A 72089-nucleotide genomic window follows, 5' to 3' on the forward strand; every position below is an offset into this window, starting at 1 on the left:
TGAATTCAGCTTTGGCAAAGAAGCATCAAGAGTAAACATTCTGCCATTCCTGTGACCTCGAGCTATCAACTTGCAGCCATTGCCAAACTCTTCAATAAAGCAACCATGCTTATTGAATCTAACCTGCAAGTTCTGCTTCGTCATCTGACCAACAGATAACAAGTTCTTCGTAATTGAAGGGACATGCAATACATCATGCAAATTTTTCTTTCTGCCATTATGGACCACAAGAGGCACTTTGCCTTTATGCTCAATGCTATGCTGTGTGTCATCACCTGTGCATACATAGCCATGCTTTTCAGCCACCATATTCGTGAACCAATCACCGTGAGGGGTCATGTGATTCGACGCCCCCGAGTCAATGTACCACACTGCATCATCAGATGATTTTTCATCAGCCTTATCTTTGACATACTGCATGGCAAACAGTCTATCACCAGAGTCATCTGCCTGACTGGACGTAGCATAATGTCCATGCTGCTTGCCCTTCTGGTTTCCCTGCTTCTTCCAGCAGTCCTTTGCAATATGCCCATACTTTCCGTAGTAGTGACAATCCTTATCTTTATTTGGATTGTATGACTCTCCCCCTGCCTCAAAAGTTTCCACCACCTCTTGCATTTGATGACTGCTGATTGCTATTACTATAGGATGCATTCTGTTGGCCTCCTCTGCCAGATCCATAGCCTCTACCACGGCTACCACGACCACGCTGATTCGAGTAAAAAAAACTGCATCCTTATTCTTTGAACTGCTTGACCCTGTAGCTAAGCCAAGCTTCACCTCTTCATGAATCAATAATGCAACCAGCTCATTAAAGTCAGGCATCTCAGCCCGCACAGACACTGAAGTGTCAAAAGACTTGTACTCCGGACCCAAGCCATTTAAGGTCACTGCAACCATATCCTCATCTTCAACCTGTGAACCAACAGATGCCAGTTGATCTGCTATGGTCTTAACCTCTGTGACATAATCTTGTATGGATCTGTTCTTCCTCTCCATGTTATTGAATTTCTGCTTCAGTTGTATCTTCCTTGCACTTGTAGTTGTGCCATAGTATTTGACCAATATATTCCATGCATCTGTTGGGGATTTACAGTTCATGATCTGCATCACCATAGCATCCGAGATACATAATGACAACCAATGTAAAACCCTGCGAGCTCTTTTCGTCCAAGCTCGATACGCTTGTCTTTGATCAGCTGTAGGATTCCTTTCTGGAACTTCAGGTTCAGCCTCAACACCTGTCACTAAGTCCCAATATCCTTTGCCTATCAGAAATTTCTCCATGCGGAACTTCCATATTGCATAATTGTTGCTATCAAGCTTTTCTCCCACAATTTGGGTTACATTATCAGTTCTATCAGCATTTGCCATGTTGTAGACCTTGCCTGACTACCTGCAAACCAAGATCTTCCTAACAGTTCAACTTCAGCCCGGAACTGTTTAAGACAATTTTCTGCAATTAATTGCAGTAAAAAACCAGGGTATTTCAGCCCACTGACAGTCCAAAACAGCTCACACCAAGTGGCTTAACCTATGAGTAAAGCAATCAGTGCAAATACTATGTATTCACTTCGGTTTGAACTCCTACAACCTCACTGCCAGGGTAGATATATGCAGTCTGAAAACTGTAATTCTGTGAGTGACCAGCAGTGATTTCAAGCCCAAAACTGAGTGATATACATGTCATACATGTCCCAAACCTTCATAGACATCTGCTAGTACATGTAGCAATCCGAGCATAACCAATGGGGCACAAATCAATGCATAGATAGCAGGTATAAGTATCAAGCCTTCTGCTTACAAATTGCAATTAGCAACTTCTTAGTAAGCCAAAGTCAATCGAGCTCCAAAACAGCCTCAAATCATGTCAGACATTCACTTTGAAGTGTTAGGTTCAATACATGAGCATTCGGGTAACTATAGGCATCCTGTCTTCATGAATCCAATTCATAGATTGGATTTACTGCTTGCAACCACTGAGACAATGTCACTGCAGTAATCACCAGCCTTAGACTTCAACTTCCATGATCCCTTGATGCTCAACCCAATCCATAAACCTCCAGCATACATATCCCATGTCATATATATGATAAATCCCAGCCAAATGTTATGTAATGCTTCAATGGAAGCTAATGCTTGCTGCCCACTGTTTTGAGACAGGTTTCTAGCCTGTTTACACTTCCAGATTTGAGTACTTCCTTCAAGAAATTTCAGCTCAAAGGCATGAGAACTGATACATATGTCTTCCAGAGTGCTCCTTGGCTCCAATGAGGTCCATAAATCATATCAGAGAGATTCAAGCTCCAATCAAGTTCAGATACAAGCTGCCCTATCACTGTTTACAGCAGAACTGGTGTTATTTCAGATCTGTAGATCAGATCTGTAGCTCATAACTGAGCATACATCCAAGTGATAGCATGCCAAGACCTTCAACCACCTTCCAAGTGTATAGGCAAGCTGCAGATTACCTGAGGAGCTGCAAATGCCTTGTGTTGCAGGTGAATATGCCTTGAGCCACAGCAAGCGCAAACAAGCAGACTGGCTTGATCTCTGCTGCTGCACATATTGCTTATTATTATAATGATAATGCACTCACTGGTGCTCAATCAGCCCTTGGAAGACTCCTCAGCAAGCCACAGCTCCTGCTTCAAGCAATGAGACTCCAATGCTCCACAATACATACCTCTGTGAGACCATTGATGAAAAATGACTGTCAGTCCTCTTCCGTTCCCAGCTGTTCAGGTCAATCTTCAAGTCTTCTTCTTGAGTGCATTCCACCAGTGAGCCCATTCATGGCTCTGATACCATGTTAGATTTCATGGATGTAGGAAAGAGAGAAACACGGAGTGAAGCAACATGCTTCCTCTCTCTATTCTTCTCATTATTCATTCATCACACTCTTAGTGCATATACAACCTAAGGTCACAAAGACCATTCACACTAGAAGTAGAACCGACTTATTTAATGTACCTAACTGATCTAGCTAGACTAGCTGTGTCCAGCTCATGTCGGTCAAACACACATGAACGAGCTTGATATTCTAACATTTCCAAGGATAGAAAGGCCAACATTTGACCCCTCGACAAACTTTTCCTCAATAATAAGAGAAGATATAATATATATATTAAGGATTTGAATATTTAGATGTGATGTAATTTTGTATTAATTGAATATATAGGCTTGTATCCATACTTGTAATCAAGGGATAACCAAACCCATGATTACCAACCCTTACATGTGATCCCATTACAACATCCATCTTGGTGACCAAGCAAAAGGAGCCAAATCACTTTTCACAATATACATGGTGCCTCAAGACTACCTTAAACACATTTGGAAGAGCTCTTATTCACAAAACATTCAGAAAAAAGAGATTCTAAGTTTCAATATTATTAAGCTTCAATATTAGTATTTAGAATGAAAGAGATTGTTAAGGTTCAATTGGAACAAGGTTGTGATTCATGAATATCTTTTCTACATGCACGTGTGCATGTGCACACACACAAGTGCATATATATAGAGGTTAAATTAGAACAAGGTCATATGATCATAAAGGGGTACCTAGGGAAAGAGTATATTTGAAAATTGAACGTTTAGGGGATCAAAAGATCTAACTTTCATCCACTTAAGGATTATTTCCAAATGATAAAAGTTTCAAATATATAAAGACAACTTGATGAAATATATCAACATGCTATTTGTTGATGTACATTTAGATAATTTTACATTGATCAAAGTACTTGAAGTACATACCAAACACATAAAATATCACTAAATGTAAAATTAATACAAGTCATGTTGAAAGGCTGAGTGAGAGCCTTTAAAGATATGTGCACAAGAGGGAGAGAGAGCTCAAGTACAAGAAGGAAATCTTACTTAGTAAGTTACTCACAAGTACAATTGGTACACTCTCTCTACATTTGAGAGTGACCGCAAGGCTGTTTATATAGCCTTATTGTAGGCTAGGGTTAGGGTTTCACCTGCCCTCTAGTTCATTCACACCTCACTTTCCCTCATGCACCGTTGCTTACTCAGGGTTCCCATGCTACACTTTTAACACCCCCCCTCAATGCCAAGGTGGCATTGGATTACATAGCATGTAGATGTCTATAGAAAGATGATATATGGTGTAGGATAGTTGTCAAGAGATTTTTGAGTGTAACCTCTTACAAAAGATTTTAGTCATGAGATTTACTTGTATCATCATGATTAATAAACCAAATGTGCATGGCATGCTTATGCTTTTCAAAGTTTCCCATAGTAGGAAGGTCTTATCAATTAATGCTAGTGTCTATTCCTGTTACAAAGTGAGCATTTAAGAGCAGATTCATCAAACTAATGTTTAAACCAACAATTATCAGGCTGAAAGGGATTTAAGAGATGAATTGGTCCATGTGCTTATAGCTTACATATAGCCTTACAAAAGGAAGATTATGCTTTAGTCAAGCACTTAATGAATGTGCTTAAAGGATTAAAAAACCTTTAGATTTCATAAATTACCAGCAAGCAAATGATGCTTTTGATTACCTTGTGCTTATAATTTTGCATAGCTTTTACAATGGTATAGAAAAAATGATGAAATGTAGGTTTAGATGTTGACCATACATTTAAACAAATGCTTGTACACTTGTGCTTCTTTAAGAGCTTCTTCCAAGTGCTAAAAAGCATTGATTTGAATAGCATCTAGTGGTGGTGGATCAATGTGTAAACACACTCTTGATGCTTAAAAGCACTGCTCAACCAAGCTTATTAGTTACTTGTTGAAGAATGGTGATTGAAGCTTAACTAAAACCATTTGTACTCCCTGTTGCTTAAGAAAGACCTTCAATAGTGAGTATTCAAACTTGCAATGGGATCAAATCTTGCTTAGTTAGTGATTAGAATCACTATTAATGACTTTAGTAATAAGAAGAAAAAGTGTTGGAAAAGTCAAGCTTCAAGCTTGTTGGCTATGGTTGCCAATAGGGTACACAATTAGGATTTTGCTTTGTGTGAGTAGCAGAGAAGGAATTATGCCAAACCCTTTTAAGGTAAGATATCCCACTTAGGGGGCTACAAATTCCCCATGAAGGCTCAAGGGATTCTGTACTTTCATAAGGACAAATAAAAGCTAAGAAACAAATGTAACATATTTTCTTTTGGCAAAAGAGAGCATTTCCTGAATGCCAATTTGATTTTTTAAACCATTGCAAGAAAAGAGAAGAAGAGAATACACAAAATGAGAAAGAAAGGGAGAAAATTTTGAAAAAAGTTGGATGGCATTTGAGCTTTCAATTAGTTGAAGTAATTTAATGGAGAATCATTGTGGCACTTCACGAGCATGTCTTATAAGCAATTCAAAAACCCAAAAAAAAAAAACTTGATGAAGGAATTCATTGCATGGATTAATATGGATAACCTCTGTACTTTCTCTTTCCAAAAGAACATGGGAAATTTAACAATAAGTTCTCTATGTATGTTTGTGTGTGCATATATGCATGTACATCTTACTAAGTTGTACAAGCGACATTGAGATTGGGTTGAGAAGACTCTAAAGGTTGAATTAAGTTTAACAAAAAACATACCCACACAAATCATTTACACAATGTTTTCAAAGCACATGATGTTAGAGGTTGAACGAGCACAAGCAAAATCATCATCCAATATCACAATACAAGCTTTTACAATAGAAAATAAAGGTGAACATATATCTTGAGGCCCTTCATAACTCTTTTTCTTGAGATTAGACATAGACCTAAATATCTACAAGATGGGATATGTCCCCCTTTTAAAAGTTACTTTATTAGGATTGAGTAATAATTAGTTTGATGCCATACACATGTCTATATGAATGGGTAAGTAAGAAATGAAAGGTCAACCTTTTTGTTTAGGTTATTGAATAGGCTTGATAAAAATTTGAACTAAAGACTATAAAATGTTTTGAGAGAGAGAGAGAGAGAGAGAGAGAGAGAGAGAGAGAGAGAGAGAGAGAGAGAGAGAGAGAGAGAGAGAGAGAGAGAGAGAGAGAGAGAGAGAGAGAGAGAGAGAGAGAGAGAGAGAGAGGTCCCAAGAATGAGAGGAGAAGAAAGTAGGAGGAGAGAGAAGAGATATCTCAAGTGTAATGAAATTATAGAAATTGAAATCATTAAAATGGAAAATATCATTATCAATTACAACCTTTGTCATCATCAGGGGCAAGGAATTCTAGTAGTGATATACAAATAGATTAGGAGCTTAAGCTTCACCATTTTTCATTACTAAGTTTTGCATGTTCACTTGTCCTTGCCATCTTTTATATATGTCAAGCAAATGTTTAGGGGAGCGCCAAATTGCATGAGCAAAGTCTCTCAACACCTTTCTTCTCCCCCCTTATCTCTCTCTCTCTCTCTCTCTCTCTCTCTCTCTCTCTCTCCACCATATATATGTATTTGTGTACACAGACACCCCTCCCCACATGCACACACGCATGCACACATGCCACACACACATCATAGTGCTTGATTAGAATGAGATGTAGATACTCTTTGTCGAGATGAGAGAAGCCACAATTTATGCTTATACACATATATACATATAGCTAGGCTATGATGTCTCTTACTTGCTGATCACTTGATAGCACCTTGCATCAACACGATGATCAAGACCTACATGTGTGTGTGTGTGTGTGTGTGTGTGTGTGTGTGTGTGTGTGTGTGTGTGTGTGTGTGTGTGTGTGCGTGTGTGCGTGTGCGCGTGTGCGCGTGTGCGCGTGTGCGCGTGTGCGCGTGCGTGTGTGTGTGTGTGTGTGTGTGTGTGTGTGTGTGTGTGTGTGTGTGTGCGTGCGCAGACACAAGAATGAGGAATGCACCTCTTAATAAATGTTGAGGTGGACTTGTCTTCAAGTGTTTTTCTTCAATTTGTTGCAACAAGATTGGTAGAGTTGTGCCAAAGGAAGAGAAGGGTGAACTTTAAAAATTTCCTTACACCATATAAAAAAGCCATCATTTTAGCACGACAAACTTAAAGTGATCTACAAAAGTTTAGATGATTATTGATCCATTTTAAATTTGGGAAAATGTAGGAGAAGTTGTAAACATGACATATACTTACCTTAGTGGGACTAGAGAGGCTTGTTTAGTACTTACCCAATTGCTCATCCTAAGCGCCACCATCCAAATCCTATGGAATTCGTGAGCTTAGCCACCTTGCATTAGAAGCTCCTGGCTTGACCCACAAGGATCAACTTGAGGTACCTAATGACTCAAATAAGTCACCTCATAACAATCTAGTGTCAAGCTAAGAGAGAGCACTTGTGTGGTTAGTCCTAGCCGAAGTGAGCTAGTATCACACTTGGTTCAAGGAGAGTGAGGGATGAGGGGGAGTAGAACACCAAGCCCTTTGCCCATAAGGCACAATCTCCCCCTAAATTGGTGCTAAGATGATTTTAGGACGTGGACCCTATGATAATCAATGCATCGACTATGTTAGCTTAGTTCCTACTTGAGAAGCACTTGATTGATTAGCTCCACCCTTCCCGTAGGGCACTTCCATCAAAGAAGCTATCCACTTGCTTTCCACACACATACTTGTTAACCCTCAGACGAACAAGGTGGAAAATCTAGAAAATCTAAAGCAGAAGACAAGGCCTTGGCAAAAGTGAAACGGAAGACGAAGGTGCGCCAAGAAAAATATGGAAACATAAGAAGTGCAAAAAAGTCCTACATCAAGGAGAAAGGCGCACAAGAAAAAGCACAAAATACTTTTGTAAAAGAGCACTGGGCTCTCACCCACATGCAATTTGTAAAGGTAGATGGCTGGTAGGAAGGAAGCTAGGAAGATAGGAGGATAATGGGAAAAAGGGCTCGGCCATGTAAAAAAGGGGATAAGGGGATGACCGCCCAAAAGGGATTTAGGGTTTTGTATATAAAGTTGAAAAGTGAATGAGAAGCTCATTCTTGTGTGTGGCCAAAAGTAGCTCTCTTCTTGTTCTTGTTCTTGCTTGGTTGAACTTGTGCTTGAGAGAGGGAGTGTGAGAGTGTGAGCGTGTGAGGGTGAGGGACCATGGTGGAGAAGCTCTCCATCTTCACCTCCCGACTTCTCTTCTATTCTCTTCTCTTGTCTTACTCGTAGCAATGGAGATTGGAGTGTGGAGCTTGAGGATGGAGCTCGCTTGAATTGTGGGACTACCAGAGTGCTCGGGAGAGGAGGCAACTCGATTGGGCATGGAGGTAAGCTCACTACACTCGTAGAGATAGATAGTGCATCGGCTATGTGAGAGGTAACCATTAGTGCTCGACTTGGAACACTTGAACAATAAGCGGTCCGTGGGTCTCAGCGGTTGAGCTTGTGATCGCCTCTACATTTTGGTTCCGTTGTCAGACCAACGGATTCAAGCATTGAGTGCTTGCTTGCTTCGAATCGAGCATTGAAGTAGGGTTTTCCCTGAACTAGTGCTTGAGCTAGATAGTTAAGAAGCGAGGGAGTTCGAAGAGGTATTTGATCTCCTTAGCAAGTAAGTTTTTGGTTTTTTGGATTTGGAAAGGTAGGTTGGAGTAGTGTAGGTGTTTTCTTGATGATTTTTGTTTACATTTAGGTAGGATGGGAGCAAACAATGTGAGCACACAGTAGGTTTCTGCTACTGTCTAACAAGTTGCAAGAACAGGGAAAAGAAGGGCAAAAAATAAAATTTTGGGTTAAATGCTAGTAAGGAGAGCAAGTTTAAGGTGAATGCAGACCTAGGTAAGGTAATAAAGAGGCCAGGAGTGGTAAAGGAGACCATTTTGCATTTCAGGGGTTAGGGAGAGCTAGAGAGAAAGAGAGAGCTTCATTGCGTGGACTTGCTTCAATCTCATTGTCGTTGAGGAGTTCATCGCCCACTACAAGTACTCCCACACCTTCTTCTACATGTGTAGCTAAGATCTGGAGGTGTTCGACCAGTGTGGGAAGGCCTTGATTGTTCGGCATGACAAATTCTGTGCAAGTTTGGCGAAAAATGTACCATGTTCGGCCCGTCCGAGTGACGACGATTCTAGGCTGAGGCCTAGAATCGGCCCTCGGCCACCCTGTATTTGGACACTCGGCCAAACCCATTCGGACAAACCACTCGGCCCTTGGCTCGGTCAATTCAACCCACTACTGTTCGGCCATTCGGCCCTCAGACAATCACATTCGAACCGTCCGAATTTGACATTCGGCCCTCGGCCACTCGGACCAGTCGAATTGGACATTCAGCCCCCTTGCAATTTAGACCTATTGGGCCAAGTTTGGATTTTTCCAAATTTTAACTTGTAGACCCCAAAATTGACCTAGATACCATACAAAGCCAAAAGAGCACCATAGATCTATCACTAGATTGAGATCCAAAGCAAGTAGTTCAGAACTTGCTACGGACGACCTTCAAATCGTGTAGGGTATTTTAGCATAACGGCCCTGCGGGCTGGGGGGCTCTGCCTCTCCGCACCTCCCCCAAGTAGGCGGGAGAGAAAACACGCGGCGAGAAAGTAATGGCTCTACATAAGCATAGATCCTCACTTGCAAAATGGTAACCAAAAGCCCATACCTGAACAACAAAGACAAACAGAGACCCTAGAACCTCAATGGGCCAATCTAGCCAACAAGGGTAAAAAGGCCACACCACAAAAGCATGTATATGTTGCATTTAGACTACATCTAGTCACAGCAGAACGAAACAATGCCAAGCTACAACTGGGAGGATGACTAGAAATGACAATCCTAACGATAGATGCACCTTGAATGGCATTGCACAGGCGACCCAAGACATTAGTAGAGAATCCACATTTGGTTGTGCAGTCGGGGAATCAAGGGCATGTACTAGAAGGCTTTAAAATATAAACCAAGATCTGGAAGATGAAGACATAGTACTGCTTGTTTATCTTAGGGTCAAAGTCACCGCAAAAAGAGAGCATAGTGTTGATGCTCTCATCGATGAAGGAACTGATTTTAATATCTTGACCTATGAAACATGGACCCTACTAGGGCAACCAGAGCTCACATCAACTGACGCAACTCTTAATCCTTATGGGGGACACCCACAAGCGCTTATAGGGAAATGCAAAATCCTTGTAACTATTGAAACGGAAAGCTTGCCTATCCTATTCCATGTTCCTCCAAATAGTGCTAATAGTGGAAAGGAAACCCTCCTAGGAAGACCCTTCAAAAGGGCGACAAAGTGTGAGACTGATTATGTAGCATAGATGATACACTTGACACTACCGGGTGTGAGGATAATCACAAACTTTAGCAAGGGTGACCACATCAAGCCTCGAGGGAAGGACAAGGAACATTTTGACATACCAGGTAAGTTTAGTGATGAAAGCAATGACTTGTTGAAAGAGTTGATACAATCACATGTTGAACAGAGAGAACCAATGAGTGAGGCCTTGCTTGAAACAAGAATTTCAGGAGATAATGCCAAGGATAGGCTTTGGACTTACAAATATCATAGAATACCACAAAAGAAGCCCAAGCCTTATAGATGAAGGAATAGATAGAGAGCCAGCACAGTGCCATGATGGATATCCAAAGCATTGCTAGCGCTCAAGGGTATTGCACAAGTAATCGATGGATTTGGGTGCCAAACCCCCTACTAAACTACCGCTGTCAGTTGAACTACAGACTATATCAAAAGCTAAGAAGCACAGGAGGAAATCTAAACAAAAAACCAAGTCTCGAGTCAACAACATTGGAGTGATTGAGCCCCTCACGATTGAAATCAAGAAACCAAACAGGACTATTCGAAGGGTAGATCCTTAGCCCAGTGTGCTTAACAAGTGGATATCAAATGTGATCGTCGAATGTACACGAGAGCTACTAGCGCCCAAGGAGCCTTTGATTTCCCAAGAGGATAACGAGCATCATAAGTGCAACATTCCTCATGATAAGGCTGATTGCTCAACAAAGTAAATGGTAGAATCATCTAAGAGCCACGAGAAAATCTTCTAGCCAATGCCAAGTCCACCTAGGAGTCCCAAATCTCCTACACCCTCTTTCCCTAAATAAATGCAGGAAGCACAACAACAGTCGTCAGGTGCAGCTACTCAATCCCAATCTCTATCTCCATCCAAGCTTCCAAATGTCCAATAGGTGGGACATGACACCACCTGTAGCTCTCAGCCCAAGGATATGCCTGTGCAATCTATTGTGACTAGATCAACTGAGGCTTGATTTGCACAAGTGAATGCTCAAAGGGCAACAAAAGACACAACCACTTCCAATCTTTTTGTGGTGCGCAGATCGGATGCTGTACGCTTGCGTAGTGAATGCCGGAAGGTCCCCAAGAACAATAGAACTCTACTTTTTGCACAAATTACAAGGTAAAAAGTATGAATGATAAGAGCAAGAGACCAATTGGGTGCAATCTCCCCCCATGCCTTGTGTGAGCGCTCCACAAAGCATGTATTTTATATATTATTCATCTTCAAGCTCAAATAATAGCCCAAATTACAAAAAATAGCAAGCTTTTAGCTTTTGAGTTTGCTTTAACACAAAATAGGAATAAAGCTAATGGACGGTGCCCAAAGAGTCTGGCATGCCCAATACAATGTCCAAATAGAAATAACATAATCGTGCACCCATGCACATACAAAATAATAATAAATATCCAACGCCTCAATAAGTAGGTGCGATAAAATATAGGCGTGGCGCCTATCAAAATATAAATGATAAATCGAATACTCGCTATCCTCCAATGCTTTCCTCCGCCACTGCTGCTATCTCTACACATCAACTGAAGCATTCACAATCGTTAGTAAAATAATACAATTAAACCGACAAAAGTGAATACCTAGCAGTCTTCAGCTACATAAATAAATCAACTGGTTAGAAATAAATCCTAACCTTAATTTATTACGAGTGTGCACTCTAAACTCATAAACGTTTATTAATTTAATATGCATTTTGCGGAATCACCCGCTATGGAATCACCCATGTACATACTAAATTAATGAAACGCCCGAAAAGGACAGGCGTCCCCATCAACTTCTCGCACAAAGAATCCACTTTGTGTATAAGCCCGGGTCATCAAAGTTTACGGAATCCACCATAAAACCTCACGGAATCCACCGTGGCACGGAATCCACCGTGAAATATACCTCATGGCATCATACCCCCGGGGTGGGATAGCAATTGACCTCAATTGCTATTAGCTCAATGTGGAGGTAACAGAGTGGGGAAAGCATTTAAGTCTCTAGCATGCATCCATTGTGCTTCCTCTACAGGATGGTTCTTAAATTTAACTAGATATCTAGAATATCTTCGGCCAGTTCTAGTAGTCATAAAATCAGTGTCTATGATAGCTTCAGGTTCAAGTATTTCAATCTCTTCCTCTAACAAAGGTAGGTTTTCATAAACAGGGTGTACAGGTAATTGGCCTTTAAATGGTCTTAATAAACTAATGTGAAATGTGTTGTGAATTTTCCAGTGAGGTGGTAATTCTAACTTGAATGCATTGTCATTAATTTTATGAATGATCTTAAATGGTCCATAGAATCTAGGGGCTAATTTAACAACTGGGTGTCTATCTACACTTTGTAGTCTACGTTTTTCTATTCTCAACCAAACATAGTCATCAACTTTGAAATTCATTGCTTGTCTCTTCTTATTCGCTTGTTTGGTATATGATTGCTGGGCTTTGGCAATCATGTCTTTAACCTCATCAAAAATAGTGTTATACATACTAGCAATATCATCAGCACTCTGAATTCTATTTGACAAAGATGCAACATGTGTAGATAATCTATAACCATAAATCACTTCAAACGGTGCTTTCTTTGTAGATGTGTGTGGTGTATTGTTATATGCAAACTGTAATAAATGCAAATGTGTATCTCATGTTTGTGGTTTAGAAATAGTATAAGCACATAAAAGATCTAGTATAGTACTGCTAGTGGCTTCTGTTTGTCCATTAGTTTCAGGATGAAATGCAGATGAGAAATCAATTTTTGTGCCTAGGTTAGCAAACAGAGTAATCCAAAAGTTGTTACAAAATCTAGAATCACGATCTGAAACAATCACTTTTGGCAATCCAAGGTTAGTGAAAACAGTTTTCAAAAACAATTGTACTGCTTGTGATGCTGTTAAAGTTTTCTTACATGGAATGAAATATGCATGTTTACTAAATCTATCTACTACTGTCCAAATCATATCATAGTTAGATTTAGTATTAGGTAAACCAGTAATAAAATCCATGGAAATTTGTTCCCATGGTCTAGATGGAATAGACAAAGGCATAAGTAATCCATACTGTTTACCATGATGTCTCTTAACTCTTTGACAAATCAAACATTCAGAAACAAAGTTAGATACATCAGTGTCCATATGCGGCCAATAAAAATCTTCAGTTAATGTACGTAAGGTAGATATGATACCTCTATGACCTTGATATGGGGAACAATGAATCTCATTCAAAACAAAAGATCGGAATGGAACTGTAACACATAATCTCTTTTCATAAAACATAAATCCATCATTATATGATAATGAGTCAATAGGAATCAAGTTATTTTGAACTAATTTATTCCAATCAGCATGAAAAGTAATATCCTGATGATAAGTATTTTTCATAGCAATCAAAGAATCAAAAGATATAGCATAAATATTATGAATGGCAGGTCTTCTACTTAATGCATCAGCCACTATATTTTCTTTACCGGATTGGTATTGAATGATAGGATGAAAACTCTGAATAAAAGATGCCCATTTGATATGTCGGTCGGAGATTTAGGGTTGGCTAAGTAAATGTCTAATACTTTGCTGATCGGTCTTAATCATAAATTATGAACCCATTAAGTAGTGTTTCCACTGTCTTAATGCTTGTACAACAGCTAATAGTTCTTTGTCATATGTGGAATATTTCAGTTCAGAGGGTTTCAGCATACAACTAGAATAGGCTATAGGATGATTGTCTTGCATTGGTACAGCTCCTATTCCTGATCCACTAGCATCAGTTACTACTAGAAAGAATGGTCTATTAAAGTCAGGTAACTGTAAGACAGGGGCATGGGTTAATGCATGTTTCAATAAGTCAAAGGATTTCTGTTGATTATCAAACCAATGATAAACAATTCCTTTCTTGAGAAGTTTTGTTAATGGTAAAGCAAGTAATGAAAAATTACGCACAAACTTCCTATAGAAACTAGCAAGACCAAGGAATGATCGTAACTCATGCACATTTTTAGGTACAGGCCAATTCAATATTGCATCTATTTTCTTAGGATCAACTTTAATTCCATCAGATGATACAATATGACCTAAATACTCAATTTCTGTTTTAAAGAATTCACTCTTTTCAGGATTTGCATACAGTTGATTATCTTTTAATAACTGAAAAACCAATGACAAATGCTCATAATGTTCTTTCTCGTTTTGACTAAACACCAAAATATCATCAAAGAAGACAATTACACAATACTGATATTTTAAAAATATACGGTTCATCATTCTACTAAATGTAGCAGGTGCATTAGTCAATCCAAATGGCATCATAAAAATTCATAATGACCAAACTGTGTCCTAAATGCAGTTTTGAATTGACTTATCTAGTCTCACCTGATGATAACAAGACTTAAGGTCTATTTTACTAAATATAGCAGATCCTTGTAGTTTGTCCATAAGGTCATCAACTCTAGGAATGGGATACCTATTCTTTACAGTGATCTTATTTAAAGCTCGATAGTCAATGCACATACGATAGGTATTATTCTTTTTCTTGACTAACAGAACAGGTGCACCAAATGGAGAACTACTAGGTCTAATCAATCCTCTATTTATTAATTCCTCAACTTGACTCTGAAATTCTTTTTGCTCTATCTGGTTATGCCTATATGGTGCTTTGCAAGGTGGTTGTGTACCAGGAATCAAATCTATTTTATGGTCTTCTGGACGTGAAGGAGGTAAACCAGGTGGTAGGTCTTCGGCAAAACAGTCTTTAAAGTGTGCAAGAAATTCTTTATGCCTAGGATGCATATGATTTTCTTTAACTTGCAGTTCATTCACCCAAATGAGATAAGATTTACTACTCTTGCGTAATGTACGTTTAGCTTGAGTATGCGAAAGCAGTGGAAAAACATTAGATGCATGCATACCATACAATGTAATAGGTTTTCCTTGAAAATTAATATTCATTGAATGTGTGGAATAATCTATATCTGGGTTATGCTGATGACGCCAAGGCATACCTAAAATAATGTCACTCGACTGTAATGGAACAACTAGGAAATTTCTTCTTTCAGTGTATTGACCAATTTGAATTTCTAAGTCATGCACTTCCTGTGTACCATTATACCTAATGCCTAAGAATGCTGCTTTAATGCAATAATGCGTAGGTACAGTCTGTAACTTCAATTCCTTTACTAGCTTTGCTGAAATAAAATCATGAGTGCTACCGTCATCATGCAAAATAATCTTTTCCTTTCCATGCACTAAACATTTCATAGTCAATAAAGAATGTGGAGTTGGCATACCTGGTAAAGTATCCGAAGGAGTAGTAATATCATCCTCATCTTCTGTGAAATCAGGCATATCTTCATGTTCTTCATCTTCCATTGCTCCAAAGGTAGTTGATATGGGCAAGTGGCTTCTTTGAATGGCAATTTGCTGCTAGATGTCCAGGCTGGTGGCATTTATAGCATACTATAGGTTTGGCTTTGGTTACATTGTTTGCAATGGCAGGAAGTCTAAGGACATTAGGATTTAGCTGTGGAATAGGCTTAGGGTTTTGATTGGCATTGGATGGTAAAGCAGGTGGTTTTGCCCAATTTTTACGGAAAGATGATGAAGTGAAACGACCTTGATTAAATCTTCTAAAATTTGAGTTGAATTGCTTAGATCCATAGTTACCATTAGCTTGGAATTGATGTGGACGTCTGTCTCTACCTCGCAGCTTGTCTTCAGTGTCGTGAGCTAATGAAATTGCGTCTTCAAGAGTTGCAGGCTTGAACATGTGTTCAGCGTAGTAATGCCCAAGGAGTCCAGACATATACTTGCACTTGTGTGTCGCTTCAGGTACATCTTCAAGCATGCGTAACTGGAGTAGTGCATTCCAAAAACGCTCTGTATACTGAGGAATAGGCTCACGATCCCGTTGCTGAAGAAGATCCCATTGCTTTATAGCTTTCTCATGAAATTGTCGAGGAAGGAAATTCTGCATGAACTTCTTCTTGATATTCTCCCAGGTAGCGGAACAATCTATACTCTTGCGTACTACAGTCCACCAAAGAGATGCTTTGTCCACTAAATGATTAGTGACACACTTGATTTTATCTTTTTCTGCATAGGTTTCCTCATGAAAGTAGTCGTCAAACTGACTAATGAATGCAAGAACAGTTTTCCCTCTCGAGTGCCATTGAAAGTACGGAATTTGAAATTTCTTTTACTTATCTTTGATTCCTTGCGGATGGTTTGAGCTTCGAGAGTCGCATCGATGGTACGTCGGATAAGATCTTCAGACTGAGGTTCTTCTTTGTCGGTAGACGATCTTTGTAAATTTTCCAATTGAACTTGCAATGCTTGCCTAGCCCTCAGTTCTTCATCCAATTGCATCATAATTAAGTCCAGCTTTTGCTCCATCGTAGGTTCAGGTAGGTCGCCTTCAGCCATTAAATCATCCATATGTGGTTTCGTCATCCTGCAAAACTTAAAAGACCTTTCTCACTCAAAATCAAGTTAGCGGGATGAGCGTAGCTCAAGTTCGGGAATACAAGGCTTATGTATTTTTGGGTGTGGCTTTCACAATCTTCGGAAAATCTGCGTTTTATCCTTCTTCGTATGCTGAAAATGCTTCAGCAAACCTGCGTATGGGTAGAGTACCTTCCAATGAACAACTTTGCAGTTCGGAGTTTCTGCACAGGAACAACCCTTCTATGAGTTTTGAACAGAAGTCAGTTTTGACTCCAGTTGACTTGTCTGACTTGCAGAGTACCAGACTAATGTGACTTGCAGAGTTTGTAGACTTGCAAAACTTGCTTGCTTTACGGAACTTGCAGAACTTCAACTTGATAGACTTGTTGAATCTGATTGTGTGACCTGACTGATTGAAGCTTAAGTAACTTGTTGCTTTGGTAAGTAAGCTTTAGCTTACTGACCGAAACGTAAAATCGTGGAGGGAGGGGGCATTTTTTCAGCCGGCGCAAAAATCGAAGGTCTCTTCTGTTACCACGCGATGACGATTTGAAGCTTTTAAGCTTCTTAAAGCTTCCCAAGCTTTAATTTTTTAAAGCTTGAAGATATGGAGTTATAACTTATCTCTCTGTTCTTGACGACTTGATGAAGAAGATATAGGAGTGGTCCTCCGCCTCTATAGACCGGTCCCTCGCAGTTTGATGATGGAAATAGGGGTTCTTGATCGCCAGGAATCTGCCTGTATCGACCGTTCGTGACGAGATTGACCGTAAAGCCCGATCGTTCCAGGAGCTCCGCCTTCGCACGAGATGGGTAGCGATTGAAAGCTCTTGATCTCAGCTTCACTCTAATACCACTGGTGCGCAGATCGGATGCTCTACGCTCGCGTAGTGAATGTCGGAAGGTCCCCAAGAACAATAGAACTCTACTTTTTGCACAAATTACAAGGTAAAAAGCATGAACGATAAGAGCAAGAGACCAATTGGGTGGTGCAATCTCCCCCCATGCCTTGTGTGAGCGCTCCACAAAGCATATATTTTATGTATTATTCATCTTCAAGCTCAAATAATAGCCCAAATTACAAAAAATAGCAAGCTTTTAGTTTTTGAGTTTGCTTTAACACAAAATAGGAATAAAGCTAATGGACGGTGCCCAAAGAGTCTGGCACGCCCAATACAATGTCCAAATAGAAATAACATAATCGTGCGCCCATGCGCATACAAAATAATAATAAATATCCAACGCCTCAATAAGTAGGCGCGACAAAATATAGGCGTGGCGCCTATCAAAATATAAATGATAAATCGAATACTCGCTATCCTCCAATGCTTTCCTCCGCCACTGCTACTATCTCTACACATCAACTGAAGCATTCACAATCGTTAGTAAAATAATACAATTAAACCGACAAAAGTGAATACCTAGCAATCTTTAGCTACATAAATAAATCAACTGGTTAGAAATAAATCCTAACCTTAATTTATTACGAGTGCGCACTCTAAACTCATAAACATTTATTAATTTAATATGCATTTTGTAGAATCACCTGCTATGGAATCACCCATGTATACACTAAATTAATGAAACGCCTGAAAAGGACAGGCGTCCCCATCAACTTCTCGCACAAAGAATCCACTTTGTGTATGAGCCCGGTCATCAAAGTTTACGGAATCCACCATAAAACCTCACGGAATCCACCGTGGCATGGAATCCACTGTGAAATATGCCTCCTGGCATCATTTTGAGGACATGACACCACGATCCCCAATAGTATCCAGTCCACTGAACTAGCCGCTAGAACCTTGCATGAGATAGCAACTGATCAAGCCCTCATTGAACATAGAAGTGTCACAGAATGCTTAATTGAGTTGGATGCTAAACTCAAATTATTCGCACGTGTCTACGTCCTTGCAGACATGGGTACATTCCCTAAGGAGCAGCTTGAGGAATACTTGCCATATCCTCTACCCTGGGAAGAGCAGGAATATCTTAACGACCACTATGACAAGCTCCTATATGAACGTATGCAACTCATCTCTGATGAGGAGGCCGAAAAACTATGCCTAACTGTGACATTCAACGAAGCACTTTGCTTACCAAATCTCTTAGAGATAGAGGAAATAAAGTGACAATCAAAGGGTCCAAGTCAATTTGAAAAATTTTGGTTTGAAAGTTGTGCTAGAATGGCCAAACTTGGAGCCCAGATTATGACAGTCTCAGAGGAGTGATTGGCCAAATGGTTATCTCAAAGAAACCCAACCTATGTGGTGCCAACTTCTTTTTGAGTACTGACTGCCATTCGGGGTATGGACTTAGCCGGAATTAGCCAAGAGAACTCTCTGGTTGATAAGATTCTTACTAAGGAGGAGCTACATGTTGCCAGTAGACTCGAACAAGGTACCATGCTACTCAATGTTGCAAAATATCTATTGCTATTGAGTAGGCTGCCACGAGTACTAGATGTGTGTGCCACACTCTAGTACAATCCTAAGTTCTACAATTGGTTTTTATCCTCATGAAGTGACATGGATTCATAAATGTGTACATAAATAAACAATGAGTTTTGTGACTGTGTATAAATAATACAAAAAAAAACAAAGCAAGCATACACAAGCAATGCTAATCAAGCGCAGGTGATATGCATCGAAGTCAACACCATGGGATTCAGATAAGTGATGTTTCTTTGAGCTGCACTTGTTCATTATGGTTGAAGCATATGACTTGCATGTACTTTCACAAGTTGCCAAGTGAATGCAGGACGACACATGTCTATGTACGAAAGTGTTCAATGTCCAAGTCACCACAAGACCACCAACCCTACAAAGAACCATTATGGAGAAAGCGACATAAGTGTTAAGAACAAAGAGCCATGACAGAAGCCCCGTTGCTGGAAGAGAAAGTCACCCTTGCAAATAAAGCACACATTCCATTTGAGCATGGCCTAAAGCATAATGATTGGCTACTCTCTCTTTCTTGGCCAAACTCTACATCTGGCTCACTCCAGTTCTACCTCAATTGTACCAACGTCTCATATGTTACAAAGAGGTTTGCAAAATCTCAAGTGTATCTCTCCATCTCAACAACTGTTCCTCTAGCATCAAGGCTAGTAACACAATCATCCTCGTAATATCTATTTTTCAAAGCCTTTGGCTCTCGACATTTCTCAGTCCAAATGAAAGGTTGATAGCCTTAATGTATTGCATTGGTTGTGCTCATTTTATCCAAAAAAAAAGAAAAAAAAGAGGAAACAAAAAGAAAATAAAAGAAAAGAAAGCACTCACGATCACAGCACAGAGCACACCTAGGGGTCATCAAATTGGGTACGTCCAATGACCTTGGTCGGCTACGTCCCTAGTCCCCTAGCCCTTTACACATTCCCCACAATTGTTCATGGCACATCAAGGGCAGGACATGCCTAGGGAGCTTATCTCGCCTATGGTTAGACCTATCACCCTTAACCATTCGCACAATTCTTTTTTGCACTCCATCTCAGTGCCATTGCAATCAACAGTGGTAAGCAAGGCATGGAAGACCATGGAAAGTATGTTGTACTCTTCAACCACTACAAGTAGCCACCAACTACAAAAAGTTAAGGCGTCAATGAGCTCAAGTATGCTCTGTCATGATGTCAAAATCACAAATGATGTCTCAAGAAGCTTTTAAGTGTACTTCTCCTCAACATCGACAAATTTTTCCACCCCATTGAACCCTTGCTTCATCCACACACTGCTACGAGGAACCTAACCAATAGTCTTCTAACTATGTGCTGTCTATGTATGCACATGCACTCACATAATATTTGCACCACAATCTATACACAGTTTGGGTTCTCAAGTGCAAGACAATACTCTCAGCTTGCTTAGAGTTCGACCTGTCTCCCAACCTAATCAAACTACGTCTTGTTCATGATAAGAAGAGTAGCACTAACCCCAGGGAGAGACCACATATGAGAGGTTTCTAATTGCAGGTATTGAAGACTCTAACAAAAGTGTTGTCATCCCTTCATCAACACTCAATTCTGAATTCTTATTCTTAGTACCACCAATGACCTTCATCCACACCACCACCACAACTCCTCCGAGGCAAACCATAGCAGTCCCTTTCAACCACGTCTTCGGTACATGCCAAAGTCTCCTACCTACAATGGTGAGTGCCATGGGATTGGCACTCATCTAGGAGGGAGGTAATGTCAACCCCTAGATGAACAAGGTGAAAAATCTAGAAAATCTAAAGCAAAAGACAAGGCCAAGGAAAAAGTGAGACGGAAGACGAAGGCATGCCAAGAAAAATATGGAAACACAAGAAGTGCAGAAAAGTCCTAAATCAAGGAGAAAGGCGCACAAGAAAAAGTGCAAGTCAATACTTTTGTAAAAGAGCGCAAGGTGCATCATGATTTATTTTAAGACTACGGGCTCTCACCTATGCAATTTGTAAAGGTAGATGGGCGGTAGGAAGGAAGCTAAGAAGATAGGAGGACAATGGAAAAAAGGGCCTAGGCCACGACCGGCCATATGAAAAAGGGGATAAGGGGATGACCGCCCAAAAGGGATTTAGGGTTTTGTATATAAAGTTGAAAAGTGAATTAGGAGCTCATTCTTGTGTGTGGCCAAAAGTAGCTCTCTTCTTCTTCTTCTTCTTCTTCTTCTTCTTCTTCTTCTTCTTCTTCTTCTTCTTGAGCTTGTGCTTGAGAGAGGGAGTGTGAGAGTGTGAGGGAGTGAACATGTAAGGGTGACGGACCGTGGTGGAGGCGCTCTCCATCTTTTCCTCTCTTCTTCCCTTCTCTTGTCTTTCTCGTGGCAATGGAGCTTGGAGTGTGGAGCTTGAGAATGGAGCTCACTTGAAGCTTGCACTTGGATCGTGGGGCTATTGGAGTGCTCGGGAGAGGAGACAACTCGATCGGGTATGGAGGTAAGCTCACTACCCTCGTAGAGATGGATAGTGCATCGGCTATGTGAGAGGTAGCCATTGTTGGGGGTAAAGGTGCCTCCGCCTAGCCTCCTATGTATTACTACACTAACAGTACCCACCACTACACACTGCAGGTGGCGGGCACTCGTCACAATCACTCTTGGCACTCTTGGCAACCTTTTCGATCATTTTTGGACTCCCCGACATTAGTGCTTGGCTCTCGGTTGATTGATTTGAGTGCTTTCCCCTTTAGCCCTTGCTGTATACATAGTCCCAGGACTGTCAAAACAGGGCATCACTTGACATTTACTATTTGATGCTTCTTGGCATTGCCCGTTTGATTCCTATTGACGCCCAGTGATGCCCGGATGTTATGGGATGCTATGTCTATGATTTGGGACTGATTTGGAGAAAATTTGGGCACCGTTTGAGCTTCATTTAATAGTAAATATGTTGATGTAATACAATGGATTGAAGCTCATTTACTTAGTGTATGCATTGGTTCTTGGATATGGGGTGCTTATTGGAGGTTTGAATGATCATACCGATGTATTTGGAGATTTTCAAATGCTTCTTCTTGGTTTCGGAATGCTTTTGAGCTTGGATTAGGCTCCGACTTGGTCGTCCATCACTGGCATTTGGCTTCAGGCATGCTTTGGACCGGTTTATGCCTATTGTCATTGCTTGACATTTAGGCTTCCTGCATTTATGATTTGGTCAGATATGAATGCCACTTGGTTTGCCCATGCTTGACAGTTATTTGGAGCTTCGTCTTCACATGTATTTGAGCATTTTGGATCTATTGGGCATTACATTTGGTTGTCAGTTACATGCTCTTTGAATGCTTTCAGGCTTATGTTTTATGGGTCTGAGATAGCTTGGAATTTATGCTCAGGATGTACCCTACTGGGATTTGGCATGTTTCATTCTATGTATTTGATGTATTAGAGCATTGCTTGCTCTCTTTGCATGTGACTTCACTTCCAGTGGGAGCTGCTTAGTATATTTGGATGTACAAAGAGTCTTATTTACAATTTAGCTTGAGCTTGTGGGACAGTTACATGCATTTGCTCTCTTGAGAGCTTTATGTCTGCAGTTAGTCTGTAGTGGGATGATTTGATACGCCTATTGGGGCAGGCACCTATCTCTGTCACATGTTTGTCGGTTTTGTATACATCTTGGATGGTTATGCATTGAGCTTCTTGCTCTATCAGTTGTGCTTGTGCTTAGTCTCTTCTCTTACCCCGAGACCCATTACATGCATGACTTCTAGATCTACGAGATGTCTCTTGCATGATAGGTTATTGGTTTGACAGTTCTTGGTACCTTCTTCCCCCTGGATAGTCACTGTTGGATGTATCTTGCTACCTGGCAGTTGGAGTGACATATGTATCAGTGATTGCTTCATTTCGGGACAGTTTTACATACTGCTGTCATTTATTACAACAAGCTAAAATCTGTAGATTTTGAGCACTTCTACGAGGGTAATGCTTACTATTTGATGTTATCTTGGTCATATTTGGTGGACAAGTTGTTCTCTTGGTGATATCTACTCTTTCAGCTAGTTTTAGCAGTTGTTTTAGTGCATTTTTTATTAATTACAACAACATGCAATTTTACTTTTTTGCTTTGATTTGGGATAGTATGGCTGATCATTTGAAAGATACAGCTCTCTTTAACATTGCCAAGTTGGATGGTACCAACTATGGGTAGTGGAAGTCCCAGATATGGCAGGTTTTGGTGTAGAAATTGCAGATTAAACCCTTGCATTTCAAGGGTGTTAAAATCGAGGATATGGATGATGATGTTTGGATGGAAGTTGATGAGCTATGCAAGTCTACCATTATCTTGTCAATCTCAGAAGAGGTCCATCATAATGTTGTTGAAGATGAGAATCAGAGTGCATGGGATTTATGGGAGAAGATTGAGGAGCTTTATGTGCAGTAGAGTCCTGCGTCATTGATGTATTGGCTGAAGCAATTAATGGACCTTCGCATGAAGGAGGGGACCCCCCCATCATCTCATTTCATTCAGTTTCATGCTATCATGAAGAGTCTATTGTCACAGGGTATTGAGTTCAAAAACAACTTGCACCCATTGTTTCTGCTTGGCACCTCGCCTAAATCATGGGATGTCTTCTGTACTGCCATATGCACGAACAAGCTTGATGGGCTGAAAATCAAAGATGTTGAGAGTGCTTTATTGACTAAGGAAATCAATAGGAGAAACAATGATGCTTCCCGTTCTTCACATGCATTGACTGTTAGAGGTGGCAGACATGGCAGGCATGATAATGATCATAAGGGCAGGGACTCTCAGAACTCCAGGTCTAAGTCACGTGGTTGCAGTAAGTCCTGTGGATGGAAGTTTGATCTTACCTGTCATTATTGTGGGAAAGCAGGACATATTAGGCTGCAGTGCCATAAAATGCGCGATGATAAGCGCAAGGAAAAGGGAAAAGAGAAAGTGCAAGAAAAGTCTTCTGAGCACAGTATTGTACCTGCAAAGTTTGGTGTGAAGATAGAAGAGGTTAATGTCATACAGGCCATTGATTCAGATGATGATTACATACTTGCAGCTTCTTCATGCGATGCCTTACAGCCTTTTGAGATACATTCTATGTATGCGCAGTGCGCTAGCTCTTGCATTTGGGTGTGTCATTTCATGTGACACCCTATTGAGATTGGTTTCATACCTATCGTACCATCTTTGGTTCTGTGCATCTTGGTGATGACAGGTCTCTTGACATTGTGGGCATTGGCGATGTTAGGCTACAGTTTCCTTTTGGCAGTTCTTTTGTTTTGCATGATGTATGCCATGTACTTGCGTTGACTCGTAGCCTTATGTCAACTGGATAGCTTGATGATGCAGGGTATTTTGTGTCTTTTGGAGACTCTATATGGAAGATTACTCATGGTAGGCTTGTGCTTGCAAGAGGTGCCAAGTTTGGTAGCCTCTATCCCTTACTTGTATCTGGAGCTACCTTGGATCATGTTTTGTCTGTGGGTTCTATCCCCCATGTATCCCTTTGGCATGCTCGTTTGGGGCATATGTCCCTTAAAGGAATGAAAATGCTCCGTGCTTTGTAGTATCTTCTGCCTTTTGACTCTCTCTCTCTCTCTCTCTCTCTCTCTCTCTCTCTCTCTCTCTCTCTCTCTCTCTCTCTCTCTCTCTCTCTCTCTCTCTCTCTCTCTCTCTCTCTCTCTCTCTCTCTCTCTCTCTCTCTCTCTCTCTCTCTCTCTCTCTCTCTCTCTCTCTCTCTCTCTCTCAAGCCTCACCGCTAAGATAATAGTCTTTTAGTTGAAATGGGGGAGCTCCTCGACTACATTAGAGAAAGAAATTATGGATAGCCTTGAGGGGTTGAGAGATATAGCTCTCAACTTTGCCTTGCCTTGTATTTATAGGTTGGCTTTCCCCTCTTGCTAGTAGTCAACTACTAAAAGGGTGGTTATGTTCTTCTTTGCTTGACTTGATAAGTAGTGGATCTACTTTCTTATAGTAAGTTTGATCAGATCAGAGAGTAAAGTTGGTATTTTTGTTCGTAGCTTGGCTTGCTTCTTTAAATCATCCTTCCCATCTCAAGCAATGGTTAACTTCATCAATCTCTTTCTTCCTTTAAGTATTATTATGATGAAGGATTCAATACTATTTTTTGCTAATCAAATAGGTTTGAAAATGATGCATATTATAGTTTTTCATGATCAGGGAGCGACAATATTCATGTGGTGTGTTTTCTTCCAAAGAGATGGCCATTTTTTAGGTTGAATAACGAGAAAATTTTAGGTAGCTCATGTCAATTAATTCCTTATTATCTCCCCTAACTAATATTGCAATTTTCTTCTCCTCTTACTAAGTTCTACTATTACTTATGGTAATATCATGTTGATACTCATGTAGTCAACATTTGCATAAATTATGGTATCTTAGCAATTTGAAATTTAGAGTACATTATATCTTCTCCCACTTAAGGGATTCAAGATGTCTTTTGAGAGAATGTAGGGCATTTTAACAGATGTATCGGGATCTAGCTATGCTTAGGAGTTGTGGGTTAGCATCCACTTTGTTCCTATTGCACACTCGAATTATACACAAGTATTCATATGTCACAACAATCTAAGTGATCCAAAGTCAAGTTTATTACCATATACTAGCTCAATGGTTGTTATATGAGTAAGGTTTATTACATGCACAAGCCCCATTCTTTTCATTGCAAAGGGGGAAGGGGTAAGGTAAATCAAACCAAACACATAGAGAAAACAATAGAGGAAAGGCAGACATTGGTGCATAGATCGGATGCTGTACGCTCGCGTAGTGAATGCCGGAAAGTCCCCAAGAACAAAAGAACTCTACTTTTTGCACAAAACTCAAGGTAAAAATCATGCACGACATGAACAAGAGACCAATTGGGTGCAATCTCCCCCCATGCCTTGTGTGAGCGCTCCACAAAGCATGTATTTTATGTATTAATCATCTTCAAGCTCAAATAATAGCCCAAATTACAAAATAGCAAGCTTTTAGCTTTTGAGTTTGCTTTAGCACAAAATAGGAATAAAGCTTTTGAGACTTGCTTGCGCTACTATGCCAAATATACACAATACACACAAGAGGATGCTCAATTAAGAATGCAAGAATAGAGATGCAGGCCAAAACGTTTTCTTGCTAGTGTTTTTTCTTTCTTTCTCACACAATACAATGTACACAAAGTATAGATAAGATACAACATCAAGGAAAGTGACCTACTAAATCAAACAATGCATAATTGACTATACTAATTGGCTGGTGCTATAACTATGCTATATGTAGGTGTGTAAGAAACCAAATATAATAATTGATAAGTCAGTGACCATGTAGGATCATAATGACCACCAACATGTTAAGTGTAGATACGTAGACCCATCTAACCAAGTGGTCCATCTCATCAATACCCATGTGTATTGATCATATCATCTCAATACGCCCCCTCAAGCTCAACTCTATCTTTGCAACTCTAAGTAAGCTTCGAAATTTTCGAAGCTTCTCTGCATCCAATACCCTTGTGGAAATGTTAACTATTTGATCATGTGTGTTGTCATATACCATGTTGATCTCTCCTGCAAGTATCTTCTCTCCCACAAAATGGTAATGCACCTCAATGTGTTTTGTTCTAACATGGACAATTGGGTTTCTAGCCAACTATACACTACTCGTGTTATCACAATGAATGACAATTGGACCATCACCATACAACTCCCTACTATATTCTTGAATATAGTAGGGAATTTTATCTCATCCCTAACATTAGCACTCAACTTTACATTTTGCTCCAATGGCATTGAAAGAGGCATACATATTTCCATGCCATTCTTGGACAATGTATCCTAGCTACACTGCTTTTGGGACAGCCATATATCATCTACACATCTGATCACCTTAATACCGAGGAAGTATCTCAACTCACCCAAATCCTTCATCTCAAACTTTTGCTTCAAAAGGCCCCTGACATTAGTAATCCCACTATCAGTATTGCTTGTAATAATCAAGTCATCCACATAGATGACTATGATGAGTAAGCATGTATCACCCTTCCTCGCACAAAGTGAGTGATCTATATTAAACTCATTAAAGCTAATGTTGACAAGATACTCTCCAATCTATTTAGACTGCTCTCGAATGGAGTGGCAATGGACCTTTGTGTTTGGTTTGTGCATGATACATTAGGTTCTTGGCTAGTTGAATGCTAGAAAGATTATCACAGTGGATGATAACCTTTCGTCCACTTGTAGCCCAAATCACCAAGTAGCTTGCATAACTGAGCTACCTCACATGCAACTACATTACCCTTGTAGTCTACTTTAGTACTAGATAGTGATGCTTCTTCCTACTCCAAGTAACAACACCACTTCCAAAAGAAAACATGAATCCACTTGTAGATCTCCTATCCAAAACACTATCGATCCAATCTTCATCTTTTTTAACCATGCAAGTCTAAGGGTATACCTGTTGCATAAAAGAAGGTATAGTCAAATGTAGACCTGACATATAGCGCAATGTACAATACACTATATTCAAATGTGACTTCCATGGAAGCTACATGAATTGACTCTCCAAACCAATAGTGTAGTTCACATCTAGCCTAGTGATTGTCAAATAAATAAGGCCGTCCACAATCTTTCTATACATAGTAACATCCTTAATCATATCATCCTCATGTGCATTAAGCTTAGCATTGATATCTTGAGGTATCAAAATTGGCTTACAAACATCCATACCATATTTTTTCAACATATCCAAAGCATAATATCTTTGTGACAATCATATATTCTCTAGAGTCTTGATTATCTCTACACCAAGAAAATAGTGTACCTCTCCCAAATCCTTCATTTCAAACTCAGTCGTGGAGAAGACTCTTCATATGATCAATCTTTGTCTCACTGTTATCCATAATAATCAAGTTTTTCACATATATATAGTAATGACCACAATATGCACATCACCTCACATACATAAAGTGGGTGATCAGTCTATGTTCTATAGAATCCAATACTAACAAGACATTCTACAATCCTATCATTATGGCATGCCCTAGGTGCTTGCTTCAACCCATTTAAGGCCTTATGAAGTCTGCATATATAATCTAGATAACTATCATCCAAATAATAATGTGGCTTCTCAATATATTCAAATAGCCAGTTGAGGCAAATATCTCAACTAGGCAGAAAACTCAATAATAGTGGAGAATATGCTATTCAAAAAGGGGTAGAGACAAATTTTGATCCTTGATATGGCCCTATGGTTTATTGTAGCTAGGATACTCATCCATTATCTACAAACTATGTATTTCAAACTCCTAGAATGATGCAAGATCCTTTCTTGGATGATAGTTTCTGCCCACACCTTATTATGGGTTCTATCCCTCGCTTATTTTCGATCCCCATGGCTACACATGTGGTGGCATGGATTGAGGAGACATCATAATAATATTATATTTTATGATTGCACTAGTCCACCAAAATGAGACAAATCCTTTTTAAAATTTTCTCCTTCAAGTAGCAAGCATTTAATACATTTTTGGATCCTATTTTTTAGATGTTTTGACCAACTAAACGAACCTTATGATGAGGATCTCTTTACTTCTTAGTGGGATATAGTATATATATATTTTCACATACTATCCTAGAGGATTTCTCTCTTGCAATCATAGATAGATTTCATACCATCAATGCACTCCTTCCTAAGATCACAAATGGATATATTATAGAGGGATTGCTATGGATCATACTCACCATTTCTAAGGGATGTTCAAGTTTCTAGTAAGGACACCTAGTGTAGTTTTGATCGAAGATTATATTATTCAATACTTCAACTCTACCTTTCCTTATGATCATGGAGGACCATCAATAGATTTGAGTTGGTTCACTGTGGAGCATACTCATGTTATTCTTCCACTTTGATATTCTTCATGGGTAGTCTCCTTTTGATCCCCATGGATTATCTTTTGCCTTCTCATTTGGAGGATGGCATCTATTTCCAATTGATCTTGATACTTCTACCGATCTCCAACAATATCATTAGCCCTTCGAGTGGTTGTATCTATGATGTGTTGTTTACATATCTTTTGTGTTTGAGCTTAGATGATTATTTACTCTAGATAAGTGTTTTTCAATAAGGCTAGGTCAAGAATGTATATAGACCAACTTTGTATTGGATTAGGGATTTTTTATCAATTTTACCTTGTAGGGTTTAACAGAGCTTCTCTCTTCATCCTAGTCTTAGGTCAACTCAAGTTCCACCACTAAGATGGTGTACTCAACTCTTCACTTTTCTTGAATGGGTTTTTGGGGAGCTATCATAATTACTAGTTTATCGAGTGTCGCATTTGTAATAGGAGATACCACATTTACTTTGCTACGAAGCTACTAAACAACGAAAAAGGGGACTACTTGGCTACTCCACATGAGTAGAAAAATGTCCCCAAAATTAATAATCAAAAACAAACTAGTTCAAGATTATTTTGGGGCAGGGGCACATCTTAATTAATTGAATTTTTTGAATACAACATTCACTAGTACTTTGAGAAAAGGGATAATTTACTCAAGCATAAAAGCAATAATTCATTTTGAGTTTAAGTCATTCATGGGCTTTGGCCAATACTAATATATGTATCCTCTTTGAGAGCTAAAGAAGCTATGAATAGTTTTTTGTCCAACCACATGACTATATCAATTTTGGTATTCTACTACACATTTCCTTCACAAATACATACCTTAATCACATGTATTTGATATGTTTTGTTTGTTCAACAAATCATATGTACTTGATGTCTTGTCCTATGTGGTACATAGTGTAGATTATTTCTATATCATGTCATGTCTATGAATCCTTTGGACAATATACCTTATCCTAAGGATAATTGTCACATTTAGGAGACTTTATGGTAAATGTATTATCCATCGTATTAGCACTCTATGCAAAGAAACATTTGGATTTTTTTTTAAACTTTTAAACATGATAATATGGCCTATGATACAAGCCATTTATGGCAAAGTATAAATTGAAATGTGCTCTATAACATGGTGCACAAGACATTCATAACCAAATTTATCATATTTTTGAAGACAAAAGCATCATTTACAATTTAAACTAAATACTATAACACTTCCACATGGAATCTTAAGTATAATGAGCATCTTTTTTGTTTGGGGATGCTATTTTTTGCTTTCCACATGGATGAAAATTAAACCGATTGTCACATTCTAAGGATAATACAAGTTCCTTTACTCTAAAACTTGGCACATTCATATCCTAATTTTTACCAAAAATAATAATAATTAAGCTACTTCCCTCCTAATTCTCATTGAAAAACATGTAGCACCAAATCTATATGCTCTAACATCCTACTCTCATGTTCATTGCATCATTCAACATATTCTACTAGGCAAAGAAATGTATAATTTTGAATTTTCTTAGAATGGGAATGATTAGTGTGTACCACAAGCACCCTATGCACTAGTTGAGAAATAGGAATTCACTATTTCCTACATAGTCTCCTTTGTTGAAAGGGTCATGAATACCAACTTTCTCTATTATATTTGGTCATGTATCATGCAAGTTCATTGTTTAGAGTGTTGTTTTTATCTAGGCAAACAATTTGCTACCAAGCTTGGCTACAAGATGAGCATTATAACAATTAGTAATCCCTCATTCCTGGATGTGAATTGATTTTGTATTAATTGAATATGTAGGCTTACACAAACACAGCGACATCCAAACCTCTAATTAGCAACTGATACATTTGGCCCATTGCATCCATCTCAATTACCAAGGGGAATCAAATCACATCTTACAATACATACAATGTCCCACCACAAGATGCAAGAACAAAATCCTAGTCCTTGGGTTTATCACACCATGTCACTACCACTTATGCTAACGTGCCTTGGTGCAATCCCTCGTTTTTCAATGAACTTGGGATGACTTGAAAAAGCCTACTTTGAGGACTTACATATAGAGGGAAATGTTGGCTTGAAAGACATACACAACACAAAATATGTAATGAGTGCTTATGGTTAGCCATAGTGTTATGCAAATAAAGAGCATTGATAGATTCCAATCCTTGGGTCTTTTTAAATCAAAAGCCCATCATCAAAAAATTGGTGCTGAGAATAGAGTGATGCTAAATCCACTCCAGTTCCGCAAGGAGAATAATTTTAGAGGCATTCCTTCCATCCTATAGTAGACAATCTATCCACAACATTTTGGTTTGGATTCCATGTTGAACTTAAATTGCTTATGCTACTTTTCATCGTTCTTTTGCTACTGGCCAAAACACTCTGGACACCATACACACACATGAAAGACTTATCACACAAATCCAGTTGTCAATACACCATGCCATATTTACTTCCAAATCACAGATACATGAAATTACAATCAAATGCCTACTAGGGCTCAAAAGAATGAATCAACAGGAACCCTTGCACATCCCCGCATCACAACATTCCTCAATCTACCCTTCCCTGTCATTGCTGCCAATCATCTGGCAACATATAAAGATCCTATAATCTTGCATGCATCGTGGTTAGTGAAATATCAAACTTCATGGATTGTTCAATTTGAAAAAATTCAAAGAGCGTCAAGAAATCCATTTGCAGTAGCCCATCCAGCAATTGCATGTCGCAAGTACATCATTGTAAAGCAGGGGGTTTGAAGCAGGAAATAGCATAAAGGAAAAGCCAATTACACCAGCAGCAAAACTGATAATAAGTCCTGCAAACGTCGGTTTAAACACGTCATGTATATTTTCCCACTTACAAGCTTCGACCAACAAAATTGAAGGAATGCTATAAACATGTCTACCAAAAGTTCTACAACCACAAGTTAGTAAGGAGATAATGGTACTGTTGTTCTGGCACAGCAGTGTTCAATCACAAAACCAGGTTACATCTCAAGGTCCACCAACTACCTATGAGGGAATGCTCAAAACTTCACCTCCTATGCCACAAAAGTTATCCAAGCCAGTCACAATGGTGAGCTTACATATACGCAACAAATTGTGAACACAAGTCAATAGGTACACATTTGTGGTGTTACAGTACAACTGGGACGTGCTTGGCGATAGGAAGGTAACACCCCCAAGGACCCCAACTAGGCAATGCTCAAAGCACTTCATTCCCCTATATGGACAACGGTGATAGAAATATATCTACAATTGCAAATCATGCCTTGGGTCAGCTATGGGAAATTACTCCCTGGTGTGAATGCCACGTGTCAGACTTAAAAGGTTTGCAATATGTACTTTGTTTCCTTTCCTTTCCTTCCATGTGCGCTCTCTTTGTAAACCCTAGCATATATTCATGGCTATATGTGTAGTCCGTACGCCTCTTTAAAAATTATTCTACCTCTTCTTTTCAATGATTGTGGCACTAATGGAAGAAGATTGCAAGGGTTCGTTATGTGTGGTCTGTATGCCTCTTTAAAAAAAATTCTACCTCTTTTCAATGATTGTGGCACTAATGGAAGAAGATTGGCAAGGTTTCTTCTTAGCCACTGACACTATTTTGATGGGCTACAATCCTCAATCTTCTCAACAAGACTTTGTAGCTCCACTTCCTTGTATATTGCTTCATACAAGGCCTAAAACTTGGAGGCCATACATGTTGCTCAATAGGGATTAGAAAGGAGGATAGGAGCTTCACATATCTTATAAGGCTGTCACATATCTTACAAGGCTGATCATGTAAGTGATAATGTAAGTAGAGATAAGATTTGCACAACTTTAAGGCTTGATAGATTTATGTATCTTGCTACATACTTTTGTCTATGAACTCATGTGTGCATCACCCTTGGAATACTATTCCTTGCATCTCAAATATATCCTATGTTGACCATCTCTTTAAACTTGAGAGCTGGATATATTTATCTTGTGTTTTTCTCATTTTTGCAATTATATCATTTATTTTCAAGTTGTCATTGGCGTGTCTCAAGAGTAGTCTACATCTTGTCATTCTCATCTCCACATGCCTCTTGATAAATAAACATCTTGATAAATGCAAACCTCTTGAAGAAGCATCTTTGGTTAATAATGAGTCTTCTAATATGGGATGCTTGAGTTTGGAGTTCCTATGCTTCCAGCAGTTTGATTATGAGGTGTTTCAAGCTTGAGAATTGTTTCTAGCTGTGAATTGTAGTTAATACAGCAATCCTAGCCTTGGGTGTTGTTTTGATCCAATGTGTTAGCTAAGTGTGGATGGAATTCACTGTAGTGGGAGGGCAATTTGAACTAGATTGTTCAAGGTTTCAGTTAATCTCACAATGTGTTATCAAGGCTAATGTTCAAGAAATGTCAATTCCACATAGTAGATGTTATTATGGATATCATGCTCCTGAAATGGAAAGAACAGATAAATTAATAAGAACCAAATGAATGGTTTACCTCCTCTCTGCATAATTTGACCGATATCAGGGAATCCCATTATATTACAAAAAATGTGGGCAATCAGTGGAGCCAAAACATTTCCTGCAGATTTTGCAGTGTGATTGAAGGTCAGGTGTACGTGTTGGCTGGTAGCAATATCAACTTCAGCTATCCATGTTGTTATGGCTCAAAACGAAAGAGATATATCACAAGGAGAAAAGAAATAATACCTGTTCGAAGGAATAAAAAAGATGCATACCAACCAAATACAGTAGTGTATCCCAACTGCATGCCTGCCAAATCAGAACAAAGAGCACATTTAGTGACCTCCTGTTAAATCTTCTATTTCAAGTTGTGAAAATCACAACCAACAGCATTCTTGAAATCCATCAGAATGAGGTAAATAATTCTAAAACTGTAAAGCAAATGTAAAACAAAGCCCATAAAAAGAAATAACAAGAGCTGTGAACACTAAAGTGCTAAATAGGCAGTTTATGCAATGAAGGCTCCCGCTAATAGGACCACCACAAAAGAACCTGCAGATTTTATCTTGATTGCAAACCATGGGAGAGCACAGCACCAGCACTTATAACCTTTTGACACAGAATTTAGACCTCCAACTGCAGACTAGTGCATGACTCTAGCACAAAGCACTCCTCGGCTGGGAAATGGGGAAATGGAAACAAAAATGGAAACGTCAAATTTCGAGGAGGGGGAAACGGAAATGCCACATCCTCTGGTTGGCCCCGTGGGGGGAGGGGGGAGGGGTCTGACTTAGAATCTAGGTACTTAGAAGCTAAAACTTCGAAAAAAAAGTTCCATACTCAAAATCAAAGCTTTCTAATTTCCAAGCTTTAAAAGAGTTCTACAAAAGGCATAAGCTCAAATGAGCTTTCTGATGCATACAAGGATTTTGGCACATAATTAGTATGCTGATTGCAAAGAAAGAACGATTGAAAATAAGGGCAAAGCCATACAGGGGAGTGAGTGATAACTAATTATCATCTCTAAGTTTCTCTTCCTCTCTGTCTCCCTCTTCCTCATCCATGTCATAGTCTTCACTTGTGCTGTAGGCAAATCCTCTTCATTCTTCTCCTCCTCATTAAGGAAGAAAGTTGAAACGGATAGAAATGACTCTAAGCTTAATCATTTGAAATAATTAAACATTAAATATTTAATGATTTAAGCTTAATTAATGAAACATTTAATATTGAAATATTAAATATTTAAGGTTATGAGTTTTTAAGAAACGGCTACATTAAAACATTAAACAATCTAACGATAAAATATTAATAACGCTTAAAGAAATGACAATTAAAAAACACAAAGAACATGAAATTAATAATGCTTTAAATGGTAGTTTTAAAGCATAAAGAACATGACGATTACTAACGCTATGCTTAACGAGCATAAAAAACATGACAATTAATAATGCTACGTTTAAAGCATAAAGAATATACTATGTTTTGCCGAAAACGTTTCGGGCTTGTTGGAAACAGGACCAAACCGAAACGTTTCCCCAAAGGGGAAACATTTCAAACAAGGAAATGCATTTTGGGTCCTCCTCCATGCATTTCGACGTTTCAGGTCCTATAAAGGGGCATTTTGAGGTGTTTTCTGCTTCTATGCTCCTCAAGCCCAACCACAAAACATGCTACAAACCACCACTACAAAGAGAACAACAAATAAGACCAAACTATGCACAAGGATTGTTGACAAAAGTCATCTTCATGATTGCCCACACCTACAAAGGTTTACATTTTGCTCCCTTCACTATTGTCCACCTTTATCCAATGTCTTCTCTGACGTCCCCATGCATGTAGAACTATGTTTTGCTCCCTCACGAGAACATTCTCCTTCATGGCTGCCACTTGCTAGCCAAGGCAATCCAATCATCTTGGGAAACTTTGTCAACTCCAAACTCTGTGATTCACCCCTTAGCCTCAGTCCTAGAGACAGAGAGGTCAAGGGTCTGTCAAAAATAACAGGTATGGTCTAATATCATGTCAAAATAAGCGACAATGCAAAGAGATAGTAGGGTTTACAAGGAGTAACACACAATGTGTATGGCAAACACTAAGAGAGAAGAGAAACTCAAAAACACAAGAAGAACACAGTGATGATTCACTGAATCATGCCATGAGAAGAAAAGATGATACAACAGAGCCAAAGCTCAAAAGATAACTACACAATCCTATCAACATCAAACGTTAGCACATGTGGGAATCTGCACAGTGAAGGAAGCGAAACACCACCTCCCGGTAGTGGACTATTGAAGTAATCACTAGAAGGTGAAGGACAGCTATAGAGAAAGCGAACCGCAGTCCTCTAATGTCGGGGAGTGATCTAGGCAGCAAAACGAAAATACCATGGCATTAGAGCTATCAAACACATGAAGCACAGCCAAAAACTAATGCCGAGTGGATAATGATGACACTAGACAATGGAGGATGAGCCGGGCTGTAAAAACGCAGATCCCAATAGCCTCTGTGAGAGACAAGTGACACAGGTAATGGAGGAGAAGCCAGGCTACAAAAACGCAGGTCCCAACAGCCCCTATAATAGACGAGTGATGAAATCACTGGTGCTCAATGATGTAGACTGCTGCTAGAGGCTAGGATGTTGACGCCAAGCTAGAGATAATAACGTTAGGCAAGGAGAAGGCCTCCACACTAAAAAACACAAGTGAAAGTAGAGCCTGATGGAGAAGGGTGTTGACACCAAGCAACGGATGGTGATGCCAGGGGGAAGATGCTCCAAACGTTAGGTCTAATGTTAGAACAAGGCATCTGAAGCAAAAGAGGAATGGTGAAGGCAACCACAAGCCACAAACCGCAATGTCCTCTTGAAGGGGTGTGAGGGTAGTGGAAGGGGCTGGTGAGAGAAGGGAAGGGTGTTTGATGATGGAGGAAGAGGAGTGAAGAATGAATGAAGAGAGTGGTGGTAGTGAAGAATGATTGAAGTGATTGCCTATTTATAGGCATAAGTTGTCCAGGGTGGCACACCACTATGGGTGCACCCACTGAAAAAGTGGCCAAAATGTGAACACCAACCCTTTTTAGGAGTGTCAATGAGAAACCACAAGTGCTAAATGAAGTGTGTGAACTGAAAAAGTGGTTTCTCAACAAGGCCCCCCATTGTATTACCATTAGATTAGATTCATGACATTGTAATTCTCTAAGTTTCTAAGTGCACTCATTAGAATTTGTCGTACAGTCTATTGTCCCCATTGCAAACATTTTTGTTTCTTTGCATGGTATTAGCATGATCACAAGGTTTCCTTGTGCTTCCTTCACATGGTATCAAAGCTAAGGTGCCCCTAGAACTAAGATCATCAATGTCAACAAAGAACATAAGTTGTAGGGAGTATAGTGTTAAAAACATTGCCAACTCAAATTCCTTAATCCTATTATGTTGTAATATTGAGGAGGATTGTGTTTTCCTTCCCCTGACCGTTCCATTATAGGCTTGACACACTAATGTTAAGGCTTCTTTCCCATAAGCTGGAGTATGGACCAATGGGTGCACCTACTATGGCAAGTTAGGACACTCCAATGAAGCTTGTCATCATCGAGCTTTGCTTTCTACCCCTCCGAAGTATATGGGTCTTCCAAAAGACACCCTTATACCACCCCATTGTTCTAGGTAACAAAGCTTGTTCTACATCATCTATCACAGCTCTACGCTCAAGGCAATAAGACACTCACTAAGCCCTTTCGAGTAGTAGAAATCTCTAAAGCCTTAAGAGGCCATAACCCCTCTTGGAGACGAGCATAATGCCCATAGTAATAAGGAATTGCCATCCCCCACCCCTTGAATGCAAAAATGCCATCCCACAAGGATCTGCCAAAGGGGACACCATCCCCTACTTTGTCCCCTTCCCACATCCCCTAAAAAGGAACCTCTTTTTTTTTCCGAGGGAGGTGGGGTTTTGGTTTTCTTTTGGGGGTGCTTTTTTTGTGGATGAGTTTTTCAGACTTTTTCCGAGCACTTCACCTTTTGTTACACAAACACATACAAAATCAGCATACTCTTGTATAAAGCCATATCAAATCAGCCCACATTACATATGCAGTTTTTTTACAAAGTAAAATAGATGTATGCATGCATATACATACATATGTTCTTTGGTAGTATACATTCACCCACACATCCACCCACCATATCACATGCATACATTTTTAAATGCTATTTATATATACCATCCCCTCCCCCGTCCCACCCCCCATCCCTGTTCCCTGCTTTAGACCCCAACCCCATCCCCGTCCTTGTTCCATGTTACTATGGTAATGCCCTATGGAGGTTTCTCCCATCTACCCTCGATTCTACAGTCCACTACATCAAGAGATAGTGGCCATTTGCCACCACCCTCAACTTCCCAGTCTACTCTTTGAGAGATGGTGGCTGTTCATCACCACCTTTGGCTCCACAATTTGCTCCATCAGGAGAAAACATTGTTGTCCACCCATGGCACCACAAGAGCTGCACATTTCCCACTCCTTAGTATCACTCGTGTCTGAATAAAGGGCAGCAATGGAAGTGAGAGACACAATTGTAAGACACTGCAAGAACACAGAATGAGAGAGCACTGCAAAGAACACAACAATGAAGAACGGGAAATGGAATCCATAAATAACACAATACAAGAGATGTATTGTACAAACCATACCGGTGAATGGCACATGTGGTTACCAGCAGTACCTCTAAACTCCTTTTAAGTTCACATGCATGTGACCCAATCCAACAAGAATGGAGGAGTATATATATGCCCTAGGGAGGGACACTGCCCAACTGCCCATAGTAGCCAAGAGTTTTGAAAATGGCAAGGTAGGAAATGGGCTTCAAACAAGTTTCCTACAGTATCAATTTTTAGGAAGCGTATGAAAAACGTTTCCTACCTGAATAGTAAAAAAAATGGGTCATAGAATACATATACATGAAATACTCAAAGAAGTAATCCTACCTATCCATTATCTACATGAACAATGATCAAATTGTACGATTTAAGCATGCAAACAATGCCAAATCTTCAAGAAAATAGGCGATATTGACCATTCCTAACCACATTTCAGTTTATAACTATTGACATCATGATCCATTATCAATGATTGTCAGCATAATAATTAAAAGGAAGCATTGAATATCATTTTAAAGTAAGGATACAAGTAACAAACATGAATAGAACCATAAAGGTAACAAGGTGTCAAATAGGTGCCAAGCCTCATGAACCTTGTCAAATATTCAATACATAAATGGATTATGGAAACCACTAAAAGTCAATCCTAAGTTCTAGAGAATGTATCATGAGTCATGACTCATGCTGAATGTCCTCCTCACTATCCTCAATCTCCTCATCCTCCTCCTCATCACTCTCATTGCTAGAGTTGGAGTTCTCAAGTAGATCCTCATCAGTAGCTATAGCGGTACTTGTTTTAGCTACATTACAAGTATGAGTCGTCATATCTTGTAGCTCGAACAAGCATCATAAGCTCCTTACAACTTCATAGAGTGCAAACTATCACTGGGATTGAGCAGAAGGGCTATAGCCTATCACAATTCATGAATCCCAAGGTTTCAAGTAGAAGGCATGATTGCAAGGGGGAAAATGCCACTTTTAGAAGCTTTCATGATAGGGCCCACTTTTTTGGGCAAAATGTCAATTTCCAGCCACTCACCTTTTTTTTAATATATAAGAAAGGCCTCAAAAAGGTAAGAAACATTTCTTACCCATTTCGTATGTTTTCTACCTTAGGAAACGCATTCCCATGCAACTATACAAATGCCCATAAAAGCACCCAATACAAAACCTAATAAAGAGCCTCACACCCACGAAATGTACACCACTAACACCCTTGGGTGGCCGATACAATAAAATATACAATGATAAGAACAACAAGCCCCTAGGAAACATTGTCATGTCCCACAGCAATGATTTGCCAAAAACCTATATCACAATACTACATACAATAATGACGAAGGATGCTCGAAGTACCCAAATGCACCACTAGAAATACCCCAAGACTCCAACTTGGGGTCATGACTCCCAATCAAGAAGATATCTAAGAAGAAGACTAAGTCAATTTCAATGATACTCAAACCCTAATCAAAGAAAGAGGAAATAGTTGAGTCTCTATGTCTGCCACTAATACCTTGCAAATGCACATCATGGCCATTGGTCCCCCCCTTTCAACCAAAATGCCAAAGTGGAACCCCATGTGGAAACACTCTAGGAGCAAAACATCGCTCACTATCCTAGCCTCCCCTCATGGACCTAAAAGTCAAACCAACGCAGATTTGAATCGCCAAACTATGTCAATGCATGTAGAAAGCCTCCCTCTCAAGATCCACCATATGTATATATAGCAAGCATCAAGATGCCTAATTGTTGCCCTCCTACACCCATCCCTCTCTAGCCTGCAGATATGTGAGGAGAATCACTCCACTACTATAGAATAGAAATATCCCTGCTTCATGCAAAGTCATACACTGAGAAAAATAGGTGTCGTGGTAGAGAAGAGCAAAGAATATTAAAACCCACGAACACTAGTCCATCCCAACCATGCCATAGGAGAAGCAAACTTCTCTCCATGACATGGAATGACCATTTGAGTTGGTCCGAGTGGTCACGAATCAATGATGCAACTAGCTATCCGATAGTCAAACACAACCAATGAAGGCACCAAAGAACATCATGACCCTCTGGACATCAATCACCACCATCGATTGGTCAACATCATCTCATTTGGGTAGCATAGAGATGGGACCACCAAAGTCACCGAAAAGTAAGCATGCCGAAAACATCTGAAGACTCAAGGAGCACCAAAGATGCAAAATGAATCTGTGTAGAGCTTCGAACGTGATTGTACTAGTAAATGAAGAACATTGCAGCTACAAACCAAAGACCAAGCTTCCTCCAAATTCAAGAAGAACGCCTCGAGAGATCAAGGTTAGACAATGATGAAATCTCAAGCTACTCGGATAGAACAACTAAAATGAAGATTAGTGATATATTAGATAATGACAAAGAATAGCGAGTAAGATACTTGGGGTACTCATGGTCAACCAACGCAAACAATCAAGAGTTCCACTATTCACAACACACTTCACACACACAAGGAGTGGAAATACACAAAGATGGGAACAACAATGAAGTGAGTGTAGTAAGTAATCACAAGAATCAACAAAATAAATTCTCTCTATAATTGAAAACATAAACTACAAAACCAAAATGCAAAACACAAAAGTGTTCATATAATCAAATCAACAAAAACGCAAAGTTTATCATATGTAGTAGTAGCCTAACCACCAAAAGCAAGATCAATGAGTGTCAAGACACGTAGATAATAGCTGTAGAAGCCTTAGCAAACTCACAAACAGCCTGAATGAAGTGAAAACAGTTAAAAGCGCAAGATTATCACCGGGTTGAGGCTTGACAACAGGTTGTCTAGCATCAAAGTGACATTGACCAATAGGAAATCAAGTTGTACAACGAGACGGGGATATTGTCCTCCCTCGAGGCCAAGGATCATGCATCCATCAGCATTCTTACCAACATGGAGGTAGAGCTAGTGGCTTCTCTCTCGAGGTTGAGTTTTGGGCACCCTTAGCTATCCCCTTGGCCGTTGTTCTTCCTTGCAAGTTTCTACTTTGGTGGAGTTCCTTCTCTTCGTGGATTACAACTACTCCTTTGGATGGTTGGGGTGAACTCATGCTCCCATCTCACGTACTAGCTTATCATATTCACCAACTTCCTTGCCACATAATTGTCCTTGATGGAGGATCATACTGTATGTTTATTTCTTACATCTTTAAACTAATTCACAGGTGGAGCATGTTTCTCTCCCCATCTTAGGCACCTTTTTGAGCCTCAAAGGGCTCTTGGACGACCAAAATTAAAGCTAGCATTAAATATCACATGCATTAATGCCTAATTATTGCTCCTCAATTCAGCCCCAAAAAACTTTAACTATGATTAAAAGGCTCTTGTTTGCACAATACAACAGACGCCCAAAAATACCCAATAAACAGGCATGTTGTGGACATCCCTCAATCTCACTTTAGGTTGCTCTCAAACCATTCTCATTCACTCGTCTCAACCATTCCCTCTTCTTTGACTACTGCCCAACCTCCTAGATGCTATCACAAAGAAGCTATTGCTGCCCCATTAGATTCATTCTAGAGCTGTTAGTCATCTCAAATTGGCTGCCAACAAACAGTTGCCTATCATTGGTGACCTGATGTCTGTTTGCGCTTTGCATCCGAAGGCTCGAATCTTCATCGACTGCTGTGTTTCTTGGTGTTGCTCTTGTTGCAACTTGCCAATTACTTTTTGGACTGATTATCTGCATACCTAAAATCTCTCCTATAAGCAAACAACTTCCTTTTCGCTATTGCTGCTATTGGAGACCTTCCTAGAGGCTTATTCAACCAATAGACATTTCCACTTTTGCTACTACAAGTCCTTCCATCAGTAAACAATTTCACTTGTGCTACTACAACCCCTAGAATTCATCTTCATAATCCCCAAATCTATGAACTGCCTTTCACTCTCTTTGCTATTCACCTTTGTCTAGTTTTTTCTCCGACATTGCCTTACACTAAGGATTGCATTTTGTTCCTTCCAAAGCGTAGTGTCCTAAAATGAGGAAACAAAAGTGTGTTTCATAATCACGAAATGGAGTTTCAGCTCGAGGCTAAAACAACAAAACAAGGAAATGGATTTTAAGTCTATTTCTAGGAGTATTTTGCTCTTAGACATATACGAAGGGATAATACAATTTGTAACTTGAACCTTTACATCAAAACACCTCAAGTCCTCATCAATATAGAGTATACACGTAATATTAGAAGAGATTACCAACTCTTATGGACATGAACAACAAAGGACAAAGAGAGGAGAAGGTTTGCTTATTGGAAATGATGAAAAACAACAGCAGATCTAGGAAAATAATCTGTCCCAAAACACATTTTGGAACCGATATAGTTCAGGTCATTCTACTTGAAACGGCATTTCAAGCAACTATGCTCCAAAGAGCATTCTCCTTCATAAGTGCTACCACTTGATCAATAAGGACAATGCAATCATCTCGAGCCACTTCATCATCTCAAAACTCTATGGTTTCACCTTAGCCTTGGGCCCGACTCCCAAAGACACACAAGCCAAGGGTCCCTCATTATATCATCTTTAGATCTAATTCGTTAATTTTCCATTCTTTTGAGTTTTTGAGTTCATTAATTGTTAGTATTTGTCATATAATCTATTGTCTGCACTGCAAATACTATTGTTTCTTTACATGGTATCAAAGTGGTCATAGGATTTTCCTACACTTTCTTTACATTGGTGATTGTCATTCTTTACGTGGATGACCTAATCATTAGCAAGGAGCCACAATGAACACATTGCTCACACTAGAACACTGTTAAATGCAAAGCATGGAGTTTGGGATGACAAATCTTCGTCTCCTTCACGTTTTTTTGGGCTAGATGTGTTTCAATAGCCCATAAGCATTTTCATGTTACAACCAAAATATATAGTTGGAGTAGCTAGCCTTTCACATGATTACTTGCAAACCTATTTTGTGCTCCATGGACCCAAGGTCCAAATTGTCCCAACTCATCTCAAATATAGCAACAAACATCACTAGGTACATGTGCCTAGTTGGGTCATGGATTTGACTCATTCCCTAATGAGATGTTTGTTATACAATAGCTATCTTGAGTTCACTCATGCTCATTAGTAGAATGTCAACTTTGTTGTACTCACAAGTCGCCTCAACACAAGGAATTTTGTATGGAGAAGGGGTCTCGATGACAGGTTAGACAAATGCAAATTAGACACATGATATAGACTCCTAGATATCCACCACAAGTTCCTGCTTTACCTTGGGATTGAATGCTTCTTCTTGGAGCTTGCTCTTTCTTTCACAAAGGCAAAGTATAGAGCTCCTTGTGCGCACTATGGTCACCCGACATGTTATTTAGTTGAGACAAATGTTGTTTAAATTGGATTTTGATAGCCACATCCTACAACTTTTTGTGGTGATAGTCAAAATTGTCCAACCCTAGCTAGAAATCCAATGTTTCATGCATGCACAACCATCCATGTTATGGACCCAAGACACCGTCTAAGAGGATTTTAGGTCACACTTGCATTTTTATAGGTCTCATCTATTAATTAATGGACATCACTTCAGTCATTGACTTCTTCTACCTCCTACTTTATCTCTCCCGAAACTCTCACTGCAAAGCCACACAATGAAGTACATGCAATAGCAAAGCCTTATCAACAATAACGACAACCAAGATGTCTAGGCTGGGATGGTGTCACCAAGGCTAAGGACTGCAGTAGGGCAGCAAAATGCAGTAATCCTCTAGAAAAAGATGGTTGAATCATCAACAATGCCTTCAAGATGTAGTTGGCTAATAGTTGGAGTGTCCAAGAGCTAGCAAGGCTAAGACACCACATCGTCAGCTGAAGATGCCAGCTTGAAGGCCGTTGCGAGCCCACAAATGATATCAGCAGCAAATCAAGCAGCTAGCTGATGCATTGGAGACAAGGCCAAAGGTGATGGAGCTGAAATCAAGGCATTGAAGCTCAAGATGACAAGGACGAAGGATACTGGCAGCAAAAGCAAGGGTCGCAAGGTGTGAACCATAGCAACTAAGAAACACATTTCTTTGAATTTAAAACTAGCGAAACGTTTCTTTAAGTACGAAATGTTTCTGAGAGTAAAATGCGTGGGCGTTTTGATTTTTTTTATTTTTTCGATGAGTTGGAACCTAAAACATGGTTTTGGCAAAAACTATTGGGCAATGTTGAATATGATAATGATGATGTGTAATGACTCATTAGGGCTCAAGATTTTCAATGAGAGGCTGATTTTTTTGTGATTTTGTTTAGTTATTGGACTTTGTTAATCTAGTATCTATTCTTGTCTTGAGATTTGAATATTATACGACTTTAGTCTCATTTATGAGTTATTTGTGATATATTAGGATTCATACTTGATTTTGACATTTTGTCAGTTTATTTTGAAATGAGAATCATGATGTTGTAATTCGACTTAGTCCATATTATAGATAGGCTATTAAATATTTACATGTTAATTTCAATTTGCTTTGTATGATATGTATGAATCATGATGTTTAAGTTCTAAACCATAGTATCGCTTGTCCAAAGACTAACTTTGACATAAGTGACAAGTCAATAATGGATCATGGATATGTAACGTATAATGTATTATTCTCAATTGACTCTATTATCACTCAAGCTCAATTAGGCATTTTTTGTTTAAGAGAGAGTTCCATGGAGGTTTAGAAACTCTTTCCCCAGTCAAAACTATTAAAAATCCCTATATAAAAAAACCCGTGTTTCTTATTTTACCCCCTCTTGAAAGAAACTTGCGAAACACATTTCTGACGTTTCGTTTCTAAACATTTTTTATGTTTCTAGCTCCTATGGTGTAAATCAAGAAGGAAAGAGTGAGCAAATACTAGATCCCTGTGAAAATTTAGACAATAATATGACACGCTATTTTTTAGGCAACTTTCTGAGGCAGCTTAACAACTTGTCCTTTCCCCACACACATCAACATGGGAATTCCATCCAGCCCTCATCAACTTGCAAGCCTTGGGCACATAGTTCATGTCAGAAGTGGAGCAACGGTGGAAGCATAAACATGTGCTGAAATAAACTGCTGAAACACAAGACAAAAAGAGAAAAGAAAAGAACATGATACAGATGAGAACTCAGATGTATGCACGGGAAATGGAATCCATATATCTGAACACGAGACAGTCGCATACAACAGTGAGTCACTGGCTGTGTGGGCACTGGCACTGGCTCCTCTCTCCACAGAGTTTGCAGATGGTGAAGATAAAGTGAGTGACTGAGGAGGAGCCACTGAGTATAAATAGGCTGAAAAAGTGGGGAGCAATAATGCTGGTCGGACAGCATTTAATGCTGGCCAACTGGTGCATAAAATGTCCCACTGGCATAAAATGCCACACCAGAAAAATACCTAAAATACCTAATAAAAATGCCCAGCCCAGATCAAGCTCAGACTCACACATGAGCTGACAAATACTCTGCTAACACCCTCTCTCAGATCATGAGTGATCTGATACAATACAATAGTACAATGAAAAGGGATCATAAACTATACAACAGAGAACCACCAAGTAGAACCATGGATACCCAAGCAGTGGGTGATCAAGGCACCACCAAGGTGCCTCGGAGAGAACCTGATGTCGATGTCGATCGTACCAAACACCTGAAAATAGAGAAGATCATAGCATGTCTCTGTGTCCATCACCAATGTCTCGCAGTAGCATACAAGACCAGCCTGTCAAAAATGCCTCTGAACATATGTGACCATGGAGTCCCCGCCTTTGGCCAGACCACCAAAGTGTCCCCTCATGTGAGCTCCAAACGAAAGCCTCCTGCTCTCTGTCAGATAACCAGCTCATCATGAACCTAGATGTCAATCCCAGCTCCAGGATTTGATTCCGCCAGACTGAAGTCGATGCGTCAGGGACGTCCCTCTCTGGAACCTGTGCACCTGTATAAAAATATAGATGAGGCGCGGCTGCCCCATCTGAACACCCGCTCACACTCCCTCTCTGGCACAAGAGAGTCGTGAGGGATGACCTCATCACCACCACTAGAAAGCAGCCGAGGAAGGGGCCACCAAGCCCTTCCCGCGATCCAAAGAAGAGGATCCCTTCCGCGCCTTGGACTTCACCTTGGTCGGAGGATCGGAGTCGGAGTCTGATGAAGGAGAGGACTCATCGGTAGAGTCAACATCCCGCTTCGTCTTCTGCTCCTTCTTCCTGGAAGCCGCTAACTTCTTGCAGTCCTTCCGCAAATGTCCTGTCTTGCCACAGTGGTAACACTGGGCCTTCGACTTCTTCTTCCCGTCACCCCTCTCTGAAGCTACATAAGCCTCACCTCCATAATGTGCCGAAAGCCGCCCCTGAAATCTCAAGGATGCCTCATGCTCAAGAAGCATCGAGGTCATATGTGTAAAACTGACAGGAGTCGATGATGTCTGCGCCCGCAAAGCATTGGCCACTCCATCAAACTCCGGGGGGAGCTTGTAGAGGACCGTCCCGACAAGATGCACCTCGGGAAGAGCAGATTGCATGTGCCGAAGCTGGTCCTGTACCTGCGTAACACGAAGAAGAAAAGACTGAATAGTATCTTTCGGCTCAAACTTCATCTGCTGGAGCTGGCCATAAAGTGTGACGGCCCGCATGGTGGAAGGTGCCTCGTACATCTGCTGCAACTTCTGCCATACTTCAGGAGATGTCCTACAGGAGGTAACCGCCGGTAAGACCGCTTTAGAAATACACCGAAGCAACGCCGAGTAAGCACGGGCATCGTCCGAGTCCCATGTGAGCACCGCTTCCTCATGATTGTCCTCATCAAAGTCTTCAGGAAGAGGAAAAGGACGGAGAGGACGAGGAGTAGCTCCACAAACGATGTACCATAACCGCTTCTGCACAAACCAAGCTTTCATGACAGCACTCCATGTGAGATAATCAGGTCCATGTAACTTATCATCAGTGGAAGTGCACGGAGGAGCCATATGGAGAGGATAAGAAGAGAAGTAGAGAAGAGATGGAATTTAGAGAGGAAACACGGCCAAAACACAAGCACAGACTACAGAAAAAGAGAGTTCACATGCAATGTAACCCAAAATCTGATCAATAGAAGACAAAATCTGCTGCAGAAAGTCAAAAAATCAGTCATAAACTGCCAAAAACAGCAAAAACGGCCTGAAGGAACAGCCACCCAGCCACGAGAGATGCTGAATCAGCAAAACGCAGGCAGTAAACTGGAGAAAAACAGGTAGAAAACTGTCGCCAGCAGCTGCAGATGAAAAACGCAGACAGCAGAGGGTGCGGAGGCAGCAGGCGATGGCAAAACTGCAAAAAACGCAGGCTGAAAACAGCCCCAAAACAGGTCGCCTGGCTGCTACAGCAGTCGTCTGATCAGCAGGGGTACAAAACAGTCCTGAAATCAGCCAGAAAACACAGCAGAAACACAAATCCTGAAAACTGATACCATGTCAGAAGTGGAGCAGCGGTGGAAGCATAAACATGTGCTGAAATAAACTGCTGAAACACAAGACAAAAAGAGAAAAGAAAAGAACACGATACAGATGAGAACTCAGATGTATGCACGGGAAATGGAATCCATATATCTGAACACGAGACAGTCGCATACAACAGTGAGTCACTGGCTGTGTGGGCACTGGCACTGGCTCTTCTCTCCACAGAGTCTGCAGATGGTGAAGATAAAGTGAGTGACTGAGGAGGAGCCACTGAGTATAAATAGGCTGAAAAAGTGGGGAGCAATAATGCTGGTCGGACAGCATTTAATGCTGGCCGACTGGTGCATAAAATGTCCCACTGGCATAAAATGCCACACCAAAAAAATACCTAAAATACCTAATAAAAATGCCCAGCCCAGATCAAGCTCAGACTCACACATGAGCTGACAAATACTCTGCTAACAGTTCATTCTATACCCATATGATAGAAGTACCTGAGTTTGCAAACAAACGGAGAAAAAGGCTCAAAGTAGCCTGCAGCTCTCTCTCTCTCTCTCTCTCTCTCTCTCTCTCTCAAAATCAATCACACATTTGTGATTGAAGTTTTCAGCTTCAATGCATGGAAATTCCTGGAGCGAAATTCACAGCATATTCCTTACAAATCTCTGATCATTAATATATTTGGCATCAAGAACATTAGTAACAAGCCATAAGATTTTCCCTTGTGTCTTTTATCGCAGCTTATACCCTGCAAGTTGTTACTTGGATTATATCTATTAGATGAAGAGTCAAAACTTGTAATGATACATCAATTCACAAAGCTCACATACTAGAACTTGCTATCAAATCCCCATATATCTTCTTCTTAAAAATGTGAGAGATTTTAGGGCCACACATCATTCAGCCAGAGGCTAGACGTTTGAATATTTTTCAAGAAAAACTTAAAAAACTTTAAAGAAGGGAGTCGACAAGCTTAAATGTTTAGAAACTTTTAGTTATAAAAATTGTAATTACGTGTAATTTGATTCAGAAAAACCCTCCAAAGCTTTGAGTCAAAGTTTTTTCAATCTGCTACCAAAAATACTTTTCATGAGCCCACTGATCAGAGCTTAGGCATGTTGAGACAAGTCTAGACTGGTTTGCAAGACAAGGGCGTCTCAACTCTTGCTGATATATCAATTGTTGAGTATCAAATTTCCCAATCTACTCTATTTATCTTACATACATAAATCTTCATTTGCATTTTTTAAAGGATTTCAAAAATAGTCGGTAAAAGGAGAGAAGCCTTTGGCCAAAATTTCTAATATCCTGACACTTGAGACACATATCAAAGCATGTTGAGCAATCCAAAAAGGTGTCCAAGTGAAAAATTGTCAACCACTTAGTTCCCCTATCAAGAGATGTCATCCAGGTTTTGTGGAAAAGGAGGCTAGAATGCCTATACATGGTGTATCTTGGTACATACAAGTGGAAAACTCCAGAAATCAATTTACAAATAAGCAACTGGACCATGGACACACATTCTCAACTAACTTTAAATGGCCTAGTGAAAGACAAATGAAAGTGATATCAGTCAGCATCACTTAAGCAATCACCTGATGAATGCATGCCTCTTTATGAAAACTTGGTTTCGAATACATCTGAAATAATACATATATTCAAAAATGATGCACTTCAGATCTACCTTCTAGAGCTGCTAAACTAGTTGACCTGCAACTGTGACATTCTCCTGTCAATCTATTTGTGAAATGTACAGAACTATGTTCATAAACAAGAGCAAATGAGAAACTACATGAATGCCTGACATACAAGATTATGGTATTGAGGTTGAGGGTGTGAAATCCTTGCTCTAGCTTCAAAACATTTTCAAAGTTGAAAAGTGAGAGATACCTTTATCTGAGACTCTACAATCATTAAAAATCCATTTCAAGCAAATTTTTTGCCCTCTTACTGTAAAAATTTTTCAACACTTATTCTAACTTATTGAACTTGAGAAACTTCTCAGGCTCAATGTGAATGTGTTAACATCATGAATAAACTTCAAAGCCAGTGAACTTTTGGGGCTTACCCACTATAGCAAAAGCTCTCTTCTTAGCACAATTTTGCTGGTAAACAAGCTCCCAAAAGTGATTTGCATGAGCTGCAGCAAACATTCCATCAAAACAAAAAAGTTAATCCTCAGCTTCAGCTTCACGTTGATATCTGGACAACATCTTATGCAAGTGATACATGTTAAGTGCGCCTCTGAGCCTGATCTAAAATGTACAAAAAGCAGGCTTAACAAATTACCTATTTTAAGCATACATTTACTTATTCATGCATCACAAAAGGTCAAAACCCTCATACGTTAGTTCTCTTGTTTTGCAGTCACAGGTCACTTCTGACCCACATACAATACCTAAGCCAAAAAACAAGGGACAAAAGAATATGATCACAACTGGCTGAAATCCGGCACATAGTAGAGTTGATATCATGCAGCTTCGAAAGACAACCTCCTCAGTTACTGGTGCCTGAAAACAAAAATGGAAAGATTTAAATAAGTGGATACATCAAAGAAAACACCGCTATTGGAAAGATGACTAGAGACTTATATCGCATAAACCAAAATTCAAGACCCAACATTGAAAATTGACCATTTCCCTTTTGGGAAGGATCTAGGATAATGGGCTAAACTTTTAACTATCTCCAACACACTAAGGCTCAAGTTCTGGCTACCAAAATTCCAGTAAAAAGCCATTTGTTCATTTTACCCATGTACATAAGTTGCACAATTTTGTCTTCCACATTATGTACAAGGTGTCAAAAGTGCATCTTCATTTTGTCCACACACACCTGTATTGGTCATTTTCTTTTTTATAGAATGCCCACATGGGTGAGCACAATTGCCCATGTCCGCCTAAATTGGTATCCTCATATATACAAACCACTTTCATGTAAAAATCATTGTAATGACCATACATAAAATATATATGGCCTTACATTGGTGTAGTGTCATGTAATTTCTTAGCATTTAGGTTCTTTCATGACACCTACCCACACAAAATCACTCATCGACACATCATTTGAATGTTTGGTAAAAGACACGGGTTTAATTGAAGAATTTAGAACAAGAAACTAAGCTTCACAAGCCTAGAATTCTCAACTTTTGGTTGTGCCCCAAGTAAAGTTGATAGCATCGTTGTGCAAATCCTCAATAATGAAGCAGCAAGTTGCAAAACTAACACAAAAAAAAGACTTTATGTATGTTTGCATGCACACACAACCACACAAAAGTGTATGTGGGTATGTGCAAATGTGTGCATGAGTGTGCCTAAGCGTGTGGCATTATGAAGATGGCATAAGAAACATGAAATGAGTGCAATATGCCATCAACGTAACATCAACACTTTTTTACATATGACCACATAGTAAATGGAACTAAATTGCCAAAGCTAGATCTAGCCCACATAGAATGAGCCCAAGGCTCTCATATCCATCCAATTTGTCAACTTTGGGTTGCTTTTCATATTGGCTCTTGTGAAAGATCGCCTATAGATTGTTAGCAGAGTATTGTCAGCTCATGTGTGAGTCTTCTGGGCTGGGCATTTTTATTAGGTATTTTAGGTATTTTTTTGGTGTGGCATTTTATGCCATTGGAGCATTTTATGCACCAGTCTGCTGGCCGACCAGCATTTATTGCTCCCCACTTTTTCAGCCTATTTATACTCAGTGGCTCCTCCTCAGTTATCATCATCATCTTCACCATCTGCAGACTCTGTGGAGAGAGGAGCCATTGCCAGTGCCCACGCAGCCAGTGACTCACTCTTGTATGCGACTCTCTCGTATTCAGATATATGGATTCCATTTCCCGTGCATACATCTGAGTTCTCATCTGTATCGTGTTCTTTTCTTTTCTTTTTGTCTTGTGTTTCAGCAGTTTATTTCAGCACATGTTTATGCTTCCACCGCTGCTCCACTTCTGACATGGTATCAGATTTCAGGATCTGTGCTCCTGCTGTGTTTTCTTGCTGATTTCAGAACTGTTTTGTACCCCTGCTGATCAGACGACTGCTGTAGCAGCCAGGCGACCTGTTTTGGGGCTGTTTTCAGCCTGCGTTTTTTGCAGTTTTGTCATCGCCTGCTGTCTCCGCACCCTCTGCTGCCTGCGTTCTCCATCAGCAGCTGCTGGCGACAGTTTTCTACCTGTTTTTCTGCAGTTTACTGCCTGCGTTTTGCTGATTCAGCATCTCTCGTGGCTGGGTGACTGTTAATTCAGGCCGTTTTTGCTGTTTTTGGCAGTTTTTGACTGATTTTTTGACTTTCTACAACAGATTTTGTCTTCTATTGATCAGACTTTGGGTTATATTGCATGTGAACTCTCATTTTCTGAAGTCTGTGCTTGTGTTTTGGCTGTGTTTCCTCTCTAAATTCAATCTCTTCTCTACTTCTCTTCTTATCCTCTCCATATGGCTCCTCCGTGCACTTCCACTGATGATAAGTTACATGGACCTGATTATCTCACATGGAGTGCTGTCATGAAAGCTTGGTTTGTGCAGAAGCGGTTATGGTACATCGTCTGTGGAGCTATTGCTCGACCTCTCCGTCCTTTTCCTCTTCCTGAAGACTTTGATGAGGACAACCATGAGGAAGCGGTGCTCACATGGGACTCGGACGATGCCCATGCTTACTCGGCATTGCTTCGGTGTATTTCTAAAGCGGTCTTACCGGCGGTTACCTCCTGTAGGACCTCTCCTGAAGTATGGCAAAAGTTGCAGCAGATGTACGAGGCACCTTCCACCATGCGGGCAGTCACACTTTATGGCCAGCTCCAGCAGATGAAGTTTGAGCCAAAAGATACTATTCAGTCTTTTCTTCTTCGTGTTACGCAGGTCAAGGACCAGCTTCGGCACATGCAATCTGCTCTTCCCGAGGCGCATCTCGTCAGGACGGTCCTCTACAAGCTCCCCCCGGAGTTTAATGGAGTGGCCAATGCTTTGCGGGCGCAGACATCATCGACTCCTGTCAGTTTTACACATATGACCTCAATGCTTCTTGAGCATGAGACATCCTTGAGATTACAGGGCGGCTTCCGGCACATTATGGAGGCAAGGCTTATGTAGCTTCAGAGAGGGGTGCCGGGAAGAAGAAGTCGAAGGCCCAGTGTTACCACTGTGGCAAGAAGGGACATTTGCGGAAGGACTGCAAGACGTTAGCGGCTTCCAGGAAAAAGGAGCAGAAGAAGAAGCGGGATGTTGACTCTACCGATGAGTCCTCTCCTTCATCAGACTCCGACTCCGATCCTCCGACCAAGGTGAAGTCCAAGGCGCGGAAGGGATCCTCTTCTTCGGATCGCGGGAAGGGCTTGGTGGCCCCTTCCTCGGCTGCTTTCTAGTGGTGGTGATGAGGTCATCCCTCACGACTCTCTTGTGCCAGAGAGGGAGTGTGAGCGGGTGTTCAGATGGGGCAGCCGCACCTCATCTATACTTTTATACAGGTGCACATGTTCCAGAGAGGGACGTCCCTGACGCATCGACTGCAATCTGGCGGAATCAAATCCTGGAGCTAGGATTGACATCCAGGTTCATGATGAGCTGGTTATTTAACAAAGAGCGGGCGGCTTTCGTCTGGAGCTCACATGAGGGGACACTTTGGCGGTCTGGCCCAAGGCGGAAAATCCATGGTCACCTATGTTCAGGGGCATTTTTGACAGGATGGTCTTATCTGCTACTGCGAGACATTGGTGATGGACACAGAGACATGCTATGATCTTCTCTATTTTCAGGTGTTTGGTACGATCGACATCGACATCAAGTTCTCTCCGAGGCACCTTGGTGGTGGCTTGATCACCCACTGCTTGGGTATCCATGGTTCTACTTGGTGGTTCTATGTTGTATAGTTTCTAATCCCTATTCATTGTCTTGTATCAGATCACCCATGATCTGAGAGAGGGTGTTAGCAGAGTATTTGTCAGCTCATGTGTGAGTCTGAGCTTGATCTGGGCTAGGCATTTTTATTAGGTATTTTATGCACCAGTCGGCCAGCATTAATGCTGGCCGACCAACATTTATTGCTCCCCACTTTTTCAGCCTATTTATACTCAGTGGCTCCTCCTCAGTTATCATCATCATCTTCACCATCTGCAGACTCTGTGGAGAGAAGAGCCAGTGCCAGTGCCAGTGCCCACGCAGCCAGTGACTCACTCTTGTATGCGACTGTCTCGTATTCAGATATATGGATTCCATTTCCCGTGCATACATCTGAGTTCTCATCTGTATCGTGTTCTTTTCTTTTCTTTTTGTCTTGTGTTTCAGCAGTTTATTTCAGCACATATTTATGCTTCCACCGCTGCTCCACTTCTGACATAGATGGCTTCAATAAATTGATACAAGGATTGTGAGCTTCCAATGACCAAGTATTGTAACCCAAAGGCCGCATAACTGATTTCAAAAATGATATCAAATCATCCATAGCATATGTTACAAGTTTAGGAATTTCTCTTCTATATTAACTCAAGTGGAGAATCAATTTAATAAATGGACATAAAAAGCATTGTGGATTTCCAGTGAGAAAATGAGCAAATGATTCTAACCTACAAGAAACATCATTGAAATCCTAGATGTTTTGAAAAAGTCCATTGTAGGATGTCGTTCCATCTTTTCCACTTGAGCTTTCTCAAACTTGCATAGAAAATGAAATTGCCTTATTGAGCTCAATGTCTTTGACATAGTTGTCACAACAAAATCTCTTCCTTTGCATTGAAGTAAAACAGCATCCATCTCTTGATGGCTGCTTTGCCTTTAGAAGAGTGAGCAAACTACAATAGGAATATTTTACAATTGGCAACTACTTTTTCCACTATTTCTATTGTTCATAACAAGGACTTTCCAAAAGACCAAGAATCTATCAATATCCCATCTCAATCTATTATGCTTATGGAAGTCACCCTTTTATCGTCCAAAACATAAGGTCTATATGGACTCACATGCCTACTCTATATAAATTGCTAGTTGAAAATTACATATTCTCTTACAACTTGCATGTTCTTAATCAAAAACAAAAATTGCCATTGTACATTACATAGTTAGAAAGCAACAAGAACCCACTTTGAGAAGAACTACTATTTATCCAATTGTTGAAGCAATTATTTCTCTATCTATACTATAAAAGACAATTATTTGTTGCAATTACGGAACATCATTATTCCATTTACAATAGAATATCTACCAAATGGAGTTACATGGCTGTGAGACACTATCTTAACTGCATAATACATAGTACCTAGGGGTTTTGAAATCTTCATTTTTCACTACAACACCCTTGAATGCCTGCCTTGTTCATGAATAATGGTATTGCATAGATTTCAATCTTTCTCAATTTAGGCATACTTGTTGATCTTGGAAGGTCTAGGGGCTAGTGGTCAAACCAACATGTATAATTTGAGTTCCAACACCTAGCTAACATGTCACAATTGGTTGTTTGTCAAATACTCACGGTCTAGGCACTTCTAAAGCCGAGATTTGGTTTGAGATGATCTCTAAAAGTTCTAAACCTAGGACTTGAAACCTCAATCATGAAAAAGAAAGTAACATTAATAGATCAACAAAAGCAAAGCACTTACCACAACAAGGTTCCTCCAAGCAAGGATATCAATCGCCAAAGACTTTGAATTTTGAAAACTGATCCAAGCAATACGGCCCAAGCATTCCCCACGATTGGAGCCCTTGCCATCCAAATAATATTCTCGCCATTCATCAACTCTCTCTACAATAGCTGCCATTAGGGGCCCCGAATAGAGTAGCACTGTTAACAAGAGTGGGAAAAGGATTGCTCGCCACTGTTCCCTAAGACACCACATTGCAGTCCATGCCGGTGTTAGGCGGTACACCGCTAGCTAGGCCTACAAAATACCATGAAGAGAGACTTGAGTTTTGCTACTCTACAAGAAAGATACAACGATAGCCTTTCACATTGTGAAAATTGAATGCAGACAATTCTAAGTCATGAGCAGACTTCACAGAGCATCCTAGACTAAATTAAGCAGGCAGGTACATTGTTTTTCCTGTGTTGAAAAAAGGGCTCTCTCTCTCTCTCTCTCTCTCTCTCTCTCTCTCTCTCTCTCTCAATGGAGAACACGATTACAAAGGAGAAAGAAAGTACCCAGTGATGTGAGCGAAGACCAAAGGCATCAAGCCATGCAGCCAGATCTGCATATCCATCTCTCCCAATCTGGAAACGAGAAAAAATACGTTTGAGAGTAAAGTTCAATGCCCAGTGTGCTGCACCCCCCCTCCCAAAACAAAACAATGAATCGAAAGCTTACAGGAAGGAGATGTATGGACAGAGAGATTGCCATGGCCGTGGCGATGGTGGCGCAGGCGAATCGGCGCAGCACGTGCTGGCGGAGAGAAGATGGCGGAGGGAGGCGAAGGAGCAGGGAAGGCGCGTAGAGAAGGCCGACGTACAGGGATGCCATGAGAGCGCAGGCCGCCATGGCGATCCATGGCGCGATCGCGGGCGCGCAAGGCGAAGAAGTAGCAGCCGAAGCAGAGGAAGCCACCATCTCTCTCTCTCTCTCTCTCGCAGGATGGGAACGTTCCTATTTCGGTAAAACTAAAACTACTCTCTTCTCAGACACTCACAGGACCAGTTTTCCACATTTTCCCGTGTTTGGAAAAGAGGCTCAAGATCTTTTACGACAGCATGGGTGAAGATTGTCTGACTTTGATGGATTGCCAAAATGTTTCTATGGAGGCAAAATGTTGAATGGCTAATAGAGAGTTGCATATAATGTAGTTATAGATGCTATTGGTGCAAAATCTAGGGATGTTTTTCTTTTGGATGGTCCTAGTATGTCTGGGAAGACATTTCTTTACAAGTGTTTACTTGCTAGGCTACGCAATGATCGTCATATAGCATTAGCAACAACATCATTTGGCATTGCTACTTTGCTTCTACAGGGCAGTCGTACTGCTCACTCGAGGTTTAAATTTCCATTGGATCTATGTAATCGATCCACCTATAATATTCCTATTCAGAGCAATCTTGCTCAACTGTTGAGAAAATTGAGTCTTATTTTGTGGGATGAGGCTCCCATGATGCACAGGTTTGCATTTGAAGCTATTGACAAAACTTTAAGAGGTATTATGAGTTGTGATAAACCATTTGGTGAAAATGTTACTTTTCTTGAGGTGATTTTAGGCAAATCTTGCCCGTTGTGATGAAGGGCTTCCATGAAGATATTGTTAATGTGGCACTATGTTACTCTCATTTATGGCAGTATGTTAAGGTGCTAAGGTTGTCTAGGAATATGCAAATGTCAACCATTGGTGGTATAATGGATAATAGATTTATTAGTTGGATTCAAGGAATAGGGGATGAAGTGGATATTACGGAGAATTGTGATAAGTTACATATATCCATTAGGCATGGTATTGAAAGGACACTCTATTGAAACCTTGGTTAATAGTGTGTACGGTGAAGTGTCCACGGTGAGAGACTTTGGAGCATATTTTAGCGAGCATGCTATACTTGCAGTGCGGAATACAAAGGTGGCTTCTTTGAATCATCATGCATTGCAATCGATGCCATGAGAAGTTATACAATACTATAGTGGGGATTCAATTATAGAGACGAATGATAGCTCATTTTTATACTCTGTAGTGTATTTAAATACACTAGATCTTGGAGGTGGATTTCCTCCTCATCTATTGCGGTTGATATGTAAGGCATTCAATAAAAAGGTAATATACGCTGAGATAATAATAGGGACAAATGTAGGGGAGCGAGTTTTCATTCCTAGGATCACTTTTATTCCTAGCACCTTGCAATTTCCGTTTACTATGAGACGGAGGGCCGGACTTTGTCTGTTGCATTTTCAAGGGTGAAATCCTCATGTGGTGTGAGTGTCTTGCTTGAGGAGAATGGAAGCATTGTGAATGAATGCCACGACGAACATTGTGTACAAGGATGTACTTCAGAAGAAGCAATAAGGTGCATTGCGTTTTTGCATAGATGCATACAAATATGTATTTTTTGGAGGGCGGAATGATATGCTTGCTTTTTTGTAGAGATGTATCTGCTAAATTTTGACGACTTTGTAGTCCCTGCTTGGCATATATGTGAAATGGCCTTTATGCTATATTCGCTTGGCATATACTCAGTGTAATTGAGTATTTCCTACACTATATTTAATTGTTTGCTTGACTTTTGCATATGTCTACTCCAAGCTGGGGCTATTGTCCAACTTCTAAGTATTAGAAGGAATTGCAGTGTATCTTGCGCGCAGTGACAATGCATGATATTATAAGAAGAATGCTTGCAAGGGTCATTGAGCATTTATATGATGATGTCAATATAGAGATTTTACTTCTAGTTTTTATTGAGGTGGTGCATTGTGGATATACTCAGTTTTTTCTAGTGCATACAGGTGAAGCTGAATAGGATAAGTGGTTTCGATGATCTCACACTGATAGAATACTGAGGGGGTGGCCAATGTATGAATTTAAGGACCTCAATTGTTTTGTGATGCTACATCAAGCTGCAACAATGCCTACTGAGTGGTTTGCGATTTTAAAATTTTAGGCACAAGAAAGAGAAGAAAGACTATCATGTCCCTTGTACCATCACCGGGACGAAGAGTGGCAATGGGACTTGCTTCACCTGACCATGTTGTGTTAGAGAATGGAAAATTTCCCAGTGATTCCTTAAAGAAAAGAAAGCTTCATTTTGGTTAGGCCCCATGGGAAGTTTCAAAATTTTTGTAGCGTTTGGATGTAGATGCATAGGTGCAATCAAGGAGTGATGCTTTGTGGTTTGTTGATACTTGGATTTATGGTACAAAGTTATTGGCGCAATCTCTAAAGCAAACTTTGATTTTGGGCTTTGCTTCACCTGTGTGGATTATTAATACTACCGAGAGTCTATATGTGATGCTTGGATACGCTTAAACTTTGTGGTTTGTTTCAGCGTTGCAATGTTATTTCTGATTGTAACATCCAAGGATCATGTAGAGCTACTTCTAACTATTGCGCAGGGCAAGTACAGATCCAAGTTTACAAGTTTGGTGTGTGGTCATTGCATGTATATATGAGTCTATGTACTCCTAGATGCAAGTGCATGTCTGGCCTTTTGTACATATTGCGTGTAAGAGAGATAGAGAGGGCGAGAGAGGGAGAGAGTGAGTGAGTGAGTGTGAATAGAGAGGGGAGAGGTGTAAAAGGGGTGAGAGATAGAGGGGTTGTGAGTAGAGAAGAGGGATAAAAGACGGGAGGGAGGGAGAGGTGAAAAGGGGGGAGGGAGGAAGAGATAGAGGTTACGGAGGGATAAGGGAGATAAAAAGGAAGGAGGGAGGGAATGAGGACGATAGATATGAGAAAGAGAGATGGGTAACAAATATATGAGAGAAGAGTCACAAATGGAGGAGGAGGGTGAAAAGGGAGAGGGAGGAAGAGGCAAAAAATAGTGAGAGAGATTCGGGATAGAGAAAAGATAGTGAGTAAGCATGTGATTTCTTGCACTCAAGGATACAAAATATGCATTTCGTATGTCTTTTGTTTATGGTTTGGTGCAATGTTGTTTGTAATTGTAACATCCAAGGATCGTATAGAGCTACTTCTAGATATCATGCAAAGTACGTACGGGTAAATTTAACAAGTTTGGTTCATAAAAGGCATTACATACATATACGAGTCTCTATACACCTAAATGCAAATGCATGTCTATCCTTTTATGCATGTGTACACGAGAGAGAGAGAGAGAGAGAGAGTGTGTGTGTGTGTGTGTGTGTGTGTGTGAAGACAAGGAAAGATGTAGAAATTGTGTGGGAGAGGGGTCGCAAAGAGAGGAGAGGCATAGATTAGGGGAGGGAGGAAGACATTGTGGGTATAGTCAGTGTTTTCGAGTGCATATGGGTGAAGCTAAACAAGATAAGAGGTTTCGACAATCTCACACTAATAGAATACCAAGGGGATGGCCGACATATGAATCTAAAGACCTTGGTTAATTTGTGACGCTACATCAAGCTGTAACAGTGCCTACCAAGTGGTTTGCAGATGTTAGGCCAGGTATTGTTGGTCTAATGCTAAGTAGTCTTTGTTGGTTATTAGATGTATTTATGTTTATGTTGTGGGCTTCTAAAATTTTAGGTGTAAGAAAGAGAGGAAGTACTATCATGTCCAACGTACCATCACCAAGACAAAGAGTGGCAATGGGGCTTGCTTCGCCTAGCCATGTTGTATTGGTGAATGTAAAATTTCCGGTGATTTTTCAAAGAAAATAAAGCTTCATTTTGGTTAGGCCTCATGGGAAGTTTCAAAAATTTTGTAACATTTGGATGCAAATGCATAGGCACAGTCAAGGAGTGACACTTTGTGGTTTGTTGATACTTGAATTTGTGGTGCAAAGTTATTGACGCAGTCTCTAGAACAAACTTTGGTTTCGGGCTTTGCTTCACCTATGTGGGTTACTAATACTAAGAGTCTGTATGTAATGCTTGGATACACTTAAACTTTGTGGTGTGGTTCATTTCAGTGTAGCAATGTTATTTCTCATTGTAACATCCAAGGATTATGTAGAGCTACTTCTAACTATTGTGCAGAGGAAGTATGGATACAAGTTTACAAGTTTGGTGCATGGTCATTGCATGTATATATGATTCTATGTACTGTTGGATGCGAATGCATATCTAGCCTTTTATACATACGTGTAAGAGAGAGAGAGAGAGAGAGAGAGAGAGAGAGAGAGGGGGAGGGAGAGAGTGATTAAGTGAGTGAGTGTGGATATAGATGGGGGAGGTGTAAAAGGGGTGAGAGATAGAGGGGTTGCAAGTAGAGGAGAGTAAAGCATGTGATGTTTTTTGTGCTCAAGGTGGAAAAGTTACTGTGTGATGATAGGGAAGTGAAGTTGCCTTGTGATAGCATTAGCATATGATAGTGAAGCATATGATGTTTTTGTGCTCAAGGGTGGCAAAGCTATAGTGCGAGAGGGAAGTGAAGTTGGTGTGTGACCTCGCTTCATGGCAGTGAAGAGGGGTAGCATTTGCGCGCAAGGAACACTAGTGTTAGTTATTTCCTGAAGGATAGAGGCTACATGTTGGTTATTTCTACTGGCAATGGATTAATGTCAAAGAAGTTCAAATCCTTAACAATATGAGTAAAAGAAATTCATTCTCTTTCTAACTCTAATATTTTACTATTATTAACAAGAGGTTTTGGGTACTCACCACGTGGCACTCCAAAGCAAGCATAGTTTGCCACGTGGCACTCACCCAACCTCTTTACCTTATTCCTTTGCAAGTTCAGTCAGTCAATTAGTGCTCTCTCTCTCTCTCTCTCTCTCTCTCTCTCTCTCTCTCTCTCTCTCTCTCTCTCTCTCTCTCTCTCTCTCTCTCTCTCTCTCTCTCTCTCTCTCTCGCTCGTAGATCGGGTTGTGAGAGCATCAGCAGCCTCCCAACCATGAAATACGCGTCTCCAAAAGCGTGATTCTATGTGTAAGTAGTAGATTTCTTTGTTTTATGATAGATGTTTGATGAAATTGTTTGGAAATGGTTGCCTTTGGGTCTTAATGTTGAAATTTATCAAAAATATTGAAGAAAACCATAAAATTTAGTCATTTAATAATTTATACCAAAACACGCAAAACCCGCAATTATGTAGTTTTCATAGAAATGATAAATTTTGGGAGTTTTGTTGTGATTTTGGGATTCATATGGATTAGAAATGAATATAAAATCAATTCTAAGTGATTGTGATCCATCCCAACCCATAAATCAAAATGATAAATTGTTATTTAAATAATCAAAAAATAGTGAAAAAATGAAAAAAATTAGGCTTTTGAGTTAGAAAATTAAGAAAAAATATGCTTTATATTGGTGGATTTATGACATGGCTAGAGCATGAGGGATTCAATTTGTTTTTGTGTTAAAGTATAGTTTTTACTGCTTTTACAAGAAAAACACATGAAAAAATGCCTCCTACACCTATCAACCCATGCATAACCTGAACGGTAGGGAGAAGGAGGGGTCTTGAGTGTAATAAGTTGATGATAACATTCAAAAATTAGATCTATTTGCTTGTGCATACCATATAGGACATTTATAATTTAAGTTTAAGAGGGTCGAGCAATAGCATGAGAATGCTCAGTGCTGACCCTTAGCAACGCAGCATTACGGGTAGGCTGAAATCATTGAAAGAAATTTCTTTGCACTTCACAATGATGATTTCTAAATCATAAAATGATTGAGCACTAGGGTTCATACATAGTTGCATTGCACGCAACTCATGGTATCATTCTTGGATGCATTGCAATTATTTTCTTATACATATGACCCATGTGGAGTGTGCGAGGTACCTTAAGCTGTAGGTTTAGACGATCTGTTTCCTTTGGGACTATTTAGTGAGAAAAATATATATATCTCCTGGAACGTTTGAAAACAAGAGTGGATTTTGTGACATATGTGTTGTTTGTGTTAACGGCGCATTGAGGGGCCAATCCCCAAGGTGTAGGAGAGTTGTAGTGGGGCTGCGGCATTTAGCCTTGAGGGGTGCTTCTATCTGTGCTTACGAGGTGTTTTTACACCGATATATGTATAGAGACTCCCTCTAAGGAGCGTGGGGAAGGCTTAACCATTGGATTACAATCCAAAACAAACACGAAATTTATGATAGAAGTTAGGGCAGTGTGTCCCTTAGATGCTCCTGGCTGTGAGGCCGAGAGGGTGTGTTCTTTGAGTATAGAGAGACCTGGCTAGTGCTTAGAGCCAACGTCAGACCCGTTTTAGGTCTTGACATGTGGTGCATTTGTTGAGAGCCGCTAATAAGTGGCGGTTTTTGAATCTCGGCCAATTGGGACCAATTCATTAGTATATGCCAAAACGCAGTGAGATAGACTGAAAAGACTATCAAGCCAAGCTTCAAAAGAAAGAAAGAGTTGAATGGGCTAGACAGCGGGCCAAAATAACTAGAAGATATTCTCCGTAAAGGAGTGGTCCAATATCCTTACAAGGGCGGGGTCTTAGTAATCCTAGCTCGACGCATAGTCAGTTAGGGGGAGGAAGCTCTAGTACTTCCCCCTTCCAATCAATCTGTCCACTTCGAGTGGAGTGATAGTTCTAATTTTTCAAACTCCTTTAGCGAATCCAGTTGAAACCATGGTGGCGCAACCCATTGCAATCCCAACAAGGACACCAAACTTGCCAGCCTTAGGGTTTCCTCTACCCATTTTTAATGGGTTAGTAGAGGAAGATGCAGAACTTCATATCAATGAATTCCAAAAGTTAATGTTTAATTGTCAAATTCAAGATGGACACTTGATGATGTTCTTCAACATGACTTTGAAAGGACAAGTTGTAATGTGGTATCAGAGCCTAGAGACCGGAACCATGTGTGATTGACTTATTCTTTGTGGCCTTTCAAAGAGAGTTTGCCCCTAAACGGGGAGGTCAGTATTGGCTACGCATCCTCTATGTTACACGCCAAGAACCTCACGAGAATGTCTGTGGGCATGCCAAGAAATTGAAGGGGGTATTCCATAAGTTGCAAACCTATATTTCTATTCCAGTTGTTCCTCAGTTGCAATACTTTTGAATGTGCTAGACTTTAACATTCAAGTGCAGTTGAGCATTGTTGCTCTTGCCGACATTGATACGACTATTACAAGAGTAGAAGAGGTAGAATTGCACTTACAAGCAGCTTATACCTTTAGGGCAAACTGGAATTTGAGTTTAGGGTTTGGGAATACTTTAGTGCTGACGAATGGAGGTCAAGGGATGCCCATGAGTCCTCCTAGTGGGAGAGGAAGCATAACTCCAAATGTGCCCATGTTGCCCAATCCTCATAGTGTGACCATGCCTATGACTAGTCAGATGGCTCTACCAACTGTCGGAATCCCAATGATAAATTCTATCATTGTTCCTCCAAGGAATCAACAACCAATGCCTAATCAAGTGGTTAGGCCAATAGAAGGATAGGTAGATGATCGTGGCTATGAGTCAAGTGTCTCAAATGTCCTTGGCAAAGTTAAGGATATGATGAAGTACTATACTAATATAATTAGTGAACAATATAGACAAATAGCTGTTGATGTCAATTTCCTTAAGAAGCAACAGAATTTGGCAGGGAGTCAATGGCCTGAAGAGGGTGACCCCTCAAGATTCAGCTATAAGTGTTGTGGTGGCCAACATTTCCCTAGGAATTGCCTAAATGTTAAATGTGACATATGTGGGAAGTCTGGCCATTTAGCTAGTACCTATGGGAGTAAGATTAGCTCTCTCCAGCAAGGAAGTACACATCCAGGTCCAGTTAATCATCGAGTGCAAGGGAATCATTTCTAGTAAGATAAAGGACCGAAACAAATATTACAAAGAGGAAAAGCTATGGTAGAGGAGCTACCTAGTGATAGTGGAGTTAGCCTTATAGAAATTGTTTGCATCAATGGCGCGGAAGCTTCTAATCTACAGGTTATTACGAGAGGTCAAAAGGGTAAAGAAGTCAACAAAGCCAAGGCAAAACCTGTGGAGGGGAACCCCAAGCAAGATGATAAGGGGATGCAAGTCCTTAATCCCAATATGGAAGGTGGACCTCTCAAGGCCAAAAGCCAAGAAAGAAGCACCAAAGCTAGTTTAAAGATCAAAAGAGAGAATGGTCTGGCAAGAAAAGCGAGCTCTTGCTAGTTACCATGAATTCGATTTAGTGAGTTCTCTTTGTGAAGTTAAGCCAGGTGTAAATCTTCTATAGTTGATTGAGTTGTCTCCAAGAGTGCGCAAGGAATTTAAGAAGATTCACGCACTGGGTATATCATTGAGCCCTTGGGAATACCAGGAGTAGGATAGGGTAGTAGCATATGTTGATGGAATATTAGTGGACCATGCCATTATGGACACATGATCCTCTATCAACATTATGAGTTTGGAATTGATGGAGAGACTAGGATTAGAAATAAAAAAATATGCCTCCATGATCCTTCGAATGGATGATGACAGTTCAAGACAACCCGAAGGTTGCATTACTAAAGTCCATGTGGCTGTTGCCAATGTAGAATGCATTTTGGACTTTAGGGTAATTAGGTTTATAGGGCGACCTAGCTATCAAGTATTGCTAGGCAGGCCATGGATCTTACAAGCAAACTCTTAGGTTGATATATATGTTGAAAGATTGATCTTTGGTCGAGGTGCTAGACGTGTAGTAATAGATGCCTATCCTGAATCTCCTTAGAGTAAAAAAGTTCATTTATCTTCGTCAGAGTTTGATACAACTAATGCTCCATCTGCTAGTGAGACATCATCAACTGACAAATCCAATGAGTGGTCCACTATAGAAGATATCTACCAAAGGACTTTGAATGAGCCAATAGTTAGAGGCTCAAGAGAGGATAAGGGATGTGGATGTAATTGAGCTCGACCTTGGTACGAATGATTCACGGCCAATTAAATTAGGGTCCATGCTTAGTTTGAAAGAAAGGGAGGACTATGTGTCCTTGATTCAAGAATTCCGTGATATTTTTGCTTGGAGTTATAATGAGCTGAGAGGCATTCCTCCCAGCCTGTTCATGCGATTCCTTTGAAGTAAGGTACTTGCCCTATGCGACAAAAAGTAAGGCGTATGCCTTTTGAATTAAGAGATGGGCTATTCAAAGAATTAATGAAGCTACGAAAGGCTGGCGTGATATTTTCAATTCAATACATAGAATGGTATTCACCAATTGTTATTAGGAAGAAGAAGAAAAACCAAATTCAACTTTGCGTAGATTTCAGAGAGCTTACTAAGCAGACGGTTGAGGATTACTACCAGTTTCCTTCAATTGATCAGATTTTGGATCAATTAGCGGGTAGGGAAATCTATTTGTTTATGGATTGCTTTGCTAGATATAACCAAATGGCTATTGCGGAGGAAGACAAATTGAAAATGACATTTACCATTGTCTTAGGTACCTTTGCATATCATGTAATGGCCTTTGGTCTATGGAATGCGCTCGAGTCTTGGCAATGAACCGTTGATAAGACCTTTGGTGATATCTCCCTAGATGAGTTAAAAGTCTTTATTGATGATCTGGGGGTGGCCACCACAAGGAAGCGATGACTGATTATTGTGAGGAAATGTTTTGAGTGTTGTAGACAATTCTGCATTGCTCTTAACCTTAGAAAGAGTGTATTTGGAGTGCCTTATGGGTTGTTACTCGACCATATGTTAGTTCAGTTGGTATTGTGACTAACCCTGCAAATATAAAGGTTATAGTCTCCATGAGCCCGCCGCATACTCCAAAAGAGATGCATAGCTTTTTGTCATCAGTGGGATATTATCGAAGATTTATCAATGCATTGTGGAAAGAGCATTACCATACCTTCTATCCTTTAACTGCCTATTTGAGTGGAATGAAGTCTACAACGTATCCTTTGAGGATGTGAAGTAGGAATTAGCAAAAACGCCAATCCTAAAAGCACCCAGAAGAGGTGAAGTTTTGGATATATTTTCAATAGCCACAATGCATAGTATCATCTCTACTATTTAGCTCAAATTTGGGAGGAGAAATGGTATCATCCAATTGCCTTTGCTACTAGTAGGAAATTGGGGATATCTGAAGTTAACTATATGTACATGGAGAAATTGTAAGTTCTCTATGAGAAGGTAGTATTCTTTACGAAGGCGGAAGTACTCAGATTGTTACTAAGAACAAGTTGGAGCTGCCGGACCGTTTAGCAAAGTGGTTAATCACTGTGCAGGAGTTCGATTATGAGAGTAGAAGCAAGCCATCAAAGTTGTAGGGTATTGTAGAATGTCTTATGGATTTCGGGGAGCCAAAGGAATTTCTTACTGAGGGAAGTGATATTGAAGGTTTATTTAAAATCGATACAACTTTCCATCCCTTCTTGGTATGCAGGTATAATGCATTATTTATCTATAGGAGGATTTGGGGCTACTTTATCGAAGTCTCAAAAGAGAAAGATCAAGAAACAAGCATTACACTTTTCGATTATAGTGGGTGTCTTATATCGGAGAGGAGTAGATGACATCTATAATCATTGTGTAGTACCCAATGAGGTACCATTTATTCTTGAGGAGTGCCATGATTAAGCATGTGGGGGACATTTTGATGGTCGGCTTACCACCCAAAAAGCTCTCTATACTGGATATTGGTGGCCATCGATTTTCCAAGATGCTTTCAGTTATGTTAAGCATTGTGATGTTTGTCAAAGACATGATGCGAGGGAAAATCGTAGGTGACCTCTAAATCCCTTTTGGTTACGTTACCCTTTGAAAAATGGGGTATTGATTTTGTGGGACCAATATACCCTTCATCAACTATGCGAAAGAACTATATTATTGTAGCAACGGACTACTTTACAAAGTGGTCTGAATCTCGCGCAATGGTGAAGGACAATGCTAAGGAGACGGCCAGTTTCATTATGGAGCAAATTGTTTGCAGTTTCGGTCCACCGAAGGAGATTGTGTCTAATCGAGGGACACACTTCTTGAACAATGTTATAGTGACCTTGATTGAAGCTTTGAAGATTAAGCACAACAAGACTACCCCATATAATCCTTAAGCAAACGGCCAGGTTGAGAGTACAAATAAACAACTGGTAGGAATCTTGTCCAAGATAGTATCGTAAACAAGTGTGACTGGGATAAGAAATTATATGTGGCAGTGTGGGCTTACAACACGACATTCAAGAGAGCCACAAGCCACACCCCATTCAAGCTAGTGTATGGGGAGGAGTGCGTTTTGCCATTAGAAATAGAGCTTTCCCATTGTGTGTTTTACCCTTAATCATTCGTTGGGAGAGGGAGAAGCATTACAGGAATGATATACGTCTCTGGCACATCTTGATGAGATTCGGTTGCAGGCTTTACTACATCAAGAAGTAGGGAAGAGGAGAATAAAAGCCCTTCATGATCTTCGGGCTAAGAAGTATAAATTTGTGAAAGGTTAGTTAGTGCTATATTATGATGCTCGTTGGGAGCTCTTTCCAGGAAAGTTAGAACCCAAATGGGATGGACCATACAAGATTGTACATTTAGGAAAGAATGGCTCTATGGCCCTTCTAGCAAATTTGCAGGGGGTAGAGATTAAGACTAAAGTTAACTTTAATAAGTTGAAGCCTTACTATATGTGAGGGGGACTGATATTGGGCTTGGTGCCTATGTAGGTCCTTCAAGATTCAGCTTTAACATGTAGTAGGTACTAAGACAAGCAGATGGGATGCACCATTCCCTATTTGGAGCATCTGTATCTTGAGCAACATTACCACCAAGGTTGAGTGATTTGGTGGAGCAAAGGGTATCACGTTATTAAGTGGCAAGACGGATCCTTTATGTGGGAAATTAAGGTCTACTACCATCATTGTCAACAACTTTTGACTAGCATTCCTATCGAGTTCAGTGAAGAAGGAGGGATTGTGCATCCTATACATCCTCTCTCTTAGCTTGATTTTGATTATCATACGTACGAGTGAGTTGATTATTATGCCATGGCCTATCAATGAAGCCTAGGTTAATACTTTGTATTTTGATGGAGCCTCTAGAGGGCCTGCTAAACATGCGAGCGTTGGTGTGGTCATTAAAGATCCCTGACTTAGGGTTGTCATGAAGATGGGAGTCTTTTTAGGACCCTCTTTTTACTAATAATATGGCAGAATACAAGGCCTTGATCATGGGGCTGAATGTAGCACAATGTGGTGGTATGCACTGATTATTGGTTAAAGGTGACTCGCAATTAGTAATCAATCAGCTAAATGGGACCTATAGTGTACGGGATCCCATCTTACGGATATATCATTGTGCAACCTTGGATATGTTGCATATCTTCGAGATAGTGACTTGTTAGTTAGTTTCTCGACAATGGAATCACTTTGTGGATTCCCTAGCTAATTATGCTTTTGTGGAAGATGTATTTTTCAATTGTGGTCTAGGGGAGCCCTTACAATTACCTCCTAACATTAGTCCTAGACTACTTTGGGGTCTTCTTGCTGACCCGTCATATTTCCGCCACCGATGGTTAGTTTGGGTTATGAGTCAAGTAGCAAGTAAGCACCTTTCTACTCTGTCCTAGACGCATCGGATTGTGTATCATCATATTCCTCATACACCCCTTGCTATTTATGCAAGGGGGTTAGCTAATAACCTGATGCACTTAGTGTAGGGCCTAAGAAGCCTTATCCTTGGTCGATTTTGTGCTTTAGTAGAGTAATGTTAGGACCATGGGATTGTTTCAGCAGTACGTTGTGCTGAATGGTAGTAAAATGTTTTATTTCATAAGGCCAAGAGGGCTGTCTTTGTCGAGTTCTAATGTTTTACTTCATAAGGCCAAGAGGGCCATACGTTTGTTTGGTGCATGTACATTTAATGGTCTTCTATTTTGGTGATTGCATCACACAAGTTGGAGGAAGTGCCTGGAGGGAGCCTTTGCTGCGTAGGAGCTTCTTGTGGCCATTCCAGGTGGCAATATCATCGCCTTTTCGAGTTTTTCCCTTAAGCTAATAGTGTTATATGTGTATGTGGGGGTTATTTTCTTTTCATTTGTGGGGGGATCGACAATCAAGGCAAGAAGTCCTAGGATTTGGTTAGGTATATCTAGGGGAGATTTGAGTAGTTGTCTACCTCCTGTTAGGACATTGTCAGGCATTGAAGACCTGTGATAGAGGGTAGTCCTTGTGACCCAATCCTTTCTGCTTGCTAGGCAGCTGTACTAGGAGTCCTTGCTAGTGTGAGGCAGTTAGAAAAGCCTGCCAAAATAGCAAAGAAGAGCAAGCAATGAATATATCTAAATATAACAATTACATAGGTGTGTAAAAAAGGGTTCTAACCTCTCAATTGGAAAAGAAAAAAATAATAATTCTTACAAGCAGTTGATTATCGCCTTGCGGAGGCCTGGTAGGTTCGTGGGGACGAGTTAGAGTCGGGGCCAATGCCTTGTTCTTCCTTGGGGTGACATCTTGCCACAAAAGAAAAGAAAAGAAAGGTTGGAGTGAAAACAAAAGCGAGCAAAAGAAAATGATTGTGTGGCCTTGAGAGAGCTTGGTAGGGTCTTAGGTATTGAGTCAAGACCTGAGGCCGATGCCATGTTCTCCTTGGGTCACTCTACGCTCAGCTCCCTTCTTTTTACATGCTTGAGTATGGAAACCTTGGGAGGCAAATATGTTACAAGAAAATTATGATGACCAGGCTATAGGAGTCCTCACCTAGTAGGAGATCCTGGTCCAATTGGGTAGGTAGTTCAGACCACCACTAGAATGACCTCTTTGATAGGTTTTTTAGCTAGTTTGTGTTAGAGCTGTTGGTTAGTGACTCACTTTGGATTTCTGTCAATTTATGCTAGGCCTATCCCTTGTGGATTCTCATGCCTTGATTCTGTCAAGGGGTAGGGTGAGAGCTGTTCTTGTGTTTTGTTGAGTATATTTTTTGTGGCAGCTTGATGCTTTCTCTTGTCTTTGTTTGTGCATATCAATTCGTGGGATTCAACGGACTAAGTTGCCCTATCCCGTGGTCACCAATGAGAGTGGATTTTAAAGACCCTTTTGAAGCGGAAAAGAGCTTGGGAGACCGTAAAAGGCTAAATTTTCATGCAAAATGAAACGGTTTGCAGATCGATGAGTTGGAGTTTTCCTAAATGGGGTTCGATGCTAGGAACCCAATGCATGTCTCGGTTTGTCGATCAGAGTCCGTTTGACTTCCCATTTAATCCTCCTAATGTTTTGCGTTATGAAGCAGTTAAATGATCTGAGAGCCGAAAAGTGCGTGGTGGGTGCCAGATTCATAGATTTTGATGTTCCGAAGATAGTCATCTAGATGGATCTTGAATCTGAGCTCGTTTATCTCCTTGAAAGCGAAAAATCCACTTGCCTACAGTGTGAAAACTTGAGGATTGAACTAGATATTTTAATGTTAAGCCTTAATAATTTGATTTAGGGGGCCATAAACACAAAAAAAATAAAAAAATTAGAGGGCATCATTTTTTTGGCACATTCTTTCATGACCAAAAGATGAGTTTTTCTGATCATGGGAATAGGATGAATGCTCTGGGGCATGTGATTCTGAATTTTTTCGCCCGTCATTGCTCCAGAAATGATCAAATATGATGCATTAAACAAAGAGAAGTTATTATTATTTCTCTCTCCTCTCTCTCTCTCTCTCCTCTCTCCTCTTATTACTTGTTTCTATGGATCAAATCATGAGAGAAGGGGGTGGGGTTTGATGAAAGACGCTGATGGAATGATGGTGTTGGAGTGAAAGAGATCACCCATGGACTGTGAAAGAAATACACGTCTCCAAAAGCGTGATTCTACGTGTAAATAGTAGATTTCTTTGTTTTATGATAGATGTTTGATGAAATTGTTTGGAAATGGTTGCCTTTTGGGTCTTAATGCTGAAATCTATCATAAATCTTGAAGAAAACTAGAAAATTTAGTCATTTAATAATTTATACCAAAACATGCAAAACCTGCAATTATGCGATTTTCATAGAAATGGTAAATTTTGGGAGTTTGTTATGATTTTGGGGTTCATATGGATTAGAAATGAATATAAAATCAATTCTGAGTGATTGTGATCAATCGCAACCCATAAATAAGAAATATCAAAATTTTTATCTAAATAAATGAAGAAAAATAGTGAAAAAATGAAAAAAATTAGGTTTTTGCATTAGAAAATTAAGTAAAAATATGATTTATATTTGCGGTTGTATGACATGGCTAGAGCACGAGGGATAAGCCTCAATTCAACCTTGTCTTTGTGTTAAAGTGTAGTTTTTACTACTTTTACAAGAAAAACACATGAAAAAATGCCTCCTACACCTATCAACCCATGCATAACCTAAAGGGTAGGGAGAAGGAGGGGTCCTGAGGGTAATTAGTTGCCGATAACATTCAAAATTTTGATCTATTTGCTTGTGCATACCATTTAGGGCGTTTATAATTTAAGTTTAAGAGGATCAAGCAGCACGAGAATGCTCGATGCTGACCCTTAGCAATGTAGCATTACGTGCAGGCTGAAATCATTGAAAGAAATGTCTTTGCACTTCACAATTATAATTTCTAAATCATAAAATGATTGAGCACTAGGGTTCATACATAGTTGCATTGCACACAACTCATGGTATCATTACTGGTGGATGCATTGCAATTGTTTTCTTATACATATGACCCACGTGGTGTGTAAGGTACCTTAAGTTGTAGATTTAGACGATCGGTTTCCTTGGGGACTATTTAGTCAGGAAAATATCTATATCTCTTGGAACGTCTAAAAACAAGAGTGGAGTTTGAACACCGATATATGTGTAGGGACGCCTTGTGAGGAGTGTGGGAAAGGCTTAACCGTTGGATTACAATCCAAAACAAATGCAAAATTTATGATAGAAGTTAGGGCAGTGTGTCCCTTAGACGCTTCTAGGGCCGCAAGGCCAAGAGGGTGTGTTCTTTGAGTATAGAGAGGCCCAGCTTGTTAAAGCCAGTGTCAGGCCTATTTTAGGTCTCGACAACAATCGACTTGATCCTTGGACCAAATTAACAACAAGATTGTGTTGGAGTGTGCAAGGGTATGACAAATGAAGATGAGCTAGTTGATCAACATGAAGGGCACATATGCTATGATTGTTGGGTAAGTTGGATTAATACGCACAATATGCACATAGGGAGAAGGCACCCGAAGAACACCATACATGAGAGTCTA

The 72089-nt window shown here is 40.2% G+C and overlaps 1 protein-coding gene across 1 annotated transcript; it reads right to left on the reverse strand.

The window, feature by feature from the left end:
* Nucleotides 1-31170: 31170 nt before the first annotated feature.
* On the reverse strand, nucleotides 31171-56104 carry FACE2 (farnesylated protein-converting enzyme 2). Its single transcript, XM_087688003.1, has 8 exons — nucleotides 55754-56104; nucleotides 55591-55659; nucleotides 55052-55267; nucleotides 49853-49964; nucleotides 49523-49594; nucleotides 33628-33690; nucleotides 33416-33499; nucleotides 31171-31749 (listed from the first exon to the last, which is right to left on the reverse strand). Exons 1-8 carry the CDS (start codon nucleotides 55991-55993, stop codon nucleotides 31616-31618), a joined length of 990 nt encoding a protein of 329 aa, XP_087544129.1. The 5' UTR covers nucleotides 55994-56104; the 3' UTR covers nucleotides 31171-31615.
* Between the last annotated feature and the right edge of the window lie 15985 nt (nucleotides 56105-72089).

The sequence above is a fragment of the Lygodium microphyllum genome, chromosome 11 (genome assembly GCF_053477565.2).
Source record: "Lygodium microphyllum isolate KBCC chromosome 11, Lygodium_microphyllum_v1.1.10, whole genome shotgun sequence".
NCBI classification, from domain to species: domain Eukaryota; kingdom Viridiplantae; phylum Streptophyta; class Polypodiopsida; order Schizaeales; family Lygodiaceae; genus Lygodium; species Lygodium microphyllum.

What these genes read in the sequence shown, in the direction of transcription:
- FACE2 (XM_087688003.1), bottom strand. Translation starts at nt 55,993, where the DNA reads ATGGTGGCTTCCTCTGCTTCGGCTGCTACTTCTTCGCCTTGCGCGCCC. An exon ending in TGTCCATACATCTCCTTCCT is followed by an intron (nt 55,660 to 55,753) that starts GTAAGCTTTCGA and finishes TCTCGTTTCCAG; the next exon opens with ATTGGGAGAGATGGATATGC. An exon ending in GAGAGCTTTTGCTATAGTGG is followed by an intron (nt 33,691 to 49,522) that starts GTAAGCCCCAAA and finishes CTGATTTGGCAG; the next exon opens with GCATGCAGTTGGGATACACT.